Here is a 60,948-nt window from a genome sequence, read left to right as displayed (position 1 = left end):
TGGTGTGACAGCTTCACCCTGATGTAGGCTTTAGCCAAAAAACAACCACACCATTGAGGGTTAAATGCACTTGGTGACAGGCGCAGCTTGCCCCTGATGTAGTATATGGCCAAAAAATAAACAGACTATTGCTGGTTAAATGCACTTGGTGTGACAGCTTCACCCTGATGTAGGCTTTAGCCAAAAAACAACCACACCATTGAGGGTTAAATGCACTTGGTCGCAGCTTGTGCTGGCGCACCACAAGACACAAAATGGCCGCCGATCACCCCAGAAAAAAGTGACTGACAAACGGTCTGGGCAGCCTAAAAACAGTGAGCAATTGAATTTCAGCAGCTCAATGATGCACAGCTGCAGATCGATCGATTAATCAAGTCCTTTGGAGAAGTTAATCTGCCTAATCTCGCCCTACTGTCGCAGCCGCAACCTCTCCCTACGCTAATCAGAGCAGAGTGACGGGCGGCGCTATGTGACTCCAGCTTAACCACTTCAGCCCCGCTAGCGGAAACCCCCTTCATGACCAGAGCACTTTTTACACTTCGGCACTACACTACTTTCACCGTTTATCGCTCGGTCATGCAACTTACCACCCAAATGAATTTTACCTCCTTTTCTTCTCACTAATAGAGCTTTCATTTGGTGGTATTTTATTGCTGCTGACATTTTTACTTTTTTTGTTATTAATCGAAATGAAACGATTTTTTTGCAAAAAAATGACATTTTTCACTTCAGCTGTAAAATTTAGCAAAAAAAACGACATCCATATATAAATTTTTCGCTAAATTTATAGTTCTACATGTCTTTGATAAAAAAAAAATGTTTGGGCAAAAAAAAAAATGGTTTGGGTAAAAGTTATAGCGTTTACAAACTATGGTACAAAAATGTGAATTTCCGCTTTTTGAAGCAGCTCTGACTTTCTGAGCACCTGTCATGTTTCCTGAGGTTCTACAATGCCCAAACAGTAGAAAAACCCCACAAATGACCCCATTTCGGAAAGTAGACACCCTAAGGTATTCGCTGATGGGCATAGTGAGTTCATAGAACTTTTTATTTTTTGTCACAAGTTAGCGGAAAATGATGATGATTTTTTATTTTTATTTTTTTCTTACAAAGTCTCATATTCCACTAACTTGCGACAAAAAATAAAAAATTCTAGGAACTCGCCATGCCCCTCACAGAATACCTTGGGGTGTCTTCTTTCCAAAATGGGGTCACTTGTGGGGTAGTTATACTGCCCTGGCAATTTAGGGGCCCAAATGTGTGAGAAGAACTTTGCAATCAAAATGTGTAAAAAATGACCGGTGAAATCCGAAAGGTGCACTTTGGAATATGTGCCCCTTTGCCCACCTTGGCTGCAAAAAGGTGTCACACATCTGGTATCGCCGCACTCAGGAGAAGTTGGGGAATGTGTTTTGGGGTGTCATTTTACATATACCCATGCTGGGTGAGAGAAATATCTTGGCAAAAGACAACTTTTCCAATTTTTTTATACAAAGTTGGCATTTGACCAAGATATTTTTCTCACCCAGCATGGGTATATGTAAAATGACACCCCAAAACACATTCCCCAACTTCTCCTGAGTACGGCGATACCAGATGTGTGACACTTTTTTGCAGCCAAGGTGGGCAAAGGGGCACATATTCCAAAGTGCACCTTTCGGATTTCGTAGGCCATTTTTTACACATTTTGATTGCAAGGTACTTCTCACACATTAGGGCCCCTAAATTGCCAGGGCAGTATAACTACGCCACAAGTGACCCCATTTTGGAAAGAAGACACCCCAAGGTATTCCGTGAGGGGCACGGCGAGTTCCTAGAATTTTTTATTTTTTGTCGCAAGTTAGTGGAATATGAGACTTTGTAAGGAAAAAAGAAAAAAAAAGAAAAATCATCATTTTCCGCTAACTTGTGACAAAAAATAAAAAATTCTAGGAACTCGCCGTGCCCCTCACGGAATACCTTGGGGTGTCTTCTTTCCAAAATGGGGTCACTTGTGGCGTAGTTATACTGCCCTGGCAATTTAGGGGCCCAAATGTCTGAGAAGTACCTTGCAATCAAAATCTGTAAAAAATGGCCTGTGAAATCCGAAAGGTGCTCTTTGGAATATGTGCCCCTTTGCCCACCTTGGCTGCAAAAAAGTGTCACACATCTGGTATCACCGTACTCAGGAGAAGTTGGGCAATGTGTTTTGGGGTGTCATTTTATATATAACCATGCTGGGTGAGAGAAATATCTTGGCAAAAGATAACTTTTCCCATTTTTTTTATACAAAGTTGGCATTTGACCAAGATATTTTTCTCACCCAGCATGGGTATATGTAAAATGACACCCCAAAACACATTCCCCAACTTCTCCTGAGTACGGCGATACCAGATGTGTGACACTTTTTTGCAGCCTAGATGCGCAAAGGGGCCCAAATTCCTTTTAGGAGGGCATTTTTAGACATTTGGATCACAGACTTCTTCTCACACTTTTGGGCCCCTAAAAAGCCAGGGCAGTATAAATACCCCACATGTGACCCCACTTTGGAAAGAAGACACCCCAAGGTATTCAATTAGGGGCCTGGCGAGTTCATAGAAATTTTTATTTTTTTGCATAAGTTAGCGGATATTGTTTTTTTTTTTTTTCTCTCACAAAGTCTCACTTTCCGCTAACTTGGGACAAAAATTTCAATCTTTCATGGACTCAATATGCCCCTCACGGAATACCTTGGGGTGTCTTCTTTCCGAAATGGGGTCACATGTGGGGTATTTATACTGCCCTGGCTTTTTAGGGGCCCTAAAGCGTGAGAAGAAGTCTGGAATATAAATGTCTAAAAATGTTTACGCATTTGGATTCCGTGAGGGGTATGGCGAGTTCATGTGAGATTTTATTTTTTGACACAAGTTAGTGGAATATGAGACTTTGTAAGAAAAAAACAAAAACAAAAACAAACAAAAAATTTCCGCTAACTTGGGCCAAAAAAATGTCTGAATGGAGCCTTACAGGGGGGGTGATCAATGACAGGGGGGTAATCACCCATATAGACTCCCGGATCACCCCCCTGTCACTGATCACCCCCCCTGTAAGGCTCCATTCAGACGTCCGTATGATTTTTACGGATCCATGGATACATGGATCGGATCCGCAAAACACATGTGGACGTCTGAATGGAGCCTTACAGGGGAGTTATCAATGACAGGCGGGTGATCACCCATATTGACTCCCTGATCACCCCCCCGTCACTGATCACCCCCCCTGTAAGGCTCCATTCAGACGTCCGTATGATTTTTACGGATACATGGATACATGGATCGGATCCGCAAAACACATGCGGACGTCTGAATGGAGCCTTACAGGGGGGTTATCAATGACAGGGGGTGATCAGGGTGATCACCCCCATGTCACTGATCACCCCCCCCTGTAAGGCTCCAGTCAGACGTCCGTATGATTTTTACGGATCCATGGATACATGGATCGGTTCCGCAAAACACATGCGGACGTCTGAATGGAGCCTTACAGGGGGGGTTATCAATGACAGGGGGTGATCAGGGTGATCACCCCCCTGTCACTGATCACCCCCCCTGTAAGGCTCCATTCAGACGTCCGTATGATTTTTACGGATCCATGGATACATGGATCGGATCCGCAAAACACATGCGGACGTCTGAATGGAGCCTTACAGGGGGGTGATCAATGACAGGCGGGTGATCAATGACAGGGGGTGATCAGGGAGTGTATATGGGTGATCACCCGCCTGTCATTGATCACCCCCCCTGTAAGGCTCCATTCAGACGTCCGCATGTGTTTTGTGGATCCGATCCATGTATCCATGGATCCGTAAAAATCATGCGGACGTCTGAATGGAGCCTTACAGGGGGGTGATCAATGACAGGGGGTGTTTAGGGAGTGTATATGGGTGATCACCCGCCTGTCATTGATCACCCCCCTGTAAGGCTCCATTCAGACATCCGCATGTGTTTTGCGGATCCGATCCATGTATCCATGGATCCGTAAAAATCATACAGACGTCTGAATGGAGCCTTACAGGGGGGTGATCAATGACAGGGGGTGATCAGGGAGTGTATATGGGTGATCACCCGCCTGTCATTGATCACCCCCCCTGTAAAGCTCCATTCAGACGTCCACATGTGTTTTGCCGATCCGATCCATGTATCCGTGGATCCGTAAAAATCATACGGACGTCTGAACGGAGCCTGACAGGGGGGTGATCAATGACAGGGGGGTGATCAATGACAGGGGGGTGATCAGGGAGTTTATATGGGGTGATCATGGGTGATCAGGGGTTTATAAGGGGTTAATAAGTGACGGGGGGGGGGTAGTGTAGTGTGGTGTTTGGTGCGACTGTACTGAGCTACCTGAGTCCTCTGGTGGTCGATCCTAACAAAAGGGACCACCAGAGGACCAGGTAGCAGGTATATTAGACGCTGTTATCAAAACAGCGTCTAATATACCTGTTAGGGGTTAAAAAATTCGGATCTCCAGCCTGCCAGCGAGCGATCGCCGCTGGCAGGCTGGAGATCCACTCGCTTACCTTCCGTTCCTGTGAGCGCGCGCGCCCGTGTGCGCGCGTTCACAAGAAAATCCCGGCCCTCGCGAGATGACGCGTATATGCGTCGTTGAGCGCAGGGCTGCCGCCTCCGGACCGCACATCTGCGTTAGGCGGTCCGGAGGCGGTTAAATAGAGGCTGGGTCACATGGTGCTCTGGCCAATCACAGCCATGCCAATAGTAGGCATGGCTGTGACGGCCTCTTGGGGCAAGTAGTATGACGCTTGTTGATTGGCTGCTTTGCAGCCTTTCAAAAAGCGCCAAGAAAGCGTCACAAACGCGCCAAGAAAGCGACGAACACCGAACCCGAACCCGGACTTTTACAAAAATGTCCGGGTTCGGGTCCATGTCACGGACACCCCAAAATTCGGTACGAACCCCAACTATACAGTTCGAGTTTGCTCATCCCTAATCATGATCCAAATTTAAATGTGAATTGACATATTCAACAACGTTCTGGATTAACTGCTCTGGGCTAGATGGACAATCTCCTGTTGCAACATCACTATCCGCTTCACTACCGGCTGCACTCATTTTCTTACAACAAAGTTATACACAGATCTATGAATAATCTGGTTAGCCAAGAAAAGTATGGAATGTTTTACTATTTGCACAAATAATCAAAGAATTAACTCGATCTCAGTGGAATCTGAATATTATGTCAGGTATATAAAGCAAATGCTTTAAATATATATACAGTACAGACCAAAAGTTTGGACACACCTTCTCATTCAAAGAGTTTTCTTTATTTTCATGACTATGAAAATTGTAGATTCACACTGAAGGCATCAAAACTATGAATTAACACATGTGGAATTATATACATAACAAAAAAGTGTGAAACAACAGAAAATATGGCATATTCTAGGTTCTTCAAAGTAGCCACCTTTTGCTTTGATTACTGCTTTGCACACTCTTGGCATTCTTTTGATGAGCTTCAAGAGGTAGTCACCTGAAATGGTTTTCACTTCACAGGTGTGCCCTGTCAGGTTTAATAAGTGGGATTTCTTGCCTTATAAATGGGGTTGGGACCATCAGTTGCATTGTGGAGAAGTCAGGTGGATACACAGCTCATAGTCCTACTGAATAGACTGTTAGAATTTGTATTATGGCAAGAAAAAGCAGCTAAGTAAAGAAAAACGAGTGGCCATCATTACTTTAAGAAATGAAGGTCAGTCAGTCCGAAAATTTGGGAAAACTTTGAAAGTGTCCCCAAGTGCAGTCACAAAAAACATCAAGCACTACAAAGAAACTGGCTCACATGCGGATCGCCCCAGGAAAGGAAGACTCTGCTGCAGAGGATAAGTTCATCCGAGTCACCAGCCTCAGAAAACGCAGGTTAACAGCAGCTCAGATTAGAGACCAGGTCAATGCCACACAGAGCTCTAGCAGCAGACACATCTCTAGAACAACTGCTAAGAGGAGACTGTGTGAATCAGGCCTTCATGGTAGAATATCTGCTAGGAAACCACTGCTAAGGACAGGCAACAAGCAGAAGAGACTTGTTTGGGCTAAAGAACACAAGGAATGGACATTAGACCAGTGGAAATCTGTGCTTTGGTCTGATGAGTCCAAATTTGAGATCTTTGGTTCCAACCACCATGTCTTTGTGCGACGCAGAAAAGGTGAACGGATGGACTCTACATGCCTGGTTCCCACCATGAAGCATGGAGGAGGAGGTGTGATGGTGTGGGGGTGCTTTGCTGGTGACACTGTTGAGGATTTATTCAAAATTTAAGGCATACTGAACCAGCATGGCTACCACAGCATCTTGCAGCGGCATGCTATTCCATCCAGTTTGCGTTTAGTTGGACCATCATTTATTTTTCAACAGGACAATGACCCCAAACACACCTCCAGGCTGTGTAAGGGCTATTTGACCATGAAAGAGAGTGATGGGGTGCTGCGCCAGATGACCTGGCCTCCACAGTCACCGGACCTGAACCCAATCGAGATGGTTTGGGGTGAGCTGGACATCAGAGTGAAGGCAAAAGAGCCAACAAGGGCTAAGCATCTCTGGGAACTCCTTCAAGACTGTTGGAAGACCATTTCAGGTGACTACCTCTTGAAGCTCATCAAGAGAATGCCAAGAGTGTGCAAAGCAGTAATCAAAGCAAAAGGTGGCTACTTTGAAGAACCTAGAATATGACATATTTTCAGTTGTTTCACACTTTTTTGTTATGTATATAATTCCACATGTGTTAATTCATAGTTTTGATGCCTTCAGTGTGAATCTACAATTTTCATAGTCATGAAAATAAAGAAAACTCTTTGAATGAGAAGGTGTGTCTAAACTTTTGGTCTGTACTGTATATCAATACTACATAAAACAAAAATATACATTACCCAAAAGTCAAGTGATGTGCAGAGTCTTGGGGCAGTCAGCTCAAGAGTTTTTCCAATAATCGAAATCTTTCTCCAGAGATCTCCCTTTCTTTCTTTGTTTTTTTGTTTTTCTTTCTGTCCCCCTTCTTCTTTTCTTTTTGGTATCTGGTTTCTTAACCCAAAACTTATCAGATGAACACATCTTCCTAGTTTGGAACTTTCCAATCATTGTTGGATGGGTGTGTGCATTGATAAGGAGCGTGATGTCATAATACTACCCAGAATGCACTTTTGCTACTGATGTAGTATTAACTGCTCATATCTAGGTGGCATTGTTGTATAAGCAATAAGCATCATACCATTAAGGGTTAACTCATACATGCCTGATATTTTCAATACTACACACCTCTACAAGAGAAAATATGAGATCTGCACACCCTAGATGGTGGGTACTCGTAGAGGACAGGCGTCAATAGATTCACAGGAGAAATCCACGACACACCATATCATATGCATTTCATCAATTAGTCGTTTTTAATTCATAGTAGTTTGTACATCATTTTTTGTTCCATCCAGAGCAATTATTCGAGCAATATAATTAGTTAAGCAGTACAGCCCCTACTACACACCTCTGAAATCTGGAGGCCTTGTCTTAGAACCAAGGGACAAACTTTGATACATGAATGTATACTTTGAAGAACATCTAGACAATTCTCACACCGTGGAATTCATGTTTAGATAAGAAATACAATGAGGTCTCTAAATCTGCAGGTGTGGTGTATCTTGCGTATCCATTATAATTAGAATAAGTAGATATAACTGTTTACACTCTTGAAAAGGCACAACAGGCTGGGCTGCAATACCAAGCACAGCCGCTCTACAATGTATGGCGCAGTGCTTGGTGAGCTGTGAGAAGGGTGTGGCACTACTGAAAACGCCACTGCCTTCTCAAATAGCTGATCGGTGAGGGTCTCAGGATAACACAGTAGTCAAGAGACAGGCAGAGGACAGGTGTAGCAGAGTTTGTCTGAATCCTGCAGTAGGGAGGAATTAATCTCAGGGTAAATCTGAAAGAAATTACTGGCAGCAGAATGAGCCACTGGTATTTCAGAAGCAAGAGGAAAAGGAACTTTACTTTGGGCCCTTAACCGGGCCAGTTTCAATAACACAATACCAGTAGGATAGATTGCGACAAGTAGTGGGTGTGGACCCACTGTGCCAACTAACCAGTTTGACTTTGGGCTAAACCTAAGGGTACTGTCCTAACAGTACCCTGGTATTCACCATTTTACCACTGTACAGGGATTTAGACTTTGCCGCAGGGAACCAACCAAGCCGCTACCTCCTGGAGTAGTTGGCTGCTGACCCACGGAGGTCAGATAGAAAAAGTGGAGGGCCACAGCAGCGTGTCACCAATATTCTTCTTTATTTAGTACAACACCTCACAGCAAGGCATAAAAAATCTTTGCAGCAACGTTTCGGCTAGAGATAGCCTTTGTCAAGCTGCTTGACAAAGGCTATCTCTAGCCGAAACGTTGCTGCAAAGATTTTTTATGCCTTGCTGTGAGGTGTTGTACTAAATAAAGAAGAATATTGGTGACACGCTGCTGTGGCCCTCCACTTTTTCTACATGCCCTTGGACCGCGTTGGATCTGCGATCCCCTTCCCAGCTGCTGCGTGACCACCATTCTCGCTCTTTACAAGCCGCCTGTGCTGCTGCTCCTGAACAAACCTATTCTCTCCACGGAGGTCAGAGACACCGATGCAAAGTGCCAAGGATTCTGGCAGAAGACGTATTCCAAGGTCTGGGCAAGTTGAGTATGTGCGTATTCCTGCAGAATCCAGATAGCAATTCCAAGTTCAGGGCAAGCAGCAAGGAACAGAACCATAAGACAGGCAAGGTACGGTACATGGGCAGTTAGATGAGAGATCACACCATAGCTGGTTACTAGAGAGTGGGCGGTGGGAGGTGGACCCAAAGCCCAAAGACTAGAGGTGAGAAGGTGGACCCAAAGCCCAGCTAAATAGGATGGCTGATTTACCTCCTTATCAGCAGCTGGGCTGGGAGCACTAGGAAAGGATTAACTCTTGCAGGACAATTAAGGCCCTTTCACACGAGCGAGAATTCTGTGCAATGCGTGATGCGAATGCATTGCGCACACACGGAATCCGGACCCATTCATTTAAATGGGTCTGTGTACATGAGCGTTGGTTTTCACGCATCACTTTTGCGTTGCTTGAAAACCACAGCATGTTCTATATTCTGCGATTTTCACGCAACGCTGGCCCCATAGCAGTGAATCGGGCTGTGTGAAAATCGCATCGCATCCGTAAGCAAGTGCGGATGTGATTTTCACGGATGGTTGCTAAGAGATGTTGTTTGTAAACATTCCGTTTTTATCACGCGCGTGCAAAATGCAGTAAATCGCATTGCACATGCGCAATAACAACTGAATGCGATCGCAGACAAAACTGAATGACTTTGCGAAATTGCGCAGTTTTCACTGAACGCATCCGGACATGCTCGTCTGTAAGGGGCCTAACTGAGCACTAGTCTCAATTCACACAGGGAGAGTAGAGCGTCCTCCATGCCTGCCCGGGACAGCAAGAGAACAGACTGCCGGTGTGACATAGATAATATGTTGAGGACAAACACATTTTTGGATAACACCCGGGTAGATGGCGATGGCTAGATAGGTTTGAATAGAAGGCCACTCTTTCTGTATGAAGTGCACTTACACAGAGTTCCAGAGGTTCAGTGATATACTGTATTGTAACAGTAACAGACTTCCCCTCCACTGATGTTACAGTTAAGGGCTTTTCCCAATAAAAGAACAGATAAAACACTCTCTACTTGGATGCGCTCCTGATTGTTTTCTGACAAGCGTCGGCCCCTTATGCGCCATGTTTGTCACATGACTTTATGATCTGTTTTAAACAAGTAGAGAGTGTTGTTTTATCTGTTCTTTTATTGTGACCAAACAATAGGTTTGTAGTCACTATTGGTCCTATATAGGGATCTTGTTGAAATGCATATTAGTTTTGTTATAAACTAATCTAAGGAACACCCCCTTTAAGCTTGTGACCCCCTTAATAGGCGGCCCTTATATGTATAAATATGTGCAGCTCTTTGTACCTGATGAAGGGGAGTGATTCCCCGAAACGCGTTGTAACGCTGCAATAAAAGTCCTTACTCCTGACCCTGGTGACTGGTTGACGTTTTTTTACGCCGTGGGACGTATTCGCTTTCTTCATGCTACTTGTCTCCTTGGGGATTCCAGGCATCTCCAACAAGAAGATCACCCTTGATCCCGTGGCTGCAGACCGCCATCTCCAGGTGTCCAGGTCCCTCTGATGAGCTCTCATTAGTGTTGTGCCTACATTTGCACAACCTCACAAGGTGAGCCTTGTAATTTATCACTTTTTTATTCATTTGTTCTCACAGAATTACCCTATGGTGCGCACATCTGTTTAATTACAGTTTACACCAAGCCTTCCTATATCATATGGGTGAACACAGGGGCATGTCTGGGTTCAGCTCTGTATCCGGACAACCCCTTGAAACATTAGACACATACAGCTCAACTACACAGCCATTACATGCGTACAGCTCAGCTACATAAACATTACAGCTCTACAGCACTGCTACATACACCCTGGAATTACAAACAGCACAGCAGAGCCCTGCATACACAGAGCAGATAAACCTGGTCATGTGATCTTCATGACTCCTCCCACACATGGTCATGACATCATCACAGGTCCTTTACTTCCTTCTACAGCTCAGCCTGGAGCCTGACTCCTCCCACGTCTGGTCACATGGTCATGACATCATCACAGGTCCTTTACTTCCTCTTGGAACACAGTCTGGAGAATGACTCCGCCCACATCTGGTCACATGGTCATGACATCATCACAGGTCCTTTACTTCCTCCTACAGCACAGCCTGGAGCCTGACTCCTGTAGACTCTGGAAGAAGTGCAGTCACAGAACGCTCCATGGTGAAGGGTTGTCAGAGGAGGAGGACACGTCCGACCCCAGGTAAGTGAAACACTCACCACATCCACAGATGTCTCTCTGCATTCAAGCTTTGCTGTCCGGCCCCATTCACTATAATGGCGACCAGCGGCGATCCGGCAAATATGCCGAGAAGTGTCCGGACAAATCCTGCTGTGTGCAGTGGTTTCCGCCCCGGCCGCTTCTCAGCATGTATTACAGTGAATGGGGCCGGCGGGTGTCTGTTAGCTGTATGGAGCGAGCGCTCCGTATAGTATTAGAATGTATTGGCTCCGATGAGCCAAAGATATTACTTGGAACCGAACCCGAGTTCTGTATCAAGTTTTTTTTTTTTTTTTTTATTAATCCCCAAAGTTATTGCATTGCATTTTACAGTTGCAAGAAAAAGTATGTGAACCCTTTGGAATTATATGGATTTCTGCACAAATTGGTCATAAAATGTGATCTGATCTTCATCTAAGTCACAATAGACAATCACAGTCAGGGAACCTGTCATCTAGATTTTGGATATAGAGCTGAGGACATGGGTTGCTAGATGGCCACTAGCACATCCGCAATACCCAGTCCCCATAGCTCTGTGTGCTTTTATTGTTTAAAAAAACCGATTTGATACATATGCAAATTAACCTGAGATGAGTCATGTCCCTGACCCATCTCACATACAGGACTCATCTCGGGTTAATTTGCATATGTATCAAATCAGTTTTTTTACACAATAAAAGCACACAGAGCTATGGGGACTGGGTATTGCGCATGTGCTAGCTGCCATCTAGCAACCCATGTCCTCAGCTCTATATCCAAAATCACGGTGACAGGTTCCCTTTAAACTAATATCACACAAAGAATTAAATGTTACCATGTTTTTATTGAGCACACCATGTAAAATATTCACAGTGCAGGTGGTAAAAGTATGTGAACCCTTGGATTTAATAACTGGTTGAACCTCCTTTGGCAGCAATAACTTCAACCAAGCGTTTCCTGTAGTTGCAGATCAGACGTGCACAACGGTCAGGAGTAATTCTTGACCATTCCTCTTTACAGAACTGTTTCAGTTCAGCAATATTCTTGGGATGTCTGGTGTGAATCGCTATCTTGAGGTCATGCCACAGCATCTCAACCGGGTTGAGGTCAGGACTCTGACTGGGCCTCTCCAGAAGGCATATTTTCTTCTGTTTAAGCCATTCTGTTGTTGATTTACTTCTATGCTTTGGGTCGATGTCCTGTTGCAACATCCATCATCTGTTGAGCTTCAGCTGGTGGACAGATGGCCTTTAGTTCTCCTGCAAAATGTCTTGATAAACTTGGGAATTCATTTTTCCTTCGATGATAGCAATCTGTCCAGGCCCTGACGCAGCAAAGTAGCCCTAAACCATGGTGCCCACACCACCATACTTCACAGTTGGGATGAGGTTTTGATGTTTGTGTGCTGTGCCTCTGTTTCTTCCAAACAACTCAACTTTGGTTTCATCTGTCCACAGAATATTTTGCCAGTACTGCTGTGGAACATCCAGGTGCTCTTGTGCAAACTGTAAACATGCAGCAATGTGTTTTTTTGGACAGCAGTGGCTTCCTCTGTGATATCCTCCCATGAAATCCATTCTTGTTTAGTGTTTTACATTTTGTAGATTCGCTAACAGGGATGTTAGCATATGTCGGAGAGTTTTGTAAGTCTTTAGCCGACACTCTAGGATTCTTCACCTCATTAAGCAGTCTGCGCTGTGCTCTTGCAGTCATCTTTACAGGACGGCCACTCCTAGGGATAGTAGCAGCAGTCCTGAACTTTCTCCATTTATAGACAATTTGTCTTACCATGGACTGATGAACAGCAAGGCTTTTGGAGATACTTTTATAACCCTTTCCAGCTTTATGCAAGTCAACAATTCTTAATAGTAGGTCTTCTGAGAGCTCTTTTGTGCGAGGCATCATTCACATCAGGCAATGCTTCTTGTGAAAAGCAAACCCAGAACTGGTGTGTGTTTTTTATAAGACAGGGCAGCTGTAGCCAACACCTCCAATCTCATCTCATTGATTGGACTCCAGATGGCTGACACCTCACTCCAATTAGCTCTTGGAGATGTCATTAGTCTAGGGGTTCACATACTTTTTCCACCTACACTGTGAATGTTTACATTGTGTGTTCAATAAAAACATGGTAAGATTTTATTCTTTGTCTGTTATTAGGTTAAGCAGACTGTGATTGTCTATTGTTGTGACTTAGATGAAGATCAGATCACATTTTATGACCAATTTGTGCAGAAATCCATATCATTCCAAAGGGTTCACATACTTTTTCTTGCAACTTTATATGTATACTAGCTGAAGGACTCGGCTTTGCTTGGGTATATTTAACCCGTAGAGGACCCGCGCCGTACATGTAAGGCGCTACCGGACGTGACTTAAAGGGGTTATCCGTGTTAATAAAAAAATAAAAATAAACTCTTAAAACCCATCTGGATATACATATAATTTGGTTAAGCTAGATTTCATCAAGTTAAAACCCATATGTACACCTTTTCATGGTTCTGTCATTGTTTACATGCTGAGGGGGCGTATAACAACAAAGCCTGAGCTCTGCCTCATGAATATTTCTGGGCGTGAACAACCTGACCTTCCCCTCACCCTGCTCTGCACTTTGCAAAAAAAAAAATACACACGATCATCTCCTAGCTCAGGCCTCTTTCACACTTGCGTTGTTAGGATCCGGCGTCCACTTCCGTTGCCGGAAGTGCCCGCCGGATCCGTAACACCGCAAGTGAACTGAAAGCATTTGAAGACTGATCAGTCTTCAAAATGCGTTCAGTGTTACTATGGCAGCCAGGACGCTATTAAAGTCCTGGTTGCCATAGTAGTAGTGGGGAGCGGGGGAGCAGTATACTTACCGCCCGTGCTGCTCCCGGGGCGATCCAGAATGACGTCAGAGCGCCCCATGCGCATGGATGACGTGATTCATGCGATCACGTAATCCATGCGCGTGGGGCGCCCTGACGTCACTCTGAAGCGCCCCGGGAGCCGCACGGACAGTAATTATACTGCTCCCCCGCTCCCCACTACACTTTACAATGGCAAACAGGACTTTAGCATCCTGGCAGCCATAGTAACCATTCAGAAAAAGCAAAACGTCGGATCCGGTAATGCGGCGAAACAACGTTTAGCTTAAGGCCGGATCTGGATTAATGCCTTTCAATGGGCATTCATTCCGGATCCGGCCTTGCGGCAAGTGTTCAGGATTTTTGGCTGGAGCAAAAAGCGCAGCATGCTTCGGTATTTTCTCCGGCCAAAAAACGTTCCGGTCCTGAACTGAAGACATCCTGATGCATCCTGAACGGATTTCTCTCCATTCAGAATGCATTAGGATAATCCTGATCAGGATTTTTCCAGCATAGAGCCCCGACGACGGAACTCTATGCCGGAAAAGAAATGCGCAAGTGTGAAAGAGCCCTTACACTGGCAGAAGATCAGTTGTTTTGCAATGCCAGATCCGCCGATCAGTGTGACAACTGACAGCATTTGTAGACGGATCCAGGTGCGGATCCGTCTAGAAATGCATTGCGAGAACGGATCCGTCTATCCGCTTGTCATGCGGATGGACGGATCCGTGTGGCAGTCTTTTTCACAGTTTTCATGGTCTGCTAATGCGCAGACCGGAAGGACGGATCCATCCTTCAGTTGTTTTGCAATGCCGGATCCGGCAGGCAGTTCCGTCGTCGGAACTGCTCGCCGGATCACTATGCTGCAAGTGTGAAAGTAGACTTAGTCCTGCGACCTCTTGCCGTGCTGCGCCGGAGCTCCGCCCCCGTCCCCATTATAGTCAGCGGCAGGGCAGATCCGACAGGGTAAACAGCCTGTCGGATACGTCCTGCCGCTAGTGTGAAAATACACTTACGCTAGTGTGAAAGTACCATTAGCATTATCTGTATCTAAGCAATATCTATATTATTCTAATATATATTCAATATGGATATTGCTTAGATAAATATATATATTGGTGGTAGATATGGATTATGTATAGCTGAATCAAAAAATATGATGGACAATTATTTATTTATTTTTCCCAGGGGGTGTTAAATGTGGAATGTGTACTAGAGGGGGGGGCTGTAAGAACGATCCCCAGACGCAGAGGGGAACGGGTACAAACTGCCACCTCTAGCCCCAGTGTGTGCAGGAGCGATAAACATACCCTGCTGCCGGAGAAGAGATCGCCTCGGCTCTGGTACGTACCGCGCATGAGCGATCGCATACCATCGCCGAGGCAGTGTGAGGAGAGCTGGAGAGGGCACCAGAGGCTCTGACGTCTCGTTTACAGAGCCTGGCCACTGCCTCAAGCAGGGAGAATCCTGTAAACAAGACGTCAGCACCAGAGCCGGCTTGCTGACTTCGGGGGTCACATGACCCAGAATTGAACTGGCCAAACAGTGAAAGATAGGTTATGAAAGTGATTTGAAGAAACTTTTAATGGACTATAATAAGAGCAATTAGAATTAATTTATTTAAGTCGGACTAGTACGACGTACATGTACAGCGTGAGGTCCGCCGGGCTCTGAGGGAAAATTGCTGGGGGACTGGAATGTGATGGCTGCTCTTACCTACAGGCAGACATGTCGGGTAAGTGCAACATCGGCTATTTCGCCTCCCCTGCAGCTCCGTGCGCTGTGATTGGTCGATCAGTGATGACGGCACATCGCAGCGCCGGAAGCACATGTAAGCTGCGGGGAGGGTCAGGGGAGGTCTCATTCTAGCCGGTGACTGCATGCTGAGAGGTCCTGTGCTTCTCTGTGCTCGATCTGCTGGGATTTGTGGTTCTACCACAGCTTACACTGCCTTTACAGCTCCTGTGTAGAAGAACATCTGGCACATCTGCTGCAGTGATTTATTTTTTTATCTGTAGCAGAAGTTCCAGATCCCTGATCCACCCCCTTAATCTTTGTACCTATCCCCCCTCTCCCTCCAGTCCGATTTTGCCTGTGGTGAAGAAATTTTTTATTTTTTTAATATTTTTTTTTTTGTCACTTTTATAAAAAAAAATAAAAAAATTCCTGCTCTGCACCACTTTTTAGGCATGCGAGCTGTGAACGGCAAGTACTGCTCAGCACCTGGTTTATTTTTTTTTTGGGGTGCAGATATATATTTTTTTCATCTGTCCCTTTTTTTTTTTTTTTTTTTTATTCGAAGTAATAGTTAGAATTTTATATATATATATATATATATATATATATATATATATATATATATATATATATCCCCAAAAAATTATATCTAACATGGTACATAAGGCCGAAAAAAGACATTTGTCCATCCAGTTCGGCCTGTCATCCTGCAAGTTGATCCAGAAAAAGGCAAAAAAAAACTGTGAGGTAGAAGCCAATTTTCCTCACTTTAGGGGAATAAAAAATTCCTTCCCGACTCCAATCAGAATAACTCCCTGGATCACTGACCCCTCTCTAGTAGCTATAGCCTGTAATATTATTACGCTCCAGAAATACATCCAGGCCCCTCTTGAATTCCTTTATTGTACTCACCATCACCACCTCCTCAGGCAGAGAGTTCCAGAGTCTCACTGCTCTTACCGTAAAGAATCCTCTTCTATGTTTGTGTACAAACCTTCTTTCCTCCAGACGCAGAGGATGTCCCCTCGTCACAGTCACAGTCCTGGGGATAAATAGCTGATGGGATAGATCTCTGTACTGTCCCCTGATATATTTATACATATTAATTAGATCTCCCCTCAGTCGTCTTTTTTCTAAAGTGAATAACCCTAATTTTGATAATCTTTCAGGGTACTGTAGTTGCCCCATTCCAGTTATTACTTTAGTTGCCCTCCTCTGGACCCTCTCCAGCTCTGCTATGTCTGCCTTGTTCACTGGAGCCCAGAACTGTACACAGTACTCCATGTGTGGTCTGACTAATGATTTGTAAAGTGGTAGGACTATGTTCTCATCACGGGCATCTATGCCCCTTTTGATGCAACCCATTATCTTGTTGGCCTTCGCAGCAGCTGCCTGACACTATTTTTTGCAGCTTAATTTGCTGTTTATTAAAATTCCTAGATCCTTTTCCACGTCAGTGTTACCGAGTGTTTTACCATTTAGTATGTACGGTTGACTTGCATTTTTCCTTCCCATGTACATAACTTTACATTTGTCAGTGTTAAACCTCATCTGCCACTTATCTGCCCAAGCCTCCAATCTATCCAGATCGCTCTGTAGTAGTATACTGTCCTCATCAGTGTTAATTACTTTACACAGTTTGGTGTCATCTGCGAAAATTGATACTTTACTATGCAAGCCTTCAACAGGATCATTAATAAATACATTGAAGAGAATAGGGCCCAATACTGACCCCTGAGGTACTCCACTAGTGACAGTGACCCAATCTGAGTATGTACCATTAATAACCACCCTCTGTTTTCTATCATTGAGCCAGTTACTTACCCACTTACAGACGTTTTCTCCCAGTCTAGGCATTCTTATTTTATATACTAACCTTTTATGTGGTACTTTGTCAAATGCTTTGGAGAAGTCCAGATACACGACATCCATTGATTCGCCGCTGTCAAGTCTAGAACTTACCTCCTCATAGAAACTGATTAAACTAGTCTGACATGACCGATCCCTCACGAAGCCATGCTGATATGGCGTTATTTGCTTATTTCCGTTAAGATGCTCTAACATAGCATCTCTCAGAAAACCTTCAAACAGTTTACCCACAACAGATGTTAAACTTACCGGCCTATAGTTTCCAGGCTCTGTTTTTGGACCCTTTTTGAATATTGGCACCACATTTGCTATGCGCCAATCCTGTAGGACATTCCCTGTCAGTATAGAGTCAGCAAATATCAGAAATAAGGGTCTGGTTATGACATTACTTAATTCCCTTAGGATACGGGGGTGTATGCCATCCGGTCCTGGCGATTTGTCTATTTTAATCTTTTTAAGTCGCTGTTGTACCACTGCAGTCAATTTTTATACTGCAGTGTCTGCATGAACGCACCAAACGTCCGCTTGTGTGCGTTCTGCAGCCCCGAACACCAATAAGTATGATTTTTTTATTTTTGGGTGTAAAAAGTACTTTTTTGTGTTAGATAGAAATCTATTTTAGTTAGGTAGTGTTAGTGTAGATTTTTGCACGCACATAATATCTGTGTGTGTGTGTGAGTGCGTCCTGCACCTGCTCTTTTCTCTAAATTTAATATTTATAACAAGCCCCTTCATGTGTGAAAACACTACATACACACTCCCCTCATACTAAATAAAGTTTTGCACATTTCACACAAAACACCCCCAATAAAATTAAAATGACTAATCCATCCCAACGAGTGTACTCAGCTGAAGAGGCATACGCCATTCTTGCCTCCGATACTGAGACTGCTAGCGAGGGAGAAGAGGATGCCATTTTCCTCTACCTCCTCCTCATCATCATCCGCTAATGAAGGACCCTCTAGAAGGCGCCCCAGGGTAGCAGCGGAGGCAACCCCTCAAAGCGACCCCATATGGACCCCACCCCCTGACTATTATCAGCCCCAAATTCCTGATTTTGTAAATTTAATGGTGGCCCAAACCAATTTGTACCCCCAGCAATTTATAGCTCCGAACTCTACCTCGCCATACGCTAGACCCCTAGGTTGGACTCCAGTAAGTGCAGCAAAGATGACAACATTTTGGGGACTAGTGCTGCATATGGGCGTAGTAAAGAAGCCAAACGTCAGACAATATTGGAGTTCTGCCATTTTCTACCAGACTCCAATTTACAGTCAGACCATGACACCGAAGCGATTTGAATCAATCCGAAAAGTCCTACACTACAATGACAATTCACAGTGCCCACCCCAAAATGACCCACCATTTGACCGTCTGTTTAAGGTTAGGCCCGTCCTTGACCACTTTAACACCAAGTTTGCTGAGGTGTACACCACAGATAAAAATGTATGTGTAGATGAGTCCCTGTTACTTTTCAAAGGGAGTGTTAGGTTCACGCAGTACCTGCCTAGCAAATGGGCAAGGTATGGCATAAAGATATACAAACTTTGTGAGAGTAGCTCCGGGTACACCCACTTGTGAGAGTAGCTCCGGGTACATCCACAAGTTCTGCGATAAAGATTCCCGCATAGAACCCCCAGAATGCCCCCCCCCCCCATCCTAAGAGTTAGTGGTAAGATTGTGTGGGACTTGCTGCACCCACTGCTGGATAAGGATTATCACCTCTATGTGGATAACTATCATACCAGCATACCCTTATTCAGGCCCCTAAGTGCCAGAGGTACTGTGGCTTGCGGCACAGTGTGCAAAAGTTTGAGAGGCCTCCCTAGATCCCTGGTAGTGCAACCACTGAGAATAGGCGAAAGTAGGGCTCTCCGCCATGAGAACATGCTGGCGGTTAAGTACAAGGACAAGAGGGATGTCCTTTTACTGACCACCATTCACACAAATACCAGCTCCCCTGCTCATGTGCGAGGTACCACTACCACTGTCCACAAACCAGTTTGCATCCTGGACTACAATAAGCACATGGGTGGGGTTGATCTTTCAGATCAAGTTCTGAAGCCCTACAGTGCCACACGAAAAACAAAAGTGTGGTACAAAAAGCTGGCCGTACACGTTGTACAGGTGGCAATGTACAATGCGTATGTGCTATTTCAATCAGCAGGCCACACAGGAACTTTTCTCCAGTTCCAAGAGGTGGTTATCAAGGCCCTAATTTTTTTAAAGCCAGGCCGGGGAGGGTCCCAAGTACTTCTGGAAGTCATGGTGCCCGTGTCGTACCAGGGCAACATTTTCAGGTCAAGTCCCCCAGACAGCAAGGAAGCGAAGGACCCAAAAAAGATGCAGAGTGTGTTCCAAAAGGGGGATAAGGAAAGACACCATTTACCACTGAAAAACCTGTCCTTTGCATACAGGAGTGCTTCAGAATCTACCACACATTCATGGAGTATTAATTTCATCCATGATGTACCCTGTAATTTTTCCACCTTATAGCTCTGATTTAGTCCGCATAGCTTACATATCCACTTTTCACCAACCACCCCTTATTCATTTCTTTGAAACACCTGTTAGGTCAAAAGTGCCCTTTCTACCACTTAAAATGTTCGTACGGGTGTGCTATTTCCGAAATGGGGTCACTTCTTGGGGGTTTTCATTTCTGGGGACCACGGGAAATTTTTTAAATGCGACATGGCAGCTAAAATCCATGTCTGTTTATTTAGGCCTGCAAAAACCATATTTGGCACTTTGCCTCTAAAGGCCTGCTGTGCGCCAAAACAGCAGGCTATGAGCACATATGGGGTGTTCCCAAAATGGGGAGAAAATGGGGAACATATACTGGGGTGTATTTTCTCCTTTAACCCATTGTGAAAGTGAGAAATTGGGGTCTGCTAGTAATTTTTACACATGTGTGCTTTGAAATGCTTCGTTCAAGTAATTCTGCCTTCTTGAGACACCTGTTTGCTAAGGGTACACGCACACGATCAGGATTGCATGCGGATTTTCTCCGCGGAAAATCCACACCGTAGGTCATGTTCATTGTATTCTATGAGAATTTGAAATTCTCAATGCACATGATGTGGATTTTTTCCGCGCGGATTTTGACCTGCGGTGCGGATTTTAAAATCCGCAGCATGTCAATTTTATTTTATTTTTCCTGACCGGATTTTCTTCATTCACTTAGTGAAATCCGCACCAAATCCGCATGCAAATCCGCACCAATTAATGCGGATTGACAGCACAGATTTGCCTGCGAACACCTGCGGATTTCAGTGCGGATTCATCGCACATGAATCCTGAACGTGTGCATGTACCCTAAAAAGTACCCTTTCCACCACTTCAAATTTTCAATCGGAGGTGCTCTTTCCAAAATAGGGTCATTTCTTGGGGTTTTTCATTTCTGGGAACCTCAGGAATTTATTTAATGCAACATGGCAACTAAAATGTATGTCTGCCAATACAGGTCAGCAAATTCCATGTTTAGCTGTTTGTATCTGCAGCCCTTCCATGCACCCATACATAATTTTTTGAGCACATATGGGGTGTTGGTGTATTCGGGGGGAAATGGGGAACAAAATGTGGGGTGCATTTTGTCCTGTTACCCCTTGTGAAAGTGAAAAATGTGGGTGTAAAGCAACTTTTTCTGCAAAAAAATGTTATTTTTCATATTCACAGCCAAGTGTTTCCTAATTCTGTGAAACGCCTGATGGGTCAAAGTGCTCACTACACACCTTACAATATTCCTTGACTGGTGAAGTTTCCGGAATGGGGTCACTTTCTGGGGGTTTCCACTTTAGGGCCACCTCTGGGTGTCTTCATATGCGACATAGCTCCCAATTACCATTCCAACTAAATCTGTTCCTCAAAAGCCATAATTAATGACTTGGTTTGGGGGAGAAAACGAGTGAGACTCAAACTAGAATATCTATATAAGCCTCTCGAGTGTGGGGGCCTAAACCTCCCATACTTCAAAGGCTACTTTATGGCAACTCAGTTATGGATGTGTAATGAATGGCCAAATAGTACATCTTTGAGTAGTCTAGTAAGAGCCTCCACGTACAACAATATATTTACGTTGCTGGAATCCGGGCAAATAACTAATAAAGAGTGGGGCTATAAAGAGACTATAAAATCACTTTTGAAAATGTGGGCTATCACTAGAGGATGGTTGGGGGTAAAGGGATCACTTATATTCACGCCTCTTTGGCATAATAAGCACTTACAGACCTTAGATGGGATAGCAACCGATCAATTCTGGCAAAAGAATAGGATTGTATATGTGACTCAGGTTGTTAAGAATAAAGAAATTAAGACGTTTGCTGAACTATCACCTAGTGTACAGAACCTCTCATGGTTTAGGTATTTTCAGCTTCGGTCGGCACTTTCTAGTTTGCACGATAAATCACTATTGGAAATAGATACTTTGTCACCACTAAATGAATGGTTAGGGAAGATATCACTAGGAAGGAAGATTTCAAATATATATAAACTACTAATTAAGTTACGTTTTTCCGAGACACAATCACCAGGACAAAGGGCCTGGGAGATGGACTGTCCAAATATAAAGCTGGTGGGATGGGGGAGTATCTTCTCTAACCCAGATGTACTTTCTCACAATTTTAATCACGTTTTAACACAGTTTAATATTTACCATAGACTTTATGTTACTCCCACTTGGTTAAACATGTGTGGCTTAAGAGATACTTCCAAGTGCCCTCACTGTGATAATGAAGGAGCGGACTATCTGCACATGATGTGGCTCTGCCCAGGTCTGGTAGCATACTGGAATGGTATTGAAAATCTCATTACCTACAAACAAAAAATATGTATATCCCTTGACCCACAATTTTTCTTACTGAACGACCTGTTCACATTAACTATCCATAAATGCCAAAGGATTCTACTGGGTAGACTACTACTACTACTACTACTGGCTAGATTGTTAATCAGTCGAAGTTGGTTTGCACGCCATACGCCTGAAGTAAATAACTGGATAAACCTGGTTAATAAGATCATAAACTATGAACTGATTCTGTACAAGCATAGAGGTGGATCAGAAAAATGGAATAAGATATGGGAAGGTTTGAAGTTATGATAGGCTTTTATGCTGAATTTAGTTATGTGTTACCTTTTCCCCTTTTTTTTTTTTTTTTTTTTTTTTTTTTTCTTTTCTTTCCGTTCCTCTTACTCTCCTCTCTTCCCTTCCCCCTACTCTTCTTTAGGGGGGAGGGGGAGGGAGGACAGTGGACGCATCGCAGGTGGCAGGTGGGGGGGAAAAAATGGGAATGGGGGGAGAAAATGGAGTAAGCTAATTATACTTAATTAATTAATTTTGATTTGTGTACTTTTACTCCTTTTGTATACTAATAAAGTTGTTAAATTAAAAAAATAAAAATAAATCTCTTACATCTGAGTGCTTGTGAGGAGCTGTCAAAACAAAATCTGCCAACCCAATGTCTGTCTATATAGTAATAATAATCTTTATTTATGTATCGCCAACATATTCCACCGCGTTTTACAATTACCCGGATAACATAAGACCTGTAGAATCCTCCACTGCTCCAGCACTGAGGCTCCTGTGGTCTCCTTCAGTCTGTTTACAGTATTGGTTGGAGCTCCGATGGAGGTATGCATATTACCTGACCATTGAGGCCTATGATGGTCTATAGTGGTCATGTGCTGTTCATTCTGGCATTACTGATGACATCTTTAATTCACTGTAGGAAGGTGTGACATACAATGAAATTGCTTTGACCTCACCCATGGAGGAACAGCCTTGACTAAGCTATTCAACTCATGTTCCAATTTATCCAAAGAGAGAGAACACGACATCTGCACTTTGTTGTCTCTTCCAATGTCTCCTCTTATCTCCAGTCATTGTATTTTACATGGTATTTTGTAGGATTTTACATCCTCTCATCTTCTCTCTATTCAGGTTCCTACAATATAGCACCAGCTCAGTGGATATCTTTTATATAGATTCTTCTCCTGATTGACCCAACAAGAATGGACAGGGACAAGATGGCAGAGAGTATAATAAATCTCACCCTAGAGATCCTCTTCCGTCTTACTGGAGAGGTGAGATATTCTGATGATGTCACATTATATCATCTTATCGATGTTACTAACAGATGGACATGACTGGTGAGGGACTCTGGAGATGTATGGAGTGATATTTATTACTGTGTCTTTCCATAACCAGGACTACACAGTAGTGAAGAAGACCTCTAGTGAGCGCTGTCAGGCCCCTGTGTCTGAAGGATGGGGAAGAACCCTGAGCTCAATCATGGGGCCTCCGCCTCACCCCCTGATACATGAGGAAATCAGTAGAGAGAAGATCCTAGAACTCGCCAACAAGATGATTGAGCTGCTAACTGGAGAGGTGACACTGCTGGGAATGCTGGGACAATATTCAGGAATGCTATGAAGGGATCGGGGTGATAACTGTATCATTGTGTTGTCAGGTTCCTATAAGGTGTCAGGATGTCACCGTCTATTTCTCCATGGAGGAGTGGGAGTATTTAGAAGAACACAAAGATCTGTACAAGGACCTCATGATGAAGGATCACTGGCCTTTCACATCTCTAGGTAATAGACATGACTAAATACACATGTCCTCTCATTATCTGTATGTAAGGAATTAATTCAGCCACTGGATGCGTTTCCTACAGTTAAGGAAGAGACAAGAACACCGGAGAGATGTCAGAGTCCTCTTCTTCCACCGGATGGTTCAGAAGAACATCACAATGTCCCATGGGATGATCAGGTAGATAAGGTCTCATTAAATGTCCCATCTCTGTACATCTGTAGGAGGAGGTCCCCAGAGCTCAATTTCAAGTGTCATAGCAACGGTCTGAATACTTATGTCCATGTGAAATTTAAGTTTTTCCTTTTTTAGTAAATTTTTGTGTCTACTAAATTTTCTGTCTAGTGGTCTTGTAAATTAGTTCTCACCTCTCCTGTGTTCTCTCCTGTCCTTAACCTATAAACAGTGATAAGCAGGATGTTCTAGTGGCGACAGATAATCAATTCTCACCTTTCCTATGTTTTCCCCTGTCCTTATACTATAAGCAGTGATTAGCAGGGTGATCTAGTGGTGATAGAGAATCAGTTCTTATCTCTCCTGTATTTTCCCCGTCTCTTATACTTAATATCCTCTTGCTACCCCAAGGCCCTTAGTTACAGTGCCAGAATGGTGCTGCACATGCTCAGTAGTGATGACCTTAGGAGAAAGTTCACTACTGGTCATGGCTGCAGTCATCTCAGAACTGTAGAAGACCGCATTAAAGGAGTTGTTCGGGAATAAGTGACCTTTCACAGTGACCTCTGCTCTGGAAAGATTCATACTTGCCTGCTATCCTCAGCTCTGGTTATGCGTGCTGGCTCCTGTGTGTCCATCTTCCAGTAAATGTTGCTTACCTCCTTTACAGAATGGGCATGATCACCTGCTTTACTGCAGCCAATGACTGGTTTCAGTGGTGATGTGTTTCTTGTGAACATGTTACCCCAGCTTGATTACTTATATAGCGGTGAGAAAAAGCCCAATTTCACAATTTTACTACAGTATATATATTTATTTTTTCTCACTAAATTATTGCACATGTTAAATGAGTCAGAACCTCGGCTTACTGGCTCCACAGCCCTGAGGTGGCCAGCATGGGCAACAGGTACATAAACAATTTAACGTTATATATAGTGTTGAACAAACTTTGATTTGCAACAAAGCCGAATTTTCTCGCGCTTTGTGGTAATGAAAAAGATTTTCATAAAATGGCGGCTGCACATGTTACAAAGCAAAAGTTAGAAGCCTGGGAACACGAGAATTATCAAAAACATTTTTTTATCATCAGCTTGCTTTAATATTCTCTTATATATCCTGGGCAGCGCGGATCCTTTCTTTATATTGTAGGTGTAATGTATTGCCCTGTACATAACTGCAGTGGAGCAAAATTTATCGTAGTTAATCCATTCTGTTAGCGATACAGTTGTTATACACTATGGCCAACAGACGGCTGCCTGGGCCCTCCAAAGGAACAGGCAGTGTCAAAATTGTTGCTGTAGCCAGCACAATTAACAGCAGAAGAAGGGGTGGTGGTAGCCAGAGCTGCCACTGTCATCCAGCGGTCATGTTTTGACCAACAATCCAGTTGTACTGCAATGGTTTACTCAATCTTCAACATCATCTCAAGTGACAACAGATACACACAGCCAGCATGCAGTGGGATCCTCTCACACCATGCTTAGTTGTCATGGCCCAGGAATTGCCTCTCTGCCCTCACCTGTCCTTAACCTGCCTCTTGCTTTTACTGCTCTGTCTGTTAGCCAATTAATGTTTGCCACCCACACTGCTCCGATTTTCGGTGATTATGAAGACAGTCAGCAGTTACAGGCCAGCCCAGACTTGGAGGAGAGTCCACTGCGGACTCCTTCAGATGTGCAACTAACGACGATGACAGTTGGATGGGAGCACATGTTTCGAGAGGTTAGGGACGTGCGCAAGAGACAGGTGAGCCGTGAGCCAGCAGGGTGGAAGCGTGTCAGTCTACTACTCGGAAGAGTACCTGTCAGGAACACACTAGCAGTGCACGGGTTTATAAAATCAGCGGCAGACAGGCATTATACAGTGGTGCAGTGCTAGCCCACTGCTGTCTCACAGTGGTCCTCAATCATATCACACATGCAAAGCTAGGCATTGTCACGTGGTTCTGCACCTGTTCAGCCATGGTGAACTGAGCCACACCAGGGAGGAACTTCTTAGCATCATCAATGAAGAAATCGAACACTGGCTGTCTCGTTGCCAACTGGAGATAGGAACCATGGTTATTGATAATGGGAAGAACATGTCTTGTCTGTGCTGTGTCAGGGAGAGCTGACCCATGCTCCCTGCATAGCGCACGTCTTCAATCTCGTAACTCGGTTCATCAAGTCTTCTGCTTAACTGCAAGGGCTGTTTAAAATGTCCTGGAATCTGTGCATGCACTTCAGCCACTCTTACATTGCAAAACACACCCTCCATGAGCTTCAAAGGCAAAATGTTCTCCCCCAACATTGCCTGATTTGGACCCACTCCTTTTTTTGGGTTGATCAAATACTGACGCACAGTACTGACCATGTAAAAGAGGCCATTAAAGTTCTTCATGCAGGACTTTTTTCCTTGTTTAAAAAAACTATTTTAAATTTTAATGTCCCCACTCTGGCATGGGGCCACTGTGGTCACTGCTGCCACCCTTCCCACTCTGTCATGGGGCCACTACTATCACTGCCGCTGCTGCTACCCTCCCAACACTGTCATGGGACGACTACTTGAATCTTGGTGCACTGCACAGTTATGTACAGGGTGATAAATTACATCTAATGGTAACAGTGACCTGTAATACTGATGCATAGTAATTCCACAACTAACAGAAGGGATTAAAAAGCACCGCCACAACATGGATTAAAATAACCTTTTTTTTTTTCACAACAATTTTATTGGCGCTGTCTACATTTCTTTATTTTGTTTGCCTAAGAAGCCATTTGGACACAGCTCCTGCAGGGGCGCACATTGTTTTTTTTGCTTTACTGAAGGGTGCTGTATGCATTACTTTGTGTTTAACAGAAGGGATTAGCTATGAATCTTGGTGCACACTGTTACTGCCACTGCTGCTGACTACTTGAATCTTGATGCTCTGCACAGTAAAGTCCACGGTGATAAATTAGACCTGACTGTAACATTGACCTGAAATACTGACGCACAGTAAATCTACAGCTAACAGATGGGATTCACTAAGAATTTTGGTGCACTGCACACTGATGTACACGGTGATAGCGTCTCCCTGAAGTTTAACTTCCAAGCCTCCAAACTGAGATTGGGCCACCAAGTGAGAAGAATATGATTAGGCAGAGTGGCCTGGGTATACCGGATTTATAGTGATTCGTGATGAATTAATTCACATGAAATCGAATTTCTTCGCTTATCCCTAGTTATATATATATATATATATATATATATATATATATATATACGCAATTTAATGTTACTGATGGAATATAAGGGCTACTCCACCTGCCTTATAAGCTTCTGGTTGGAATAATGAAGCAATCAGATTTGATTCATGCAGGAGACCTGCAGATATTTGGGTCAGATACAGTCATGTGAAAAAATTAGGACACCCTTTGAAAGCATGTGGTTTTTTGTAACATTTTTAATAAAAGGTTATTTCATCTCCGTTTCAACAATACAGAGAGATTAAAGTAATCCAACTAAACAAAGAAAACTGAAGAAAAGTCTTTTCAAGATCTTCTGTAAATGTCATTCTACAAAAATGCCTATTCTAACTGAGGAAAAAGATAGGACACCCTCACATGTATTCCCTCTTAAATTGGCTCAGATCTCACACAGGTATATCACACCAGGTGCACATAATTAGTAGATCGTTACTCTGCATGTTGAATGAGGCTTGCCCTATTTAAACCTCAGACATTTAGTTTGGTGTGCTCCTGACTGTTGAAGTGAGAGTGAGCACCATGGTGAGAGCAAAAGAGCTGTCAGAGGACTTCAGAAAAAAGATTGTAGCAGCCTATGAGTCTGGGAAGGGATTTAAAAAGATCTCAAAAGATTTTGAAATCAGCCATTCCACTGTCCGGAAGATAGTCTACAAGTGGAGGGCTTTCAAAACAACTGCCAACATGCCCAGGACTGGTCGCCCCAGCAAGTTCACCCCAAGAGCAGACCGCAAGATGCTAAAAGAGGTCTCCAAAAACCCTAAAGTGTCATCTCGAGAACTACAGCAGGCTCTGGCTACTGTTGATGTAGAAGTACATGCCTCTACAATCAGAAAGAGACTGTACAAGTTTAACTTGCATGGGAGGTGTGCAAGGAGGAAACCTTTGCTTTCCAAGAGAAACATCGAGGCCAGACTGACATTTGCCAGAGATAAAGTTGACAAAGACCAGGACTTCTGGAATAATGTTCTTTGGACAGATGAGTCCAAAATTGAATTATTTGGACACAACAGCAGAGGACATGTTTGGCGTAAACCAAACACAGCATTCCAAGAAAAGAACCTCATACCAACTGTGAAGCATGGAGGTGGAAGTGTCATGGTTTGGGGCTGCTTTGCTGCAGCAGGACCTGGTCAGCTCACCATCATAGAATCCACGATGAATTCTACTGTGTATCAGAAGGTGCTTGAAGAACATGTGAGACCATCAGTTAGAAAATTAAAGCTGAAGCGGAACTGGACCATGCAACATGACAATGACCCAAAACATACTAGTAAATCAACCAAAGATTGGCTGAAAAAGAAGAAATGGAGAGTCCTGGAATGGCCAAGTCAAAGTCCAGATTTGAATCCCATTGAGATGCTGTGGGGTGACTTGAAAAGGGCTGTACGTGCAAGAAACCCCTCAAACATCTCACAGCTGAAAAAGTTCTGCATTGAGGAGTGGGGTAAAATTTCCTCAGACCGATGTCGAAGACTGGTAGATGGCTACAAGAACCGTCTCACTGCAGTTATTTCAGCCAAAGGAGGTAACACTCGCTATTAGGGGCAAGGGTGTCCAATCTTTTTCCTCAGTTAGAATAGGCATTTTTGTAGAATGACATTTACAGAAGTTCTTGAAAAAACTTTTCTTCAGTTTTCTTTGTTTAGTCGGATTACTTTAATCTCTCTGTATTGTTGAAACGGAGATGAAATAACCTTTTATTAAAAATGTTACAAAAAACCACATGCTTTCAAAGGGTGTCCTAATTTTTTCACATGACTGTAAGTCCTGTTATCTGGTCACTTCTGTCATCATTTTAATTACTGATCCTTTTTGGTCATATAAAACCTTCCACACGACTTCTCCAACTGTCTGATTCTACAATATTTCTTTAACAGCTTGTGAATCCGGGTGACGATCTGAACAATATTAATCCTACAGAGACATATGTGAGGGGCGATGAGCAGAGCATAGAGGACATTCCTACAGATAACCGCCCAGGTGAGTAGTAACCAGTAAGTAAAGATGTCTCACAGATTCTACTCCTTCACTGGATACTACAGTTTTATGTTACATTTTTAGGTTCTCTTTTCTGTCAGTTTTTTTAGCATTATATTCACTGATTCAGATGAAATTTAAATTAAATATGGATGTAAATGTGGTAGCATATAGGTGAGATATACATTTAGTATATGTATTGTAACCATTTATGTAGACACTGTTTTCCACTCTAAGCTTGGGACGCGATGTCCAATTTCACTTGCAGTGCAGAAGAGATCTCTACTACTACTAGGACACACAATTTTGAACAGTGCTGACGTCTCTGCCTAGTTACATAGCGATGTGCCGGGGTGATACAGTTCAATTCGTGCAGGGGCGATGCAAAAGGCTCCTGGGCCTGGTGTAAGAGCTCAGTTTGGGCCCCCCTTCCTTCATAGCTGTGTGGCCAGAGGGCAGGGAATCGCATAACCTTCGTGCTGCGTGAGGCAAAAAATTAACCCTCCCTCCACCTAACCTCTTCCCTCCAGCCAGAGGTGTAACTTTACTAGTATGCACTTTCTATAATACCAATGTCTTCTTATGTGGCACAAGGGTCTTTATCTCCCGCTCGATCTGCAACAAGCCTGGTACTGCCTGGTGATGAAGCTAAATTCCTTTCCTTGCTTCTTCCTATGTATTGCTAGTGGCTACTGTATTTGATTCTCATCCCGACCACACTACGGTCTTTTGATTATTGGCCACGTTTCGGAACATGCTCTTGTCCTTTTGGCATGTTGCATTTTGACCGAGCTCCTAGTGATGAGCCTTGGCTCCGTTGCTGACCATAATACAACTGCATCAACACTACTGTCATCAGTCTGTTCAGATTGAAACTTGAGGATCTTCCATCAGAAATGTCCTTACCCCAGACCCACACATCACAATTAGAGATGAATGACCTTTTAAAAATTTGATTCGGGTGATACGAAGAACTTCGCAAAGAAATTCAATTTGTTCTGAATTGGTCATGAATTGCGGTAAATCTGGTATACCCAAGGCGCTCTGTCTAATCCTATTCATCTCACTTAGCGGCCCAATCTCAGTGTGAAGGGAGTGAGACCAAGATTTCTACACATTTTCATAATCAGTAATGTAATTTACTTTTTAAGAATGTTTCTGAACCCTTTTTAAAAATGTCCACTGTTCCTTCTGTGACCACGTCCAGAGGCGTTCTTACAGTAAAGAATCATTGACTTTTCTGGAGACTGAACTTTTTCTTCTCCAACATGTGGGCAAAAAAAAGAAGAGAAATGGCTCTTATAGGATAGTATAAAATAAAAAATATGTGGAAGGCCAGAAACTGCCAATAATTGAGATCACCTTTTAGCGTTGTGCATATGTAGGCACGAAACTTGTGAGGGCAAAGGGTTGGTGCTGCCAGTATCTCTCAATCCTTCTGGGTGGAGTGGCCGATTCTCCAGAGGAGTGATATAGAACACAATAGGTGGATGTGTACTGCGATAGTGCACAAAGTATGATGCCTCTTGGCGCAAAAACCACGACCTCAAGGGAGGTATATAGATAATTATTTTATTGCTTGGTGATAAGCGACAACGCGTTTCGGAGTCAATATACTCCTTTCTCAAGTCTGTATAATCCGTGCTTGTGCAGATGGCGCGCCTACAAGAGCCAGAGAGAGAGAGGTGGGGCCTTAGATGGACAGTTAGTGGCTGTCAATCGAAGGTCATCTGCACAAGCACGGATTATACAGACTTGAGAAAGGAGTATATTGACTCTGAAACGCGTTGTAGCTTATCACCAATTAATAAAATAATTATCTATATACCTCCCTTGAGGTTGTGGTTTTTGCGCCAAGAGGTATCATACTTTGTGCACAATCACAGTACCCTATTGTGTTTTTCTTCTCCAGTCGGAGGCAGTGCCCCCTTGTCTTTTGAGGGCATTTCACATAGAACAGTTTTTCACCAGATTTTTTTTTATTTTTTGTACAGCCCATTTTTATATTTGTATAGGTTAATCACGTCTCCCCTTAGACTTCTCTTCTCAAGACTAAATAAATGTAATTCTTTTAATAACTACGACCCTTCATGCCCCTTATCAGTTTAGTCGCTCTCCTTTGTACTCCTTTTGTAGCTCCAAAGCATCCTTTCTATGGACTGGTGCCCAGACCTGATCTGCATATTCCAGATAAGGCAGCACCAGCACTTTGTAAAATGTTAATATTGCATCCCTGTCCCGCGAGTCCATGCCTCGTTTAATGCATGACAATATCCTGGTAGCCTTGGATGCAGCTGATTGACATTGTATGCTGTTATTTAATCTACCATCTACAAGGACACCCAAATCCTTCTCTATAAGTGACTCTCCTAGTGTTACATCTTCTAGGACATATGATGCATGAAGATCATTACTACCAAGATGCAGAACTTTACATTTATCCACATTGAACCCTATTTGCTAAGTTGATGCCCAATTACTCAGTGTTCAAGTCAGCTTGTAGTTCATGGACATCTTCCTTAGCCTGCACAGTACTACATAGCTTAGTGTTATCTGTAAAAATAGAAATGGTGCTATGAATCCCATGCTCAATATCATGAATTAATAAATTTAATAATAGAGGACCCAGCACTGAACCTTGGGGTACACCACTTATAACCTGGGACCACTCCGATTGACTCTAAAGATGATTTGTATGAGAACAGTAAACGTTTCGACTGCCAGGAGTGGCATGGTTGTGTCCATGATCATAATTGTGCTTTAGATATCACCTGGGAGCCAAATTGGGTTGGTGAGGAAGAGATCTCATCAGAGGATAATGGTGGTGGTTGCGGCAACAACATTAAAATGGCCATACTACCAGAAAATGGATGGGAAAATGGTATTTCTTACCTGCCTTTTCAATGAAGGCATCAGGTTTTCCTGACCCAAGTGAATAACTCTGCATATTATTAATAGAAATTATATCTCGAGAAGAAAACAAAACATGTTGAGGAGCTCCACCATGGTCAGCGATGGCTTACTGTGCTTCCTACCATCCATTCTATTCTCATTCCTCCCTCGGAGTCCAGCTGCTGTGTCTGTCATCCATTATAGCCCAGGTCTTATTCCCCAGCCTGTATTCTCCCCATCAGCAGGTGTAATACAGAGATGTCATTGCACCTGCTGGGCTGAGTGGGAGAACATACAGGCCAGAGATAATCCACGGGCCTGTGCGCTCTACTCCGCTCAGCAGTAGGGATGATGTCCTAACATCACGTCTGCTGCTGGAAAGATCATGATGTGCTCCATTCATCAGGAATGGGGGTTATTAGTACTTTCATATTTTATTCAAACTACATGGGCTTCATTACTTTAGGAGGGCACAAAGGGGCTTTAATGCTATGTACACATTTGGAGACTTTTTTATTATTGCATTGTACTCCTTTTGAGCAAAATTTTTTTTTCATTTGGTCTGTTTTTAAACATATGTACTCCTTTTTTCTGTACAGTGCTGACATGCTGTAGTGACAGCCTGTGGATTTTCTCTCTTTTCCGTCATTTAGGGAGCAGAAGGACTCCTTATCTCTGCTTTCTGCCCTTAAAAACAATCATTATAGCTCAGTTTTTATTTTGCTGATAAGAATGTGGCTTAGATAAATGTTTATGACTTCTCAGTAGTTTAGAGATTACAGTTAGCAGACTACTAGCACAAAGTGAAAGTACCAGTCAAAAAGTTAACCCTTTGTGATAGAACAGCTCAATGTTTTTAATAAAGTTCAAAAAATGATTTTTAGCCAAAAATAAATAACATGCAGTCATAAAAAAAATTGCCTCCGGAAGTTTACATAGCCTTTGACTACTGTGTATGGCCACTAAGGGGCAGCATTATTGTAAGGTGGGCACTAAGCAGGCATAAATATTGTGTGGGGACACAAAGACAGCATAACTATTGTGTGAAGGCACTAAGGGTGCATTACTACTGTGGGGGCACTTGGAGAGCATCACTATGTGAAGAGGGCACTAAGGGGGATTCTACTGTGAAAGGGACACTGAGGGAGATAACTATTATGTGGGGAACTAAGAGGACATTCAGCGCCTCATCTCCAGTGCTAGAAATTTATTTCCATAATTTTAAAAAAAATAATTGGATGGGGGTTGCAGGGAAGTTGCTCAAGGGGGGGCCAACTTTTACTAGTTAGGTCTATTAGATTGTCATCTGTTTGACCACCACTGTTTTATAAAATTGATGCTTCAATTTAGTTCCATGCCTTGTACTTTCTATGGAGTTTTTTTTTATACAGAACTGTTATAAAATGTCAACTGAATTTTTGAGTATATTACTGATCAATAATGTTTTTATTCTTGAAGATATTCAATTATTGGCTGCCTTCATACCAATAAATGGACTATGTATGTGTGTGTATATATATAATATATATTTATACCATTTATTCCTATTATTGTCTAAAATATGTCACAATTAATCCTCTATTTCCTACAAAATCTTAAATTAACCTTCACACATAAAATTTATATGGCCAATAAAATAAATTACTCATTTAGTACTTGAATTGAGATAATATACAATCAAGGTCACTCTCGTAGTTCCTTGTGTGGAGCTCACACACTATTTGGAACAATGTTATATTCCACAGCGATATGAATATTTACAAGATATCCTGTTGTTATTTTCTTGTTATAAGCTAAATGTCTAGCGGTAGTCTTATTGTTGCCACTTTGTTAATATATTCATCCCTTTGTAGGATAGTTCAATGCATAGTATATTCATTCAGTGTAACAGCATTTAGGTTAGATGTAGTATGATGCTTCTCCGCTTACCAGACTCCCGGCGTTCAGTTTCATACGGCTGGCAGCAAGATACGTACGTGTTTGTTTCCTTATACAGCTGCGATTCTCTTGTGCTGCTAATTCCCACAGTTATCCTGCGCGCTAGTGCCGGCACTTACTTGACCGCGCATGTGGGTTGAGAATTCCAAGATGCTGACTTAATTAAAAGCTTTGAAGCGTCTCTTGTATTTTGTGGCTGTGCGATTCTTCCTATTACCGCAAATTCTTTATATCTCTGTGTTCACCAGACACGTTTTGGAACCTTACTGGTTTCTTCCTCAGTGGTCAAACAGTCATATAAAAAACGAAGGACAAAGTCAATTTTTATATTGTGTTGCCTTGATCTATAGAAAACCTGTATCAGATTAGATCGGGCTAATATACTTATATATAACCTGGACCGGACTGTGCATTCACAACCATCTTTCATCTACTGTCAGACGATGCGGGATATGTATTCAAAAGTTGCCCGTTTTTTATTGTATTCCTAAGGTGCATAAGGATCCAATAAATCCGCCTGGTAGACCGATTGTTTCGGGAATAGGTTCATTAACTAGCAATTTATCACAATATCTTCACCCCTTTTTGCTTGCAACCTTATGTAAAGGAAACTCCATCTTACTTAAAAGATGCCACCATGGTAGTAAGACTTTTAGAAAATCTGATATGTCAGCCCAATTGGATTATAGCAACATTGGACATTAATTCACTGTACACATGTATTAATCAGAACAAGGTATGCAAGCAGTGTCAAAAATAATAACTTTTACAAAAAAATAATTAAATGGGAACAAATACAGTTTATTTTGGACAGTATTAGATATGTTTTGACCCACAATTTTTTTAAATTTCAAATCCAATTATTATTTACAAATGACCAGGACCGCTATGGGCACCAGATTCACCCCCAGCTATGCCAATTTATTTATGGCATCCTGGGAACAAACAGAGAGAACACCTAAACTGGGGTTTAATTCCATATTGTTGTTAACTGAGTCTCTATTTAAAGTAAGATCATCAGATAGGGAAACATTCTTTCAAATAAAAGCTAGAATAGAAAAAGAAATAGAGGAGTCTTCTAAAATAATATTACCATTTAATATACAACACAAAAAATATCTACCATTATTAGGAGACATTGGCATTTATTGCAAGAGGACAAGATACTGGCAGCAACTCTCCCAAAGAGACCACCCATAATATACACAAGAGCCCCCAATTTAGGGTTACAAGTGGCCCCAACTATAAAATGACAGATCCATCAGTACACCGTGGGAAGATCTTAAAGGTTTCTATAGTTGTGATCTATGTAGTAATTGTAAAGTCACGAAATTTGACACAAAAACTTCTACAGTAATATTAAATACTAATACTTACAAATGGGAAATTAAAGAGACCTTCACTTGTAATAGCACGGCAGTAATATATATTATAGAATGTCCGTACTGGGAGAACACTAAAAGCCAGAATATCAGAACACATAAATAACATTAGAAAAGGGTATGAAAACCATACACTATCACAGCATTGTAAATTATATTATGCCAATAATCCATCAGGTCTGAAATATGAAGCAATTTAATCAGTGAAGAATTGGAGGGGACTTTATATAAAAAATGTCAAGATATAAATCTAGAATGATTTATGAATTTGGATCACTGGCACCTTCGGGACTCAATTCAGAAATGTAGATTTTTTTGTTTTCTGTTTACATGACATGTCGATGTCAGGCTGTTTTACCAGTGCACTGACATGTCCTGCATCCATCCACTGGCCCTATAACGTCAGTATCCCATTTCTTTTTTTTATATAGTTTTTTATACAATAATGTTGTATATGCGGGAGTGTGGAGTATAATTAGGACAGAGAGAGTTTTTTTGCAGGATATATAACTAACCCCTTAGTGACCACCGATACGTGTTTTTTTAATGGTGGTCACTAAGGGTCTTAGACTGGACCGCCGCTTTTTTAAGGCGACCCAGTCTAATCTCTGCATGGGTCCCCCTGGGAGTGGGGACCCGGCTCTCACATAAGAGCTGCGGCCCTGCTTTTACTGCCCAGAATGGCCGGAGTGCCGATCAGGGCTGTTAAATACTTCATATGCCGTGGGACTCCCTCTGTCTCCCATCGGCACCCCGCAAATGTGATCGCGGCTAGCCGATGCGTGTGAAGGCTGGCTGGGGTCTATGAAGGCCCCAGACCAGCCTTCCGTAATTGCCAGCAGGCTGCTGGTGAATGTTAAAATAGCATTGCTATTAAAATGCAATGCATTATAGGGATAATGCATTCCATTTTCAAAGCAATCAAAATACTGTCTATTATAGTACCCTTGTGGGACTATTAAGTGGTAAAAAAAAAAGGAGAAAATAAACACATTTATTAAATAAAACAAATTCCATAAAAAAAAATTACCCTTTTTTCCCATTCAAAATACTAATTTGTTCTTAGTTGCTACCGAAAAAATGTAATAAGTAATCATAAAGCACCATTTACTCCAAAATTATACCAATAAAAATACAAGTTGTCCCACAAAAAGCCCTCACGCAACTCCATAGAAAGAAAAATGGGAAGTGGCAATGTAAAAACATTTTTTTCATGTATTTGGTATCACTGACCCAGAGAATAAAGATTGTTATTTATACCTAAAAATGAATGCCGTAAAATTTATTATGTAAAAACACAGTGGCAGTATTGCTGTTTTTCCCATCTCCCTCCCAGAAAGAGTTAATAAAAGTTAATCAGAAAGTTATGTGTACCCCAAGATGGGACCATTAAAAACTACAACTTGTCTGGCAAAAAACAAGCTCTCATAAAGCAATATAGATGGAAAAATAAAAGTTTTAGACAAACACTTGGTCAGTAAGGCCCAAAACAGGCTGGTCACTAAGGGGTTAAACATAAATATGATGATAATGTGATTGAAAGATCATTATATAAAGAGAAATTGTGCTGTAATAGTGGCATAAAAGCAAAAACATAATTTAATCTGAGTATTGGAGAAAAGCAACCCAATATATTTTGAATACATATACCGCATTGTCTGACAGTACATGAAAGATGGTTGTGGTTGTGATCCAGTTTTTTTTTATATAAGTATATTAGCCCGATCTAATCCGATACAGGTTTTCTATGGATAAAGGCAACACAATATAAGGATTTACTTTGTCTCGTGTTTTTCATATGACTGTTTGACCACTGAGTAAGAAACTAGTAAGGTTTAGAAAGGTGTCGGGTGAACACAACTATAGAAAGAATTTGCACAGCCACGAAACACAAGCGACGCTTCAAAGCTTTCAATTAAGTCAGCGTCTTGGAATTCTCAACCCGCATTCGCAGTCAACTAAGTGGCAACACTAGCGCGCAGGATAACTGTGGGACTTAGCAGCACAAGAGAATCACAGCTGTATAAGGAAACAAACACGTACGTATCTTGCTACCAGCCGTATTAAACCGAACGTCGGGAGTCTGGTAAGCGGAGAAGCATCATACTACATCTAAGCTAAATGCTGTTACACTGAATGAATATACTATGCATTGAACTATGCTGCGAAGAGATGAATATATTAACAAAGTGGCATCAATAAAACTACCGCTAGACATTTAGCTTATTACAAGAAAATAACAACAGGATATCTTGTAAATATTTATAGTATTGCTGTGGAATACAACATCGTATAAATCACAGAAGAAATGCACCAAACGGATATGCCACTGACTATACTGGCTAGTCATAAATGCAGATCTTAAAAGCTGAGACTTTTGCCAATATATTCCTGTCAGGAAGATATCGGTGCTCATCATGCACTACGTCACGGTCCTCAGCATGGCAAGGGGTCCTACCACTAAGCTACCTATGGTGTGAACAAGGTCTGAAGGTGATGTAATCCAGCTCACAGCCAAGCTTCCACACAACCGCCTAGCAGGACAACTAGTGCAATGTGAACAAAGCCAGACTGTAAGCCACACCCATATCAGACCATGTGATGGAGGTTACCAGGTGCAAAGGAGAGTGTTTGAATGCCAGGTAAAGGCACATACACTACATATAAAACAAGACAAAAACACAGAAATATAGTGGCAAATCTGGGGGAGCTGCTCAACCCCTAACACTGTAGCGTGTTTTTCATTGGGGGAGCAGCCCCACCGCATGTGGACCGCAGCAAACGACTATCCCCAGCAAAAAAAAAATAATGCATACTGTGGAGGATGTCGGCGCGGTCCACATGCACCACAAAGGCATCCTACACAAAACGGAGCATTGTGCAGATGAAAATATAATCATATAAATCACAGAAGAAATGTACCAAACGGATATGCCACTGACTATACTGGCTAGTCATAAATGCAGATATTAAAAGCTGAGACTTTTGCCAATATATTCCTGTCAAGAAGATATCGGAGCCCATCATGCACCACGTCACGGTCCTCAGCATGGCAAGGGGTCCTACCACTAAGCTACCTATGGTGTGAACAAGGTCTCAGCTTTTAATATCTGCATTTATGACTAGCCAGTATAGTCAGTGGCATATCCATTTGGTGCATTTCTTCTGTGATTTATACAGGGCCGTCTTTACCAAGGGGCAAAAGGGGCAGCTGCCCTGGGCCCAGTTGCTCCTGGGGGGCCCAAGGCAGCTGCCTCTTGAGCCCTGCTAGCTTCTGCCCCGGGTGTCAGGCTGTCGGCTACACCGGCATCATGATCGTACTGTGTTAATGATCTTAATTCTAGGACCTTAATGAGTTTTGCTCTAGGACCTTAATGACATCATTACCATGTGACCAGTGACCTAGCAATTACTGGTCACATGGCTATGAGGTCATCACAGGTCCTACTGAGTGTTGCAGAAGTTAACTGTGGAGCTTTTTTGTGTAAAGATTACATCAGAAAAAGGTGACAGGGGCTGTTATGTTAATATACTGTAAACTACTGTATAGTGGGATGCTGTATATTGTGTGGTGGGCTGTATATTGTGTGGTGGGCTATATATTGTGTAATGGGCTGTATATTGTGTGATGGGCTGTATACTGTGGGGGGGGGGGTGGGCTGTATACTGTGTGGTGGGCTGTATACTGTGGGGGGCCTGTATAGTGGGGGGGAGTGCTATACTGCTGTACTGTATAGTGTGGGGGGCTGTATCGTGTATAGTTTGGGGTGCTGTATACAGTGAGGTGTTGTATACCGTGAGGTGCTGTATACTGTGGGCTGCTATACTGCTCTACTATATACTGTGGGGTACTGTATAGTGTGGGGTGCTAACTGCATACTGTGTGGTGCTGTATACTATAGGGTGCTATACTGCATACTGTGGGGTGCTGGGGTGCACTGTAACACAAGGGTGAGCCGAGCCCTGGTCTCCTTCCTGCAGAGCGGTGCCCACTTCCAGCCTGAGCCCAGCTGCCCAGAGCACTGATCCTGAGCCGCTGGAGTCTTCAGTACTGGAAGTATTTACAGTCATTCACTGGACTCTACCAGATGTGTGGATTTTTTGTGTGTGTGTTGTGGTGGAGGGCGTGATTGCCTGCTAAGGTGTGGGAAGGTGGGATCCAGGGGGCCCAAGTAAATTTTTGCCCAGGGTCCAATCAATATTAAAGACGGCCCTGGATTTATATGATTATATTTTCATCCGCACAATGCTCAGTTTTGTATAGGATGCCTTTGTGGTGCATGTGGACCGCGCCGACATCCTCCACCGTATTCTTTTTTTTTTTTTTTTGCTGGGGATAGTCGTTTGCTGCGGTCCACATGCGGTGGGGCTGCTCCCCCAATGAAACACGCTACAGTGTTAGGGGTTGAGCAGCTCCCCCAGATTTGCCACTATATTTCTGTGTTTTTGTCTTGTTTTTATATGTAGTGTATGTGCCTTTACCTGGCATTCAAACACTCTCCTTTGCACCTGGTAACCTCCATCACATGGTCTGATATGGGTGTGGCTTACAGTCTGGCTTTGTTCACATTGCACTAGTTGTCCTGCTAGGCGTTGTGTGGAAGCTTGGCTGTGAGCTGGATTACATCACCTTCAGACCTTGTTCACACCATAGGTAGCTTAGTGGTAGGACCCCTTGCCATGCTGAGGACCATGACGTGGTGCATGATGGGCTCCGATATCTTCCTGACAGGAATATATTGGCAAAAGTCTCAGCTTTTAAGATCTGCATTTATGACTAGCCAGTATAGTCAGTGGCATATCCGTTTGGTGCATTTCTTCTGTGATTTATATTATTATATTTTCATCCGCACAATGCTCAGTTTTGTGTAGGATGCCTTTGTGGTGCATGTGGACCGCGCCGACATCCTCCACCGTATACATTTTTTTTTTTGCTGGGGATAGTCGTTTGCTGCGGTCCACATGCGGTGGGGCTGCTCCCCCAATGAAAAACACGCTACAGTGTTAGGGGTTGAGCAGCTCCCCCAGATTTGCCACTATATTTCTGTGTTTTTGGAATACAACATCGTCCCAAATAGTGTGTGAGCTCGACACAAGGAACTTAGAGAGGGACCATGATAGTACATTATTTAAATTCAAGTACTATATGAGTAATTTATTTTATTGGCCAAATTTATTTTATGTGTGAAGGTTTAAGGTTTTGTGTGAAATAAAGGATTAACTGTGACATATTTTAGACAATAATAGAGATTAATGGTATACATTTTTTATATACTGTATATGTTGTCCTTTTTTGGTATAAAGCCAGCCAATAATTGAATATTTTCATTATTTAAGCTAGGTGGTATAGCAGGCTGAGCTATATTCCGATGACCTCCCTCAATTGCACTGTTTTTATTCTTGGCAGATGACTGTACGAGGCTCTTAGAGAAACATCTTATATCCTCAGATTTTGAAGTATCTGATCATGGTATCACACGTGATACATATGAAGAACATACCATTCACAGCAAAAATATACCACTTGATCCTTTCAAACAGGTCCAATCTTCTGATTCATCACAGACTGTAACACAAAATAAAAGTCAAAGAAGAGGTGTTAAACATCAAACCGGTCACATAAAAAAGGAGCCATTTTCATGTTCAGAATGTGAGAAATGTTTTAACCAGAAATCAGATCTTATTAGACATCAGAGAATTCACACAGGGGAGATGCCGTTTTGTTGTTCAGAATGTGGGAAATGTTTTAAGCATAAATCATATCTGGTTGTGCATCAGAGAGTTCACACAGGGGTGAAACCGTATTCGTGTTCAGAATGTAGTAAATGTTTTAGATATAAATCTGAACTTGTCCCACATCAGAGAACTCACACAGGGGAAAATCCATTTTCTTGTTCAGAATGTGGGAAATGTTTAAGGCAGAAATCAGATCTTATTATTCATCAGAGAATTCACACAGGGAAGAGGCCATTTTCATGTTCAGAATGCGGGAAATGTTTTAATCGTAAAAGTGTTTTTGTCAGACATCAGAAAAATCACACAGGGGAGAAGCCATTTTCATGTTCAGAATGCAGTAAATGTTTTAACCAGAAATCAGATCTTAATGTACATCAGAGAATTCACACAGGAGAAAAGGCATTTTCGTGTTCAGAATGTGGGGAATGTTTTAGGCATAAATCAGCTTTGGTTGTACATCAGGGAATTCACACAGGGGTGAATCAATTTTCATGTTCAGAATGTGGGAAATGTTTTAAGCATAAATCAGCTCTTCTTAGACATGAGAGAATTCACACAGGAGAGAAGCCATTTTCATGTTCAGAATGCGGGAAATGTTTTAACCAGAAATCTGCTTTTGTTATCCATCAGAGAATTCACACCGGGGACAAGCCATTTTCATGTTCAGAATGTGGGAAATGTTATATCCAGAGATCAGATCTTATTGTACATCAGAGAATTCACACAGGGGAGAAGCCATTTTCATGTTTAGAATGCGGGAAATGTTTTAACCAGAAATCGGCTTTTGTTACACATCAGAGAATTCACACCGGGGAAAAGCCATTTTCATGTTTAGAATGTAAGAAATGTTTTTATCAGATATCACATCTTGTTATGCATCAGAGAATTCACACTGGAGAGAAGCCATTTTCCTGCTCAGGCTGTGGGAAATGTTTTATCCAGAAATCAGATCTTATTGTACATCAGAGAACTCACACAGGAGAGAAGGCATTTTCATGTTCAGAATGCGGGAAATGTTTTAAGCATAAATCATCTCTGGTTGTACATCAGGGAATTCACACAGGAGTATATCTATTTTCATGTTCAGAATGCGGGAAATGTTTTAACCAGAAATCGTCTTTTGTTACACATCAGAGAATTCACACAGGGGAAAAGCCATATTTATGTTCAGAATGTGGGAAAGGTTTTAAGATGAAATCAGCTCTGGTTGTACATCAGAGAATTCACACAGGGGAGAAGCCATTTTTATGTTCAGAATGTGGGAAATGTTTTAACCAGAAATCGGCTTTCGTTAAACATCAGAGAATTCACACCGGGGAAAAGCCATATTTATGTTCAGAATGTGGGAAATGTTTTAGTAAGACATCAGCCCTGGTTAAACATAAAAAAACTCACAAATAAGAGAAGACATCTTCATGCTTAGCTTGTTAGTGGCCGCCATTACGTGTTTTAATGGTGGTCACTAACTGGCTTTATTCCAAAACATACTCCTTTTTACAGGGAGCTAAAATATCACCTACCAGGGCTAACTAAGGGTTTAGCGCAATGATCAGTGCCACTGTAAAGGTCCCCAAACACACATGGTCTACTGTATTGAATGAATACCGATCAACTGACAGATCCATTTAAAAGTGAAAGTAAGTTTTCTTAGATACATAAATGTTCTCTAAAGAAAAATGTTTGGTGAGAAGAAATAAAAATAAATAAAAATAAAATAAAGTTTCTTAAAGACACCACCATACATCATAAATCTATGGGAGTAGTGTATCTTTCAACCATACCTGGTGAAGTACAAAACCAGGGCCTGATGTGTGTGTAATATATATATATTTATATTAGGGCTGCACGATATGGGAATTTTGTGCGATTGCGATTAGGGCCCTAAAAATTTCGATATTTTAAGGGAATTGTGCTAGAGGTCTATTTGCTTGGATTTTCAATGCAAAATCACACACAAATTACTGATAATGATGAAATGTAGTTTTGCTTAACTCCAGAACTGAAATGCACAGTGTTTTTCAAAATAAAACATATTTTACTAAATTAAATAACATATTTGCAATACTGCAAAAGTACAAAATACAAAACTTGTCATTTTCTTAATAGCACTGCACAGAACATATAAATAAAATAGAATAAATAGAAGAACATTTGTTCATTAAAATAACGACTTTCCTCCAGCCCCTCCTCCCTCCCTGCACTGTAACTCATGTATCGCCAGCCGCGCTGTGCAGCATAGCGGCCGGCGATACATCCGTGTCAGCCACGTAAAAAGTCAACCATCGCTTTTTGGGGGAAAAAGTTTGTCTTATAAAGCGAAAAATATGGTAATATAATTGCAGCATTTTTGGGTCGACCAATTGGCGATTGCGATAGGGCGATTTATTGCGATTGCTTTGGCGATATATTGTGCAGGCTTAATATATATATATATATATATATATATATATATATATAGTAGACGAAAAAAACGAGGCAGCACTTCCAGCTTCTGGTGTACGGGTGAAGACCCCAAACTTTAATCCAAGCGACGTTTCGGCCTACTCAATGAGGCCTTTATCAAGCTTTGATAAAGGCCTCATTGAGTAGGCCGAAACGTCGCTTGGATTAAAGTTTGGGGTCTTCACCCGTACACCAGAAGCTGGAAGTGCTGCCTCGTTTTTTCGTCTACTGTATACCGTGGAGGAGCGGCCTGCCTCTGTGGGGATTTGCACCCAGTCCATTGGCTCTGACTGTGCTGCTGCACTATTTGTGTTTTGTGTATATATATATATATATATATATATATATATATATATATATATATACACACTCCCCTAAAGAATTATTAGGAACACCATACTAATACAGTGTTGGACCCCCTTTTGCCTTCAGAACTGCCTTAATTCTGATAGCATTCTTTAGAAATGTTGGCCCATATTGATAGGATAGCATCTTGTAGTTGATGGAGATTTGAGGGATGCACATCCAGAGCACGAAGCTCCCGTTCCACCACATCCCAAAGATGCTCTATTGGGTAGAGATCTGGTGACTGTGGGGCCATTTTAGAACAGTGAACTCATTGTCATGTTCAAGAAACCAATTTGAAATGATTGGAACTTTGTGACATGGTGCATTATCCTGCTGGAAGTAGCCATCAGAGGATGGGTACATGGTGGTCATGAAGGGATGGACATGGTCAGAAGCAATGCTCAGGTAGCCCGTGGCATTTAAACAATGGCCAATTGGCACTAAGGGGCCTAAAGTGTGCCCAGGAAAACATCCCCCACACCATTACACCACCACCACCAGCCTGCACAGTGGTAACAAGGCATGATGGATACATGTTCTCATTCTGTTTACGCCAAATTCGGACTCTACCATTTGAATGTTTCAACAGAATTCGAGACTCATCAGACCAGGCAACATTTTTCCAGTCTTCAACAGTCCAATTTTGGTGAGCTCGTGCAAATTGTAGCCTCTTTTTCCTATTTGTAGAGGAGATGAGTGGTACCCGGTGGGGTCCTCTGCTGTTGTAGCCCACCTTTCTTTCCTATTCTGACATTCAGTTTGGAGTTCAGGAGATTGTCTTGACCAGGACCACAACCCTACATGCATTGAAGCAACTGCCATGTGATTGGTTGACTAGATAATCGCATTAATGAGAAATAGAACAGGTGTTCCTAATAATTCTTTAGGTGAGTGTATATACATATATATATATATATATATATATATATATATATATACCGTATTTTTCGCCGTATAAGACACACCGGCCTATAAGACGCACCTAGGTTTTTGGGGAGGAAAATAAGAAAAAAAATATTTTTAACCAAAAGGTGTGCTGTGGGTTTGGAACTAATGGTGGTCTGTGGATGGCACTATTACTGGCACTATTACTTTAAGAAATGAAGGTCAGTCAGTCCGAAAAATTGGGAAAACTTTGAAAGTGCCCCCAAGTGCAGTCACAAAAACCATCAAGCGCTACAAAGAAACTGGCTCACATGTTCATGTTTAGAATGCGGGAAATGTTTTAACCAGAAATCGGCTTTTGTTACACATCAGAGAATTCACACCGGGGAAAAGCCATTTTCATGTTTAGAATGTAAGAAATGTTTTTTATCAGATATCACATCTGAACATATCGACCGGAACCCAATCCCTAACCTCTAATGGGACCCCAGGACAAAAATCTGAACATCGGGCCAATACGGACGCTCTCAGTAAACTAGGGGACATATGTGCTATTCACTCCTCCCCTCCTCACTATAATCCTCCCAGTGCCTCGGATATGTAGATCAAGTGAATATCAAACTGTATCCCGGGAGTCCAACCAATATATACTTAGGCAGTCCAGACGATACCGTTGGTCCAGTGTCCAGACTCCTGGGCCCTACTTCCGCAAGGAAACAATAAAGATAGAAAAGAAAAACATGTTGAGGAGTGTTCCCACTATTATCTTGGGGCTCTTGCGTTTCTTCCTCTTCCATCCAACCAATTAGTGGCTTCCTCGGGGCTATTGAAGAACCAGCTCACATCGCCATCTGCTACTCTCAGGCGAGCTGGATATACCATGGAATATGGCAAATTCTTCTCACGGAGCCTTCTTTTCACGACACTAAACGTGGCTCTGCGCTTCTGTAGTTCGGATGAGAAATCCGGAAAGATCATAACGGTGCTGTTTTCATATTTAAGCTCTTGTTTCGTACGCGCCAACTGCAGTACATGATCTCTGTCCATAGAGTTCAATAGCCTTGCAAGCAAGGGTCTTGGAGGAGCCCCCGGTGGAGGAGGTTTGGCGGGAACGCGATGTGCTTGTTCAAAAATAAATGCCGCCGAAAATGCCGCATCCGGAAAGGAATCTCGGAGCCAGGTAGTGACAAACATACATGAATTATTGCCCTCAGCTTTCTCCGGCATGCGTCCCTTATACAGTTTACCGGGCGCCTTGGCTTCAAACAATACATCCTAAGCAAGCACGCCCGGTATGGGGTAAAATTGTATAAGCTTTGTGAAAAGGGCCACAGGCTATACCCACAAATTTCGGATCTATGAGGGTAAAGATCAGACCCTGGAGCCGGTCGATTGCCCTGACTACCTGGGGAGTAGTGGGAAGACAGTCTGCAAGTCCCAGACTGTGTTACCCTTATTTGGCAAGGGGTACCATCTTTATGTGGACAATTTCTACACATGTGTGCCCCTCTTCAGGCAGTTGTTCCTAGAACAGATTGGCTGCTGTGGCACCACGCGACCTAGTCGCCGGGGCTTCCCCCAACGGCTCGTTACCACCTGTCTTGCAAGGGGGGAGAGGGCTTCCTTGTGTAACCAAGAACTGCTTGCAGTGAAATGGAGAGACAAGCGTGACGTTTACATGCTCTCCTCCATTCACGCAGACACGACAATCCAAATTCAATGAGCAACCAGTGTCATTGAAAAGCCCCTCTGTGTCCATGACTATAATTCGCTCATGGGAGGGGTGGACTTCAATGACCAGATGTTGGCTCTCTATTTACTTTCCCGCAGAACCAGACGCTGGTATAAAAGGTGTCTGTATATTTGATTCAATTGGCTGTATATAATAGTTTTGTTCTCTATAGTAAGGCTGGGAGAACAAGATCCTTCCTCAAATTTCAGGAAGAGATCATCCAGGAGGTTCTGTGGCCCCAACCACCAGTGTAGTGAGTCGTCTACACGAGCGACATTTCCCCAGTGTCGTTGCTGGTACCTCAAACCATCCGCCACCCCAAAAAAAAATGTTGTGTCTGTAGCAGGAGTGGAATAAGGCGTGAAACCCGCTATTTCTGTCCTGACTGCCCTGACCACCCTGCCCTATGCTTGGGGGAGTGTTTCCGGAAGTACCACACACAGGTACACTTAGCATAGGGATTGCATCTCACAGGACAGGCACACAGGGCTATTAGGGCCCATTCACACAGAGCTGCTGCAAACCTCTCCTTTCACCTGGGACAAAGTGCATAATGTACTTTGCCACATCTCTGAGCGATTTGCGCTTTGCACATTGTCCCATGGGGAAGGAGAGGTTTGTCCTATAAAATGTAAAAAAATAAATAAATAATAATCACCGGTAAGCAAAAAAGTTAATGTTCTGTTTCCAAAGTTCATAAAAGTTAATGTTCTGTTCAAATGTTATTATAAAGTTCATGTTAATAAATTTATTGCGTTGCGGCCTGTTTTTTTAAAAAATTTTATATAACCTTCTAGGTCAGTGATGGCTAACCTTGGCACTCCAGCTGTGGTAAAACTACAACTCCCAAGGTGCCCCCCTTGCTTGGCTGCTCTCAGGACTCTGTAGAAATAAATGGAGCATGCTGGGAGTCGTAGTTTCACCACAGCTGGAGTGCCAAGGTTAGCCATCACTGTTCTAGGTGGACCAACCGATCGACTAACTGCAGCACTGATGTGCATTCTGACAGAAGCATTGCGCTGCTGTCAGATTACACAAAAGTCGGTGTATGGGGCGCTGCAAGACGAGATTTCTCCTCTGCAGTAAAAGATACGTTTGCCGAGGCATATGAGCTAAGGAGGTGGCGGTGTTCATATGCTTTGGCAAACACTTTGTATATAATAAAAAAAAGGCAATGATTTATTCATCCACATCGATTGATGTGAATGGAGAAATCGGGTTTGCCAGGGCATATGAGCTAAGTGCGTATAAATATTGGGCGGAGCTCCTATGTCCTGGCAGACTCCTTTCCCCTCCTTTTTTTTTTGGCAGAGATTTTTTCATCCACATTGATCGATGCAAATGAAGAAATCTGTGCCGTTCAGTTTTTCTTTCAGCCTAGAGGCTGAACGAAAAAAAAAATCTCATTACCTGTATGCTCAATATAAGGAAAATAGCAGAAACTCTGAATGCTGGCCATACATGTAATAATTGCGGAGACCCTCAAATGCCAGGGCAGTACAAAAAACCCACAAATGACCCCATTTTGGAAAGAAGACACCCTAAGGTCTTTGCTGATGGGCATAGTGAGTTCATAGAAGTTTTTATTTTTTGTCACAAGTTAGCGAAAAATGATTTTCTTTGTTTTTTATTTTATTTTTTCTTACAAAGTCTCATATTCCACTAACTTGTGACAAAAACTTCCATGAACTCACTATGCCCATCACGAAATACCTTGGGATGTCTTCTTATCAAAATTGGGTCACATGTGGGGTATTTATACTGCCCTGGCATTTTAGGGGCCCTAAAGAGTGAGAAGTAGTCTGGAATCCAAATGTCTGAAAATGTCCTCCTAAAAGGAATTTGTGCCCCTTTGCGCCCCTAGGCTGCAAAAAAGTGTCACACATCTGGTATCGCCGTACTCAGGAGAAGTTGGGCAATGTGTTTTGGGGTGTCTTTTTACATATACCCATGCTGGGTGAGATAAATATCTGTGTCAAATGACAACTTTGTATAATTTTTTTTTTTAAAGTTGACTTTTAGAGAGATATTTCTCTAACCCAGCATAGGTATATGTAAAAAGACACCCCAAAACACTTTGCCCAACTACTCCTGAGTATGGCGATACCACATGTGTGACACTTTTTTGCAGCCAAGATGCGCAAAGGGGCCCAATTTCCAATGAGTACTTTCAGGATTTCACAGGGCATTTTTACGAATTTGGATTTCAAACTACTTCTCATGCATTAGGGCCCCTAAAATGACAGGGCAGTATAACTACCCCACAAGTGACCCCATTTTGGAAAGAAGACACCCCAAGGTATTTTGTGATGGGCATAGTGAGTTCATGGAACTTTTTATTTTTTGTCACAAGTTAGTGGAATATGAGACTTTGTAAGGAAAAAAAACAAAATTTTCCGCTAACTTGTGACAAAAAAAAGAAAGTTCTATGAACTCATTATGCCCATCAGTGCATACCTTAGGGCAGTGATAGGCAAACTGCGGCTCTCCAGCTGTTGCAGAAGTACAACTCCCAGCATGCAAAGACTGCCTACAGCTTTCAGCCTACAGCAGGGCATGGTGGGAGTTGTAGTTTTGCAACAGCTGGAGAGCCGCAGTTTGCATATCACTGCCTTAGGGTATCTACTTTCCGAAATGGGGTAATTTGTGGAGTTTTTCTACTGTCTGGGCATTGTAAAACCTCAGGAAACATAACAGGTGCTCAGAAAGTCAGAGCTGCTTCAAAATGCGGAAATTCTCATTTTTGTACCATAGTTTGTAAACGCTATAACTTTTACCCAAACCATTTTTTTTAACCAAACATTTATTTTTTTATCAAAGACATGTAGAACAATAAATTTAGAGAAAAATTTATATAGAAATGTTTTTTTGTTTTTTTTGAAAATTACAACTGAAAGTGAAAAATGACATTTTTTTGCAAAAATTTCGATTAATAACAAAAAAAAGTTAAAAATGTCAGCATCAATGAAATACCACCAAATGAAAGCTCTATTAGTGAGAAGAAAAGGAGGTAAAATTCATTTGGGTGGTAAGTTGTATGACCGAGCAATAAACTGTGAAAGTAGTGTAGTGCAGAATTGTAAAAAGTGGTCTGGTCATTAAGGGTGTTTAAGCTAGGGGGGCTGAGGTGGTTAAGTTTAAAGTTTAAAATTGGCCTTATATACTATGTTACTATGTAAAACATCAGAAGCAGTAAACAGATAACGGACGCAGTTACGCACTGCTAGGCGCTCAGATGCAGATACGCTCTGCTAGGCAAAAACAGGGAACATAATAGGATACAAAAGACAGGGCAAGTACAGATCAGAATCAGATGCAGTTAGGCACTGCTAGGCTTACACATACTGAACTGGTAACAGAAAACATGACAAATGACATAAATGCAGAATCAGGTGAAACCACACCGAAGTGCGGACAGAATGACCCCAAGGATCAGCAGCAAAGGGACAACAAGCAACGTATAGACGGAGTACAGACAGAAACGAGCAGAGAACCTACAGACAAAAGCACAAACACTGACCCCCAGCAACCAGCACCTGGGAGGACACACCCCTGGAAACAACACAGGGAGATTAACCCTTCCAGGTCAGGGAGAAACAGAAACCTCAAAACCCTGCAGTACAGACCGTTGCCCATGGCAACCAGGAACACTGGACAATAATACAAGAACAGAAATACAGATACAGTCAAAGGGGTAAACAAATACACAGGCAGCAAAAAGCAACAGCATGCATGGAATCACCCGCAGCCAGTATGCAAAAGGTGTGCAGCCAGCCTGCACGGCAACACACGTCACGGTAAACCACTCTGTGACAAGAAAGATGGTTCCTTACAGCCCTGGGTTGATTTTCAAGGACTGAATAAGGTCACAGTCAAGAACTAGTACTGTTTACTACTAATTTCCAAACTCTTCGACATGATTCGGGGAGCTAAGATCTTCACAAAATTAGACCTGCTCAGTGCATACAATCACTATCAGTATCTCGTCATGCCTTTTGGTCTATGTAATACTCCTGCGGTGTCCCAATAATTCGCTAACGACATCCTTTGGGACCTGTTCTATGTCTGTGTGAAAGTTTACCTGGATGATATTCTGATCTATTCTCCAGATCTGACTTCTCACTGAAGGAATGCACAGTTAGCTTTACAGCAGGAAGAACTGATCGGCTCTATAAACATATCACATGACCTAACCCCTCAGATGAACACCGTAACAAATAAAAACTGTGCTAAATAAACAATTTTTTGTCACCTTACATCACAAAAAGTACAACAGCAAGCGATCAAAAAGGTGTTTGCCCACCAAAATAGTACCAATCTAACAGTCACCTCATCCCACAAAAAATGAGCCCCTACCTGAGACAATCGCCCAAAAACTGAAAAAACTATGGCTCTCAGAATATGGAGACACTAAAACATGATTTAATTTTTTTTGTTTCATAAATTATATTATTGTGTAAAACTTACATAAATAAAAAAAAGTATACATATTAGGTATCGCTGCGTCCGTATCGATCGGCTCTATAAAAATATCACATGACCTTACCCTTCAGGTGAATACCGTAAAAAAATAAAAATAAAAACGGTGTAAAAAAAGCAATTTTTTGTCAATTTACATCACAAAAAGTGTAATGGCAAGCGAGCAAAAAGTCACCCACACCCCAAAATAGTGCCAATAAAACCGTCATCTTATCCCGCAAAAATCATACCCTACCCAAGGTAATCGCCCAAAAACTTAAAAAATTATGGCTCTGACTATGGAAACACTGAAACATGATTTTCTTTTGCTTCAAAAATGAAATCATTGTGTATAACTTACATAAATAAATAAAAGTATACATATTAGGTATCGCAGCGTCCGTGACAACCTGGTCTATAAAAAATATCACATGATCTAACCTGTCAGACGAATGTTCTAAATAACAAAGAATTAAAAACGGTGCCCAAACAGCTATTTCTTGTTACCTTACCTCACGCCAAACTAGTACCAGCAATACTGCCACCCTATCCCGTAGTTTCTAAAATGGGGTCACTTTTTGGGAGTTTCTACTGTAGGGGTGCATCAGGAGGTCTTCAAATGGGACATGGTGTAAAAAAAAAAAACAGTCCAGCAAAACCGGCCTTCCAAAAACCGTATGGCATAACTTTCCTTCTGTACCCTGTGGCCTGGATAAGTCAAAGTGTTTTAAAGTTATTAGCACTTAAAGTGACACTGGTCAGATTTGCAAAAAATGGTCAAGTTCTTAAGGTGAAATAGGGCTGAGTCCTTAAGGGGTTAAAGACATGCCTCCTGGTAAGTTTTTTTTGTGACAGCTGCCCAAAGGAATGGGAGCATGGCTTCAAATTGGCCAGTCATCCTGAGATTCGTAAGACTTTAGAATTTTTATCACACCACTACTGGTGGTCCACACTTCACAATGATGTGCATGACTATGTGCCTGCCCATACCATCTGTACTCAGAATAAGATATCCAGGACCAAACCAACTGGTCTGCTGTTATATATTTTCTTCTGAATATCATCCTCAGACTAATGGGCAGTTAGAGTGGCTAAACAAAAAAACTATATAACTAACTATCTCTGGCACTTTGTCTCCCCCCAACATGACAACTAGGTACAATTGCTACCTTGGCCCGAGTTTTCTAGTGAGTCTCCTGGGTCCTCACCATTCTTTGCCATTTATGGACATCATCATCGTGCCCCTCTCCCTGTTCCCATGTCTTCTGGGGTTCCATCTGCAGATTCTTCCTTTAGAGATTGCTTGAAGATATGGCATCACACCAAAGACTGCATTAGCAAGGCTTTGACAAGTATGAAAGGAAATGCAGACAAGTCAAAAAGAAGACTTCCTCAGTTCCTGTCAGGAGACAAAGTATGGCTCTCCTCTAAAAATATATTCTTAAAGGGGTTTTGCCATCCTGTTCATCATGTTTGATTTGTTTATAAACCCCCCCCCCCACTGAGCCTTTTACTAAATATGATTTCCTTTTAAAATCCTATACTTTTTTTTATAAAATCGATAAATCTCATTATATTCTTTATATTCACTGCCCATGGATACGGCCAACGATCGCCGGGCGCATCCATGTGTCGCACTTGCGCACAGCTTACCCTGTTGATCCAGTGGCCGGCCTCTCTTACATTCAGGGAGCGCGCATGTCGGGTGGCCGCGCATGTGCTGATCAATCTTCCTTCGTGCCACGGCTCCAACGTAGCACAAAGGAAGATAGTTTAGGCTACTTTCACACTTGCGTTCGGGGTTCCGCTTGTGAGTTCCGTATAAAGGCTCTCACAAGCGGCCCCGAACGGATCCGTACAGCCCCAATGCATTCTGAGTGGATAAGGATCTCATTATATTCTTTATATTCACTGCCCATGGATACGGCCAACGATCGCCGGGCGCATCCATGTGCATCAGTATGGCACCGTTTGTGGCCTCCGTTCCGCTCAGCAGGCAGACACCCGAACGCAGCTTGCAGCATTTTGGTGTCCGCCTGGTCGTGCGGAGCCAAACTGATCCGTCCAGACTTACAATGTAACTCAATGGGGACGGCTCCGTCTGTCCTGGCTCCGCTTTGAAACGGATCCGTTAGAAACCGTTCACGTCTCTGCGCATGCCCAGTAACTTCCTGTCCCTCCCCCTCATAGTCGGCCATTTTGGATTATCGACTTGATGAGACTGGTAAGTATATGAAGTTTTGTCTGTTTGTCTATCTTTCTTTTTTTTGCTTTCTATCTATTTCTAGGGTGGGGGGGCTGCTGGCACTTGGGAAGGGGTGTGTGTGTCTGGAACAATGGGGGCTGCTGGCACTGGTGGTGGGGGCTGCCTTTATGGGGGGGCTTCTGGCACTGGGGGGCTGCAGGGTTTCTGTGGCTGGAACTGTGGGTGCTGCTGGCACTGCAGGGGTGTTTGTGGCTGGAACTGTGCGGTGCTTCTGGTACTGCAGGGGTTTTTGTGGCTGGAAATGTGGGGTCTGCTGGCACTGTGGGGATGTTTGTGGCTGAAACTGTGGTTGCTGCTGGCAATGCAGGGGTTTTTGTGGCTGGAACTACTGTGGGGTCTGCTGGCACTGCGGGGGGGGGGGGTGTAGCTGGAACTGTGGGGGCTACTGGCATTGGGGGGGGGTGTTTGTGGCTGTAACTGTGCGGTGCTTCTGGCACTGCAGGGGTTTTTGTGGCTGGAACTGTGGGGTCTGCTGGCACTGCAGGGGTGTGTGTAGCTGGAACTGTGGGGGCTGCTGGCATAGGGGGGCTGAGGGCACTGTGGGAAGGTTGTTTGGAACTGGGGGGCTGATGTTACTGTGGGGGGCTACTGGCACTATGCGGGGCTGCTGTCTCTAGGGGTGTTTATGGCACTCGGGGGGGATTATGGCTCCTGTCGGATTAATTTTTTCAATCATTTTATTATTAGGGTCGTTCCCAAAAATGTTTAAAAAAAATTAATATTTTAAAGAAAGTTCTGCGGTGGGCAAGCACAGATCTATATTTTAAAAAGTAAGTGTTTTAAAAAAAAAGAAAAATTGTTGATATATGAGGAAATAGTGCTCTACAAGTTCCTTTAACGGTAAGTATAAAATCAACACTTGGAGTTTTTACTGTTTGATTCGTTGCATTAATCAGTATGTGTTCTTATTATAGATTTCTTCATAATCTGCGGAGGGCTCTCCCGAAGTGGCCGGCTCACCTGCCGCATCACCAACATCCAGGGGAGGTGGACCAAGCCCGGACCGGGGCTGTCAAGAAGTAAGTGTGTGTATGTATGTATATATACAGTGGAGGAAATAATTATTTGACCCCTCACTGATTTTGTAAGTTTGTCCAATGACAAAGAAATGAAAAGTCTCAGAACAGTATCATTTCAATGGTAGGTTTATTGTAACAGTGGCAGATAGCACATCAAAAGGAAAATCGAAAAAATAACTTTAAATAAAAGATAGCAACTGATTTGCATTTCATTGAGTGAAATAAGTATTTGAACCCCTACCAACCATTAAGAGTTCTGGCTCCCACGGAGTGGTTAGACACTTCTACTCAATTAGTCACCCTCATTAAGGACACCTGTCTTAACTAGTCACCTGTATAAAAGACACCTGTCCACAGAATCAATCAATCAAGCAGACTCCAAACTCTCCAACATGGGAAAGACCAAAGAGCTGTCCAAGGATGTCAGAGACAAAATTGTAGACCTGCACAAGGCTGGAATGGGCTACAAAACCATTAGCAAGAAGCTGGGAGAGAAGGTGACAACTGTTGGTGCGATTGTTCGAAAATGGAAGGAGCACAAAATGACCATCAATCGACCTCGCTCTGGGGCTCCACGCAAGATCTCACCTCGTGGGGTGTCAATGGTTCTGAAAAAGGTGAAAAAGCATCCTAGAACTACACGGGAGGAGTTAGTTAATGACCTCAAATTAGCAGGGACCACAGTCACCAAGAAAACCATTGGAAACACATTACACCGCAATGCATTAAAATCCTGCAGGGCTCGCAAGGTCCCCCTGCTCAGGAAGGCACATGTGCAGGCCCGTCTGAAGTTTGCCAATGAACACCTGAATGATTCAGAGAGTGACTGGGAGAAGGTGCTGTGGTCTGATGAGACCAAAATAGAGCTCTTTGGCATTAACTCAACTCGCTGTGTTTGGAGGAAGAAAAATGCTGCCTATGACCCCCAAAACACCGTCCCCACCGTCAAGCATGGGGGTGGAAACATTTTGCTTTGGGGGTGTTTTTCTGCTAAGGGCACAGGACAACTTATTCGCATAAACGGGAAAATGGACGGAGCCATGTATCGTGAAATCCTGAGCGACAACCTCCTTCCCTCTGCCAGGAAACTGAAAATGGGTCGTGGATGGGTGTTCCAGCACGACAATGACCCAAAACATACAGCAAAGGCAACAAAGGAGTGGCTCAAGAAGAAGCACATTAAGGTCATGGAGTGGCCTAGTCAGTCTCCGGACCTTAATCCAATCGAAAACCTATGAGTTGCACAGAGACAGCCTCGAAACCTTAGGGATTTAGAGATGATCTGCAAAGAGGAGTGGACCAACATTCCTCCTAAAATGTGCGCAAACTTGGTCATCAATTACAAGAAACGTTTGACCTCTGTGCTTGCAAACAAGGGTTTTTCCACCAAGTATTAAGTCTTTTTTTGTTAGAGGGTTCAAATACTTATTTCATTCAATGAAATGCAAATCAGTTGCTATCTTTTATTTAAAGTTATTTTTTCGATTTTCCTTTTGATGTGCTATCTGCCACTGTTACAATAAACCTACCATTGAAATGATACTGTTCTGAGACTTTTCATTTCTTTGTCATTGGACAAACTTACAAAATCAGTGAGGGGTCAAATAATTATTTCCTCCACTGTATATATATATATATATATATATATATCTTAATTTTTTATTTTATTTAAATACATTCTTATAAAAAAAATATATATTTGTTTCAGCAATCTGCACCTACACCCGCCAGCGAGGATCCCCCAGTCGCTTCCAGAGTCCGCGGGAATGAGCATGGCGGTCATAGACGTGTAAGTCTTGAATTAAGTAGTTTTAATTTGCATTTTGTATTAGGATTTACATAAAATTTTGTATTTCCTTTTTTTCAGGATTCCGTAGGCTCCACCAGGGAAGATGAGGAGTTCAGGGTTCTGAGCATAGATAACCTGCTCCTCATCCAACTGGTGGAGGCGCGTCCAGCATTATGGGACCACTCCGACCGCCACCACGCTGATCATCGTCGTACCCAGTGGCTCTGGAGGGACATCTGTGCCGAACTTTTCGAGACCTGGGGGGATCTAAATGCGGCGGCTCAGGAGAAATATGGTAAGTAAAACAATATGTATTTTAATGCATTAAATTATTGTTCTTTTCCTTTCATCATGCTGATTTTAGTTTTTATTGTTTTTTTTCTATAGTCAAACTGGTTACAACACGTTAGTGATCTATCCGGGACCGCTTCAGGAGGGATTATAACAAGGAGGTTCAGGCCACGAGTGGCTCCGGAGGAACCTCAGGGACCACCTACATCCATACGGCGGCCCTGGCGTTCCTACGAAAGGCGATGGCACCAAGAAGGTAAATATTTTTAACAACTGTTAAATTGTAAAGGGGCTGTCTGAGACAGCGGAGCGTTTGGCTCCCCTGTTTTGGCCAGCGCCCTACAGTCAGAGGGACAACTTTTCTCTCCGTCTGAGTGTAAGGGGCTGTCTGAGACAGCAGAGTGTTTGGCTCCCCTGTTTTGGCCAGCCCACTACAGTCAGATGGACAACTGTTCTCTCCGTCTGACTGTAAGGGGCTGTCTGAGACAGCGGAGCATTTGGCTCCCCTGTTTTGGCCAGCCCCCCACAGTCAGATGGACAACTGTTCTCTCCGTCTGACTGTAAAGGGCTGTCTGAGACAGTGGAGCGTTTGGCTCCCCTGTTTTGGCCAGCCCCCTACAGTCTGTCTGAGTATAAGGGGCTGTCTGAGTCAGCGGAGTGTTTGGCTCCCCTGTTTTGGCCAACCCTCTACAGTCTGTCTGAGTATAAGGGGCTGTCTGAGTCAGCGGAGTGTTTGGCTCCCCTGTTTTGGCCAGCCCCCTATGTTATACGGTAGACATAGCATAGAACATGGATGTTTTATTTAAAGAACAATTCCTAACTTTCCTTATTTTTTTCCTACAGAAGTGCCAGCAGCACTCGGGAGCCTGAACAACCTCCTGAGGCGGAACCGGAACAGATCGCCAGCGCCAGCCCTCCTGTCCCTCATGTATCGGCTCAGGATAATCCAGGTCCCCTACTGGGTCCCTCCGCTCAACAGAGGCTCTTAGGTTTTCGCCAAAATTTGAGAGCCCTGGTGAGTGGGCAGAAATCCGGTAGGCCAAATCGAGCTGATTATGCGAACCTTGTAGAGGTAGTTTCCGACGCTCTAGAAGGTTTTGCCCAACATCAGATGGAGTTTAGTGCTGACTTGATTCGCCGCTGGGAGGGGGCGGAGTTGGCGTTTCAATGCAGCCCAAACTACCATTATGGGCTAAGCATAATCAGTTTGATGGACTCAATGATGCCCGAGCAGTTGCATGAGTTTCAGATCATGCTAGAGAACGGGTCAAGAAATTTCCCATGGTACGTCCACCACCAAGCGCTAATCCCCGCCTCTCCCATAGAAATGAATGGAGGGCGGCAGCGCAGTGCGACCTCAACTACTTTCTTGCCTTCGTTCTCAATATATGTGAGGGTACCAGCCATGGGACCTGCACCTATAAGAGAATGTAGGCATATCTTAGTGGTATGCCCCCATTGTATGAGATGAGAAAACCCCTTTAAGGCCTTTTGCACACGACTGCATGCCCCAAGAGACATACGGTCCGCGAGCAGGGCCATATGTCCCGTAGTGGCATTGATCGTGCGCACGAGAGTACACAGCATCATAGTGTACAATGATTCTGTGCAAGTTGAGCTGCCCGTGGGGATATTGTCTTGCACTGATAGATCATCTGAGTGCAGGACAATAGCCCAGTTTGCGGCACAACATGGTCAGCATCATGATGCTCTGTACTCCCGTACGCACGATCAATGACGATCAGGGACATATGGCCCGCTAACGAACACTATACATCTTTAAGTGCATGTAGTCGTGTACAAGAGTCCGAAAGATGTGGTCCACTATCAAAGCCGGACCAACTTTGAATTTCAACAAGATAGCCCTGGAGAAATATAGGAGCATTAAAACACTATAAATCTGAATACATGAAGATGGAACCTAGAGATGCTTCTAATTCCAAAACGGATCTGCTAAACGGATGACAAAACGGAAACCAACGTGACAAACGGATCCGTCTGAATGGCTTCCGTTTGGCTCCGTTTAGTCAGTTTATTGACGGATCCGTTTGAAATGCCTTTCAAACGGATCAGTGAAACGCAAGTGTGAAAGTAGCCTTAATGCATGCGCGGCCGCCCGAACAGTTCGTGGGAGGAAGAGACGTCCGGACAGCGTTGAAGAGCCAGCGGAGGACCAGGACACAACTTCAGAAGGGGTGAGTATTTTGTTTACATGCACCACCAATTCCACCAACGATTGAGGGCTGTTGGAGGCACAATGGGGGCTGATGGAGGCACAATGGGGGCTGATGGAGGAATATGGGGGCTGTTTGAGGCATAGCTTATGGAGGCACAATGGGTCAGATGGAGGCACAATGGGGGCAGATGGAGGCACAATGGGGGCTGATCCTCCATCAGCCCCCATTGTGCCTCCATCTGCCCCCATTGTGACTCCATTTAGGGGGCTGATGGAGTCAAAATGGGGACTGATGGGGGCATATGGAGGCACTTGGGCTGATGGGGGCAGATGGAGGCACAATGGGGCTAGATAGAGTCACAATGGGGGCTGATGGGGGCCGATCCTCCATCAGCCCCATTGTGCCTCCATCTAGGGGGATGATGGAGGCACAATGGGGCTAGATGGAGGCAGAATGGGGGCTAGATGGAGGCACAAAGGGGGCAGGTGGAGGCACAATGGGGGCTTATGGAGGCACAATGGTGGCTGATGGAGGCACAATGGCGGCTGATGGAGGTACAATGGTGGCTGATGGAGGCACAATGGCGGCTGATGGAGGCACAATGGCGGCTGATGGAGGCACAATGGGGCTGTTTGAGGCTTATGGAGGCATATGAGGGGCTTATGGAGGCATATGAGGGGCTGATGGAGGCATATGGGGGGCTGATGGAGGCATATAGGGGGGCTGATGGAGGCATATGGGGGGCTGATGGAGGCATATGGGGGCTGATGGATGTAGCAAAGCTGAATATGCTGCTGTTCAGCCATAGTTCTAGTGGGGAAGGGAATAGACAGATGTAGCAGAGATGTTTATGTGGTGGGTCAGCATCAATGCTGGTGGAAGAGAGAAACTGATGTAGCAGAGCTGAATACGCTGCTGTTCAGACACAGTTTTAATCGGGAAGGGAATAGACAGATGTAGCAGATCTGTATATGTGGCGGGTCAGCATCAATGCTGGTGGAAGAGATAAACAGATGTAGCTGAACTGAATATGCGGCTGTTCTGACACAGTGCTGGTTGAAGAGATAAACAGACAGATGTAGCAGAGCTGTATATGAAGCTTTTCAGACACAGTGCTAGTGGGGGAGTAGAATAAAGATGTAGCAGGGCTGTATAGGAAGCCATTCAGCCAAAGTGATGTTAGGGGATTGGAGAAGACACATGTAGCTGAGCTGTATATGCATCTATAAAGATACATAGTGTAAGGTTTATACACAACTGGAGTTCAGCTGTAATGGAAACAAATCTGCATCAGTGTTGGTGGCCCGGGGTGGGCCAGGGGGGGCCAGAGGGGGCCACGGCCCCCCCTACATCATGTTGTGCCCCCCCAACTAAAATGCCCCCCCCCTAAGTGAGGGGAGGGAGAGGTGTGTCCCTTCCCCTTCCTCTGATAGGCTGCCGGCGCACTAGGCCGGCAGCCTATCAGAGGCCGGCGCAGGCGGCGCGATGACGTCATCACGCCGCCTGAGCCTTACAGCGCGGGACACAGGCCAGAAGAGGCCTGCATCACATCGCTGACACTGAGGTAAGTATGTGTTTTTATTTTTTTATTACAATACTGGCACATGATGATGATGATTATGAGGGGGGGACTTAATACTGGCACATGATGATGATGAGGGGGGGGGACTTAATACTGGCACATGATGATGATGGAGTGACTTAATACTGGCACATGATGATGATGGGGGGTGACTTAATACTGGCACATGATGATGATGTGGGGGGGACTTAATACTGGCACATGATGATGATGGGGGTGACTTAATACTGGCACATGATGATGATGAGGGAGTGACTTAATACTGGCACATGATGATGAGGGGGGGGACTTAATACTGGCACATGATGATGATGAGGGGGGGGACTTAATACTGGCACATAATGATGATGGGGGTGACTTAATACTGGCACATGATGATGATGGGGGTGACTTAATACTGGCACATGATGATGATGAGGGGGGGTGACTTAATACTGGCACATGATGATGATGGGGGGTTACTTAATGCTGGCACATGATGATGGGGGGCTTAATACTGGCACATGATGATGGGGGGACTTAATACTGGCACATGATGTTGGGGGGACTTAATACTGGCACATGATGATAGGGGCTTAATACTGGCACATGATGGGGGCTTAATACTGGAACATGGGGGCTTAATACTGGAACATGGGGGGGCTTAATATTGGCATATGATGGGGGGGCTTAATACTGGCAC

At 43.3% G+C, this 60,948-nt stretch overlaps 1 protein-coding gene across 1 annotated transcript; it reads left to right on the top strand.

Moving 5' to 3' along the window:
- Nucleotides 1-10,806: 10,806 nt before the first annotated feature.
- Nucleotides 10,807-43,612, top strand: LOC122942504 (zinc finger protein 271-like). Its single transcript, XM_044300169.1, has 7 exons — nt 10,807-10,916; nt 23,301-23,443; nt 23,568-23,747; nt 23,830-23,953; nt 24,037-24,131; nt 29,230-29,332; nt 40,949-43,612. The coding sequence occupies exons 2-7, from the start codon at nt 23,372-23,374 to the stop codon at nt 42,676-42,678; spliced, it is 2,304 nt and encodes a 767-aa protein (XP_044156104.1). The 5' UTR covers nt 10,807-10,916; nt 23,301-23,371; the 3' UTR covers nt 42,679-43,612.
- The last annotated feature ends 17,336 nt before the right edge of the window (nt 43,613-60,948 follow it).

This window comes from Bufo gargarizans, chromosome 6 (assembly GCF_014858855.1).
Source record: "Bufo gargarizans isolate SCDJY-AF-19 chromosome 6, ASM1485885v1, whole genome shotgun sequence".
Lineage (NCBI taxonomy): Eukaryota > Metazoa > Chordata > Amphibia > Anura > Bufonidae > Bufo > Bufo gargarizans.
Note: the sequence above shows the minus strand (reverse complement) of the source record. Positions and strands in the feature narration are given on the sequence as shown.

What these genes read in the sequence shown, in the direction of transcription:
- LOC122942504 (XM_044300169.1), top strand. Translation starts at nt 23,372, where the DNA reads ATGGACAGGGACAAGATGGCAGAGAGTATAATAAATCTCACCCTAGAG. An exon ending in TCTTCCGTCTTACTGGAGAG is followed by an intron (nt 23,444 to 23,567) that starts GTGAGATATTCT and finishes TTCCATAACCAG; the next exon opens with GACTACACAGTAGTGAAGAA. An exon ending in ATGTCCCATGGGATGATCAG is followed by an intron (nt 24,132 to 29,229) that starts GTAGATAAGGTC and finishes TTTCTTTAACAG; the next exon opens with CTTGTGAATCCGGGTGACGA.